This window comes from Oryctolagus cuniculus, chromosome 2, assembly GCF_051225735.1.
Source record: "Oryctolagus cuniculus isolate XC-2025 breed Fujian yellow rabbit chromosome 2, ASM5122573v1, whole genome shotgun sequence".
Classification (NCBI taxonomy): domain Eukaryota; kingdom Metazoa; phylum Chordata; class Mammalia; order Lagomorpha; family Leporidae; genus Oryctolagus; species Oryctolagus cuniculus.
The window spans coordinates 23,338,059-23,410,147 of record NC_142868.1 but is presented as its reverse complement, the minus strand read 5'-3'; the positions used below and the strand labels follow the sequence as shown (position 1 = coordinate 23,410,147).

Here is a 72,089-nt window from a genome sequence, read left to right as displayed (position 1 = left end):
CTCCCACGTGGGTGCAGGGGCCCAAGCACTTGGGCCATCCTCTGCTGCCTTCACAGGCCATCAGCAGAGAGATGGATTGGCAATGGAGCAGATGGGATATGAACAGGTGCCCCTATGGGATTCCTAAGCCACAGGCGGAGGCCTAGCCCACTACACCACAGCATTATGAGGAAGCTTCTGTCAGTCTTTAGGCTAAGATTAAGTGAGGGAATTTCTGTCTAGGTTTCATTACATCTTCATCATTTTCTTGTAAATTTTAGTGTTATTTATTGGTGGCAAACATAACCATCTCAAAAAAATTGGGGGGGGGGGGGCTTACATCCTTTAACTTCCATCCTTTCAAATAGCTCTCTTTTGTGTTTTCATTTCTTGGTTTATTGACAAACATTGCATCACAATATTTACTTTCTTTTAATTTGTTTTGCTTAAAATTCGTTGTCTATAAAAAACATATATACTTAGTTTAGACTTTCTGAGTCACATTACATTAAAAGCAGCTTGAAATTTATTGAGTGTTTTACTCTTAATTCAAAGTTACTTATCCTGATTTATAGGTTTGTTATGAATTTTAACTTTATAAACACCTATTTTAAATACACATTTTATATATGAAACAGAATGATTTTTTTTTATTTTTTAAGCTTTATTTTATCACTCTTATCAAACACATCAGAAAGCCTATCAACAGTGCTTCTTAGGATAAGTCAGTTTACAACAAAACTGTACAAGGCAATTGTGTTTACGGAAAAGGTTTTCAGCAAAAAAGTATGCAATACAGTCAATTGAAATGCAGTGTTCATACTTTGTAGGTATATAGGAAAAATGGAAAATAAAAGTCCTTTGCTACTCAGCAAGAAAAAACATAGAGTAAAAGACTTGAATGGAAACCAGAAATTGGGGATTTGAGAAAAGTACTCAGTACTGACACATATCTACATTTATAGTCCCACTTAGTTATTAAAAATAAAACAAAAAAAAAACCCTCACAAATAGTAAGACATCACAGAGAACCATAGTGCCAAGAAATACCAAGACCAATATGCAATTGAAATTGGTAGAAATGTTATAAACAATTATTCACTATGCGTTGTAATATTCTTGTAACAGAATGATTTTAAATTTCATTAATTCTTATTATAAATGCATGCATATATAAACATATATGGTTGTAAATATGCATGCACACATATTTAAAAATAGCATGTTTATATCTAATGTTGTGAGTTGTGTTAAATGTCATCCATCCTCATTCCTCCATCTGCATCTGCTATTCACCATGTTCTAGTCTACTGTATCAGGTTATTTTAAAAATTTAGATTATGGGGGCAGGCATTGTGGAGCATTGGTTTATGCCAGAGCTTGGAACACCCACATCCCATATCAAGCCTTGACTACATAGCTTTCAAGCCAGCTTCCTGAATAATGCACCTGGCAGGGAGCAGAGGATGGCTGAAATACTTGGAACCTTGCCACCCATGTGGGAAAACTATACGGTGTTCTATGCTACTAGTTTTGGCTAGTTCAAGCCCCAAGCAAAAGCTGTTGTGTGCATCTGGGGAATGAACCAGAGGATTGAAGATTCTCTTTCTCTCTCTGTCTCTCTCTTTCCATCTCTCTTTAACTTCAACTAGATGGAAAAATAAAATATATAAACATTAAAAATTGGATTAATAACTAAAATATATTTTATATATCTAGCCTAGGGAATAAAAACAATCCTGTAATAGTAAGAATATACAGATCAGTATTGTAGGATCACAGCTTGAACCGCTGCCAGCAATGGCAGCATCTCATATGGCCATCGGTTCAAGTTCTGGCTGCTCTGCTTCTAATCCAGCTCCCTGCTAATGCATCTGGGAAAACAGCAGAAAATGGCTCAAGTGTTTGTTCCTCTGCACCCATATGGGAGACCCAGACGAAACTCTTGGCTCCTATCTTCATTCTGGCCCAGCCCATTTGTTTTGGCCATTTGGGGAATGCGTCAATCAATAGATCTCTCTCTCTCTCTCTTTGTCTTTCTCTCTCTCTTCTTTTCTCTCATCTGTAACTCTGCCTTTCAAAGATACAAATAAATCTTAAAAGAAGAATACACACAGAGATAAACACACATGCACACATATGATGTATATGATATATGGATTCAGTGCACATAATAATTCACATATGCAATTTCTATTCAGTTCCTTTGAAAAGCGACCTATCTTTCAAAAATTAGCCTGTTGACTGGAGCTTTACTAATCCTTTTGAATCTGTTGAGAAAATCCTTAGACTGTGCTAATATCCAGCATGGACTTGCTGCTAACAATAAGAAGAGCTTGTGACACAATTTCGTATCAGATTGCATCCTGTGTTCCTTGTGTACATTATTTTATGGATCCCTATAATAACCATGTGAGTTCTATATTATCCTCACTTTTCAGATGGATAAACTAAATCACATACAGTTGCCTAGCTTACTCAGGCTGTTCCCCTAGTATTAGGATGACATTGTCAACTTAGATCTAATTTTCTGAGAAACTAAACATTTTTAAACCATAAGATATTTTCTGTGACATCCTCTGGACTATAAAACTTCCATACTGTATATTTCTATTTTTTATCTTCTCATGTTTTTGTACTTTGAAACTTCAAATACATGCCTTTTACTTTAACGTATGTATGTGTATCATTTATAATTTCCTGGATTCCAAAGCGAAGCCTTTTCACACTTTCACTATGATTCAAGATGTTCTTCAGATTTCGTAAGCATCTATGAGTGGAGGATTAATGTTTTAATTTGTCTGGGAATTGGTTCTCCAAAAGGAGAAAGAAGCCTGGTGTCCTGGCTTGCAATGTGTTAACCTCCAAGTTAAATTGTTTGAAATACACTGTAACTTACAATTTAACCCTTAAAAATTATCTGAAACTATAAATTTATATTTAGTGAATAGTTCATTTGGCCTCAGGGTCACAAACTGATTTCCCCCATTATTCAGTGTCTAGTCTGAAAACAGAAAATGTGAATTCTTCAGTAAACTTAAATGATTTTTAAAATAGACGACATTTTTGGCATTGGACTGGACTTAATATGCTTAGGAATTTCATGATTGCAATTAGAGAACATTTAGGCATATGGATATATATATGTTTATATACATAGGTCTTTAATTTATCTAATATGCATATGATATGCATAAAATAAATATCTCTCACTAACATATTGTAAGAGGGGGAAATGTAGGAGGAGGTAGATGATAGACAACTTGTGAGAAAGGGAGAGCAGAAAGATGACAAAAATAGTTTTTAATTTGGTTCAAAACATTAATTTAAATTGTATTTTTTTCCATCAACAGCAAACTTTTTTTCCTACAGAAAGTAATGGGGAAAGCATGTTGAGCTTTTTCAGAACATGTACACTGGTTGCAATTCTGGAGAGGATGTGATATCATGAAAGATCCATTTCATCTACCAAAAGCAATTATGAAGGTCATAGTTTTACAACAAAAATAAAATAAAATTGCCATTTCATATTGATGATTCAGGCCTCCTGTTTATCGATTCATGGTTTTGCAAAGATTGTTTTACAACATAGACTTAAAATAATTAATAATAAGAATTATAGCAATACTGGTGAATAACATAAAACAACTATAAAGGGGAAGAATTCAATCCTGGAAGACGTCAGAAAGATCTTTGGTTTACTGAACAAAATTCCTCAAGTAAGAGGGGTGAGGGGAGGAAATCAAAGAATGGTTCATGCAGAAACACACAAGTGAAGAGCACAGCCAATTTGTGGACCTAGAATCATCTGAGCAGCTCAGGTGGTTGTGGGAATTTTAGTGATGACAAGAAGACCAGGGCAGGGCAGGGTATTGTCTGTCTTGGAAAAGACTTTGGACCTAAGGATGTACAGAGTCAATGAAGGGAATGAACTTCATCACAAAATGTAAGGTCACATGAAGGAAAATATCCTGCCACTTATGTCTTGTTTAGTATCTGTGTTTGTTTTAAAATTAGAAACACCTGAATTAAAATCCTGTGTGTCTTCCTTGCCATCTGTGGGACTTGAGCAAAGACATATTTTCTCAATCTCTATTGCTTCCTTGGAAATATAGAAGAATTATCTATGTTAATTGAATAGGAGGAAGATGTATTCTAATACTATCATTGAATAGAGTGGATGACAAATACAAAAAGCTTATCAAAAGAGCTAATTATTAAATGCTGATTATATTCTCTCTACGTGGTTTATATTATTAATATGCCAAGTAATCTAATACCATAAACATCATTATTATCAGCTTGAAGAAAAACAGGTTAAATTTAGATAGTTTGCCAAATTCTCCTGAACATAGCCAGGAAAAAATTGGTAGAGCTAAGATTTGAAGAGAGGAACTTGATTTTTAACATTATACTCTGCTATCATCTGTGACTAGTTTATGTAGGTCATCTTGTGGATGGGATAAAATGGGAACAGAAGTGCCAATTCAGAGATTATTGCAAAAACTAGGTAAGGGATTATGATTATTTTAAAAAGAATAACATGTGGATCTGATTTGGCTCTTCCATCTTGTTTATTACACCTGTCTATTAAAGGATCCTGTGTCTGAGGGGTTATCACTGGTTTCTGGAGTCACCAGATTAAAAATACTGAAATTACTATGACATTTTATTCCATTACTCTTCTTCATAGGGGAGGTAACAAGAATATGGTCCCATCTAAGTTAAAAAAAAATGAAGGAAGACACTAACAATACTGTTCCTAAAGATCAGGGATGTCTAAATTGAATTGAGCGGAGTCTTGTATCCCTGGGTGAATGTCTATTTACACAGAAGGATTGCTCATCTGTCCTCTGGATGTATTTGAGAAGGGCAAAGCAAGATATCGGAGAATGAAAGCATATGTCAGAAATAAGCACACTAATCAAGAGCTTGCCTCCTCATGATCAGCTTGAAAACGCTCATGCATTCTCCACTATTGAATTCAACAATGAAGATGAGCAGGCGTCAGATGTCTTGATGACGTTCCATCCTATGAAGAACAGCACTGATCACAGAAATCAGGGTTGAGGAGATCCTAGAGAATGTAGGTTTGGAGGTCAAACCACACCAGAACAAATCTCCTACATGAGACAACTCAAGAACATACTCCTCTGCCCACACTCTGAAGAGCTTAAAAAAATCCCCAATAGAATGTTACCATTTGAATGTTTGACATACAAAGGACGTTAATAGGAATGGATTTTGGCCTAATGGCTAACTTACCCATGTCCCATATCAGAGTACCTGGGTTTCAGTTCCAGCTACAGCTTCTGATTCCAGCTTCCTACTAATTCAGAACCTGGGAGGCAGCAGGTGATGGTCCAGTGATTGAGTTCCTATTGACTGCATGGAAGATCTGGACTGAGTTCCTGTATCCTGCCTCCAGCCCCATCCCAGCCCCAACTATTTGGGTATTTGCAGAGTGAACCAGCAGACAGGTACTTTGTCTGTCTCTGTGTATCTCTCTGTATGTGTTAATCTCTCCCACCACCCCTCTAAAATAAAGCCTAAATAGGACATTGATGACAATCAGTGTCCGGCAGAGTAGAAGTAGCAGCATACAAATACACAGACACATATGAAGGAACTTCAAAACTTTGTGGGTGATGAAATTAAAAGATAAGTTTATTTTGTGGCAAAATATTAAAGCCATAAATAGATTTTTTTCATAAAACTATATCCCATTAACTTCTTAAAGACTCCCTCATATACAACCAACATAGAGAAGTTGTCTGGGAAAAAGGGTTGTGTGTGTGGAGGGGGTCTGGAATTTTAAACCAAACAAAAATCTGCTATTTGTTTGCAGTGAAAACTTACTGAGTTCCTGAAAAATAACAAGAAAGAGAAATTCACCATGCAATATCCAAAGACATGTCAGGAAAGGAATATTGCATTTTCAGTTTACCAAATTAAGATAATTCAATAACTGGGATGCATCTTCAAAATGTACTCTTCATTGTTTTTTGCAGATGTTCTGGAGATTTTTGTAAAGAGAAATCTCTTTCTTTCTCCAGAAGATAGTAATGAAAATAAGCATTCTCATAAATCTGCCATTAATGTTTCCAAAAACACTTTAATACTTTCTTGAATTTCCCTTTCTGTTTTGGCCATGAAGGTAGTTGCTATGTTTTCTAGAGGCACAATTTCTATAGGTTGGATTTCTGTGTTTTGTGTACTTTTCACATACCCTCACTGCCAGCATCCCCCCTAAAAGCCTAGTTTAGCTTAACTTAATTACTTCCAAGCTGTAGTTCCACCTATTTTTTTTTTTTTTTTGCATATACCATTTTGCATAGTAGGGAAAAGGAAGCAAGACTGGTGTACAAAAGATATTAAGAAAATGGAGATTATCTTTTCCGTTGTATCTTTAACCTTTTCACTTCTAATGAAATTCAACCACATATGTAAACAGCCAGAAGTCATGGTTTTAAAGTGTTTATAATTATACAAAATAAGTTTTTGTATTCAAGAACTTTAAATTTTGAGCCAACAATGGAATGCTGAATTTCTTACTAATTCTCTCCTCTTTGCTTAATTGCCAAAGGACTGAGTGGTGAAAGTGAGAGAAATATTCATTGATTATGAAGCTCGAAGATTTGACCTGATTCTCTGTGGAAATTAGATTTTGATGTGTTTTGAACCTCAATGCAATTGCAAAACTGTAGTGTTCTTTATTAACTTAGCTTTCCTACCTACTCATGTTATTTTTTAATGTTCTGTTTTGTACCAGAACTGGCATCATACAGCACTTGATGTGCCAGCTACTAATTAACCAAGTAAATTTAGAGTTTTTAGTGATTAAAAAGCCTAACAATTTATTTCAGTTGTATTTGCTATTTTAATTTTTACTTTGATTTAAAATGCATCTGACAGTCAGTGATCCTGGAACACAAATTTTTCTCCAGACCTTGAAAGATTTGTGTTTATTATGAGGTTTATATCCACCAAGGACCTTCAGAATCTGTAATTCCTATGTTTAATAATTTTGTAAGTTTTTGAAAAATTTTACACAGCAATGTGCAGGCCACCACAATGAGAATAGTGTTCAGAAGAATACATTCTCTGGTTCCTCTCATTGCTGCCTTTAGTTTTGAATTATACATTCTACTTCAATGTGATTATTGACTGAATTATACTATTTGGTCAAAGGCCAGTCTACACTGCAGTCCAGTGGGAAAGAAGACTTAATATTCTGTTAATTACATTTGTCCTAGTAAGCTTGAAAATCTCATTGACTCTCCAAGTTCTCAATTTCTATTGCTAGTAGGTGAGTGTATTGATGTATTTTACCGCACTCTGCAATCCCCACTTCAGTGCAGGTGGTCATTCAATTGTCCCCAATTTAAAAGGAGTCCTGAGTTCAGCAATACAGAATTACAGGGGTCAGAAGTTAGAAACACGTTCCTGCTGTTTCTGCCAGTCTGTATCATAGCCTGTAACCTGTGTCTCAACAAAAGTCAATGATGGGAATTTGCTTACCTTGCAAGTAAATGGTATTTTATATTATTTAAGCTTTTACTCATTGCTCACAAGCGTATTATCATTCAGTCACCTAATTATCATTATTTCAATTTGATAGATGAAGAAATGGAGGCCTGGACAGTCAATGAATAGCAATTCTCTGGTTCCAAATGTGGTCCCAAAGTATAAATGCATGTGTCTCATTTCAGAGTTTTCCATTTTGCCTAAGAGACACTTTGAGAGCAGAAACTCTGCAGCCAAAATACTGAGAAGTGAATCCTGGCTCTGACCATTTACTCCTTGTGTAAAGTTGCTTGCTTTCTTTGTGTCATAGTAATCTCATCTGTGATATGAGAAAAGAGAATATCATAACTACCAAATAAAGTAGTTGTAACTTTAAATCAGTTAATGTGTGTAAGGTCCTTGAAAATAGTTGTGCCGCATCCTCAGTTAATATAAGTCTGCTTTAGTTACTATCAGATTAAATTCTCTTTCTTTCCAATACAGAGCTAGAGTCATGCTTGTAAAAACAAAGAAATGTCAAAAAGTTATTGTAAAACAGAATTAAAAGAAAAGGTTATTTGAGTATAAAATAAGAATTGAAATCTATGCATACGATTTTTTGGAATATGCATTTTCCATAAGCTTTCTGAAGAATGTTGTACAAAACAGTTGAACAGTACAGTTTTCTGACCTTCTTTCAAAGATATTGTTACCTAGCATAGCTGTCTGCTTTGAATGGTGACAATTTTACAGGTGAAACAGTTTCACATTTGTTTTCTGTTTGGCGAAAAGTTGTCTGTCATAATGTCATATGATACCTGTCAGTGGTTTTTCTATTCTGGTTGTGAAAGAAGAAACTGAGATCATTGGAACAACTAATTATGTTACAAGGCATGCTTCAAAAAGTGTTCATAATCAGGTCTCTTGCCAGAAATGATTGTTATACAAATGATGGTCAAAATTCCAGAAGCAAAAATAGTTTGTGATGTCTTATGTGTACATGGTGAGGTATGTTATTTGCTTATTATGTCAAGGAACACACATGGATGGATAAATTTAAATGACTCATTTAAATTAAAATATCTGTAAACATAATAAATTGTTACCTTATTAATGGTGCTGTATTCTCCTTTTTATGTATAAAGTATAATTGTTCTAGTTAGCAATGTTCCAACACTTCTAGACCTTGGCCCAATTTAAGACATTCAAGGTCAAGGTCAAAATAAATTCTAGGAAGAAGTGTTCAGCTGTATGTTCATTCAATCAACATCATAGAGCACTAGTTATCATTCCATAATTTGATTAATATTAAGGCTTTTCATACCATGAATATCAATTCTGACACTTGGAAGGTGTTTGAACTGGGGAAAGATAATGAACCTGTTGAAATCTTAGTTTACTTGCTTACCAAATAAAGATGGTCATCTGAGTACTATTGTAAGGGTTAAAAGAGATGAATTATACAAAGGATCTGGCCTACTGTCTGGTACATAACAAGGTAAGTATTATAGTAGATGTAGTGACTACCATTATCTTACTTCCAACATCAGGTATACATATATAGAAATTGCATTTAAACTTTTTCCATCAAAATTATACTTCTGTAGAGCTCTAAATTTCAAAATGCATTGTGGGGCTTATAAAGAAAAGAAACAAGCTCTGAATTCTTACTTGTCTACTCCAGTTTCACCTGTTTCAAAATGCTGAGCTGTCTGTCCTGGTCATTTTCTGTATGTTATTAAATAAAGTGCTTTTACTGTTATTTCTTGATTTCTTGCTTTATGTGCTCAGTTTACTTACACAACTCAGTTTTATGCACAAGCCTCAATTTTTGTTTCTCTTAAAATTCTTTACTGGGTGAAAATTGAGTGCTCATGTAATTTTCACAGAGTCTCCATGTAGAATACTATGATTACATTTGATTGTACAGGATAGTTCATTACACAGGACAGTTCTCTACGGCTCCTTAGACTGCACTGGTTCTCCCTACATCCCACCTCTTTATTGCTTGTAATTTTCAACACTAATACTAGGATGTGCTGAGAATACTATGTGTTGAGATAGTGAAGGACTGCTTTTGCTTGTTCCTGCCCTTCCTAGGAAATATAAGTTCTGGAGTTAGGGAGGGACTTTGCAGCAGAGTCTGAGTGTTGAGCTTTTTTTTTGCTCTCCCCTAGAAGCAGGATGTCCTTCAAAGTTACATCCTGTCAATCACATAGTTTCTGAAGTATAGAACCTAGATCAGGTTCCTATGGCGGGGGGGCTCCCACATTGGTGCAAAGAGGACATGTGCAGTCAAAAGTCCATCCTTCCTGGGCAATTTTATTGAGCCATGGGTGACCGAATTCCAACAGATCTGAGATTTTTAAGTTTATTGCCATCTATCTGCAAGTGATTCACTCCTATCAGATAATTTATTTTCGAGTGTGCTGTGTCAAACCAAACTCAGACAAATAAATCTAGTGTCTGGTAGATTTGAACAGCAGTGCAAGTAGTGCAACATGCACTCATGTTTCTGTAGTGATGCTCTTTGCTGGTCTCCACACAGTAAGAGTTCCCTCTAGTTAATGGTCATTAATGAATCCAATTCACATATTATTTCTTGATTTTAGTGAAAGTTCTTCTCCAGATGTATCCACATCTGGCCTTGACTGGTTGATTTCTCTGCTCTGAAAATCTCTCCCCAGGGAAATCTCTTTTCTGTCATTCTGGAACATTGCCTTCAAGCATCCCCCTTCCTGGAAAATCTCATTCTGGAGTTCCACTTCATTAATTTTAACTTAATCCTCATTAAAGGGAAGCAACTGATCTCTTAGTACATTCCTAAGAAAAAACTTTTGGAAATCAAATCATTGAGAACCCATATAGATGAAAATTTTAGTAGCTTACTTGTTTATAGAATTTATATTCTAAAACGAATTGAATTGAAATATGGCCTCCATTACATTTGAGATTAGAGTTTTGTTGAATCCAAGCCCATTCTGATAACCAAATGTTTATATATGGTCTGTTATATGTTTATACATATATGAAGGGAAAATTGCTGGACTTTGGTGTGTCTTTCATCATGTTCTAGGCTGGATATATTTCAGATCATACAAATCTATAATTTTATGATATTCAACCAGGGGAAATTTGATAGTTGCTTCAATTTCACTGTCTCTCTTTTATATTTCTAAGTATCTATTATTCAGATACTACAGTTGTTTTTTGGTTAATACTCTACATTTCTTAATTTTCTATTTCCTTCTTTGTTATTATTATTTTTTTTTGTTTGACAGAGTTAGACAGTGAGAGAGAAGATGGAGAGAAAAGTCTTCCTTCGGTTGGTTCACCCCCCAAATGGCTGCTACGGCCAGAGTTACACCAATCTGAAGCCAGGACCCAGATGCTTCCTTCTGGTCTCCCATGCAGGTGCAGGCACACAAGCACTTGGGCCATACTTCACGGCCCTCCCAGGCCACAGCAGAGAGCTGGACTGGAAGATGAGCAGCCGGGACTAGAACCTGGCGCCCATATGGGATGCCAGCACCACAGGTGGCGGATTAACCTAGTAAGCCATTGCACCAGCCCCCTCTTTGTTATTATTTTTAACTCCTGGAAAATATCATTAACTTTTATGTTTAATTTTTAACTCTATCATTGAGGTTTTTAAACTATTATGTATGTCTAAGAGCTTTGATAGGGCTACAATTTTTGTTTTTTTGCTTGTTGCTCTTAATTCTCCCTTTCTTCTGTCATGGGGTAGTAGCTTCATTTATCCTTCTGAAGATTTCATGAGAGCATATTTTATTTATTTATATCATTTTTTCTGTGATATAAAAATATGTATTTTTTTGAAGAGGGAGAGAGAGAGAGAGAGTCAGAAACTCAATCCAGGTCTTCCACATGCTATAGCTGGGACGTAACTATTGGAGCAGCTACCAAGTTAGCAAGAAGTTGGAATCAGTAGCAGAGCTGTGACTCCAACGCAGGTGCTCCAATATGGAATGTGGGTGCCCCATCTGGCATCGTAACTGCCAGGCCAAATGCAAACCCTGATTTTTTTTCTTTATGTACTTACATATTTTTGATTTTGCTTATGACTCAGACATGTTAATAGCTGTATTATTTTGTTACCGTTGGATTTTTCTGTTTGTGTTTTAGTTTTATATTGCTTTCTTGCTTGTTTTCCTTCTGTCAAATATCTATTGATTTTTAGGCATTAAAGTGTAAGGAAATAAAATGCTAGTTGGAATCTATGTTCAGTGTAAGATTTTTTTAGGTTGTATATCTCAAAGTACAAAGCTTCATGATTTTATGTCTAGGTGTCTTCTAACTTTCACTACTCTAGACAGACAGACAGTTTATTTGGAGGTCAGGTTTCACCAGGAAAGTGTCACTCAACGTCTCCAAGAGTGTACTAGTAGTTGGGGAAATAGTTGGGGGGAAAGTTTCCTTTTTCAATTATGAATGTGTTTATTCTCTTTGTCTCATATGTGATATCTTCAGCTTCAAATATGCTTTGTATCTCCTAGCCAAAGTAATGCTGGCTCAGCATCTTCACAGGAAACATTTGTGTTGAGGTTCATCTATCCTCCACCTTTAGAAGTAATATGTGCCTCCAGTCGCCAAATATCCTTGAAGTTGCTTACTTGAACTTAATCTAGGCCTCTTCTCGGCCAGCTTACTGTTCAGAGATCTCTTTGAAGAAACTCAGTTTCCATTGATCTATTTGGTTTTCAGTCTTCAAAATGCACCACCACCATCTTTTATCATTCTCTTTGTCTTCACAGTGTTATTTCCTTATCATACAGTAATTTTAGCAAGAGTCAGAATTAGTCATGAGCAGTCATTAAAAAGTATGACAATTATTTTTTTTCAGGATGGAAGAAAACAAAATAGTGAAATTGAATTTAAAAATAGATTTCAAACTGATTCTAATTAAATTTTATTTTTTTTGATTATTTTTTAACTTTTATTTAATGAATATAAATTTCCAAAGTACAGCTTATGGATGACAATGGCTTCCCCCCATCACATCCCTCCCACCTGCTACCCTCCCCTTTCCCACTCCCTCTCCCCTTCCATTCACATCAAGATTCATTTTCGATTCTCTTTATATACAGAAGATCAGTTTAGCATACATTAAGTAAAGATTTCAACAGTTTGCTCTCACACAGAAACATAAAGTGAAAAATACTGTTTGAGTACTAGTTATAGCATTAAATCTCAATGTACAGCACACTAAGGACAGAGATCCTACATGAGGAGTAAGTGCACAGTGACTCCTGTTGTTGACTTAACAAATTGACACTCTTGTTTATGGCCTCAGTAATCACCCTAGGCTCTTGTCATGAGCTGCCAAGGCTATAGAAGCCCCCTGAGTTCACTGACTCTGATCATATTTAGACAAGGTCATAGTCAAAGTGGAAGTTCTCTCCTCCCTTCAGAGAAAGGTACCTCCTTCTTTGATGACCCATTCTTTCCACTGGGATCTCACTCGAATTCTAATTAAATTTTCATTCCACACCTGCCTTTACCAGATTTGTAACCATTACTAAACATTTATAGAAGACAGAACACAGGCAAGTATACAGTCAAACCAAAAAAAAAGAAGAGGAAATTAGAAATCTAGAAAATATTGTTGGGAATCTACAGGATATTATTAAAAAAAAACCAACAATAGGGTTCTAGGAGTTCCTGAAGGCATGGAGAGAGAGAAAGGATTAGAAGGCCTTTTTAGTGAGATACTAGCAGAGAACTTCCCAGGTTTGGAGAAGGACAGAGATGTCCTAGTACAGGAAGCTCATAGAATCCCTAATAAACATGACCAAAAGAGATTCTCAACATGACACCTTGTAATTAAACTCACCACAGTGAACACAAAGAAAAGATTCTAAAATGTGCAAGAGAGAAACGTCAGATTACTCTCAGAGGATCTCCAATTAGGCTCACAGCTGACTTCTCATTAGAAACACTACAGGCTAGAAGGGAATGGCAAGACATAGCCTAGGTACTAAGAGAGAAAAACTGCCAGCCCAGAATATTATATCCTGCAAAGCTCTCATTTGTGAATGAAGGTGAAATAAAGACCTTTCATAGCAAACAGAAATTGAAAGAATTTGTCGCCACTAGTCCAGCCCTGCAAAAGATGCTTAAAGATGTGTTACATACAGAAACACAGTCATCAAAATGAAAGAAGGTAAAGGAAGGAAACCTCACAGCAAAAGATCACAGGAAGCTCAAAGCATATATTAGAAAATATCTTTGGCAAATGGCAGGGCAAAGTTACTACTTATCAATAGTCACATTGAACATTAATTGCCTCAACTGCCCAGTAAAAAGACACAGATTGGCTGATTGGTATAAGGAACAAAACCCATCTATTTCCTGCTTATTGGAAACACATCTTTCCAACAAAGATGCATGCAAACTAAAAGTGAAAGGCCAGAAAAAGATACCAAGCCAACAGAAATGAAAACAGAGCGGGCATAGCCATCTTAATATCAGACAGAAATTGAAACAGTAATAAGACCCCTCCCAACAAAACAGCCCAGGACCAGATGGATTCACTGCTGAATTCCACCAAACATTTAAAGAAGAACTAACTCCATTACTTCTCAAACTATTCAGAACAATCGAATTCAATGCAATACCTATCAAGATACCAAAGACCTTCTTCTCAGATCTGGAAAAAATGATGATGAAATAATATGGAGAGGCAGGAGACCTCGAATAGCTAAAGCATTCTTGTACAACAAAAACAAAGCTGGAGGCATCACAATACCAGATTTCAGGACATACTACAGGGCAGTTGTAATCAAAACAGCATGGTACTGGTACAGAAACAGATGGATAGACCAATGGAACAGAATTGAAACACCAGAAATCAACCCAAACATCTACAGCCAACTTATATTTGATCAAGGATCTAAAACCAATTCCTGGAGTGAGGACAGTCTATTCAATAAATGGTGCTGGGAAAACTGGATTCCCACGTGCAGAAACATGAAGCAAGACCCCTACCTTACACCTTACACAAAAATCCACTCAACATGGATTAAAGACCTAAATCTACGACCCAACACCATCACATTATTAGAGAACATTGGAGAAACACTGCAAGATATTAGCACTGGCAAAGACTTCTTGGAAAAGACCCCAGAGGCACAGGCAGTCAAAGCCAAAATTAACAATTGGGATTGCATCAAATTGAGAAGTTTCTGTACTGCAAAAAAACATTCTGGAATGTGAAGAGGCAACCGACAGAAATGGAAAAAATATTTCCAAACTATGCTACAGATAAAGGATTAATAACCAGAATCTACAATGAGATCAAGAAACTCCACAAAAACAAAACAAACAACCCACTTAAGAGATGGGCCAAGGACCTCAATAGACATTTTTCAAAAGAGGAAATCCAAATGGCCAACAGGCACATGAAAAAATGTTCAAGGTCATTAGCAATCAGGGAAATGCAAATCAAAACCACAATGAGGTTTCACCTCACCCCAGTTAGAATGGCTCACATTCAGAAATCTACCAACAATAGATGCTGGAGAGGATGTGGGGAAAAAGGGACACTAACCCACTGTTGGTGGGAATGCAAACTGATTAAGCCACTATGGAAGTCAGTCTGGAGATTCCTCAGAAACCTGAAGATAACCCTACCGTTCGACCCAGCCATCCCACTCCTTGGAATTTACCCAAAGGAAATGAAATTGGAAAACAAAAAAGCGGTCTGCACCTTAATGCTTATTGCAGCTCAATTCACAATAGCTATGACCTGGAATGAACCCAAATGCCCATCAACAGTAGCCTGGATATAGAAATTATGGGACATGTACTCTATAGAATACTATACAGCAGTCAAAAACAATGAAACCCGGTCATTTGCAAAAAAATGGAGGAATCTGGAAAACATCATACTGAGTGAAATAAGCCAGTCCCAAAGGGACAAATATCATATGTTCTCCCTGATCGGTGACAACTAACCAACCACAAAAAAGGAAACCTGTTAAAGTGAAATGGACACCATGAGAAACAGTGACTTGATCAGCCCTTGTTCTGACTGTTGATGTACAATTTAATACTTTATCCCTTTTAGTATTTTTTTTTCTGCTCTAGTTAATACTATTGGTTGAATTCTGTAATTAACACACATTTATTCTTAGGTGTTTAAATTTAACTGAAAAGTGATCTCTGTTAAATATAAGAGTGGGAATAAGAGAGGGAGGAGATGTACAATTTGGGACATGCTCAATCGGACTTGCCCCAAATGGTGGAGTTAGAAAAGTGCCAGGGGATTCCAATATAATTCCATCAAGGTTGCATGTACCAATGCCATCTCACTAGTCCAAATGATCAATTTCAGTTCACAATTGATCACATTGATAGGTCTAAGAGTCAAAGGGATCAAACAAACAAGACTAATGTTTGCTAATACTAACTGATAGAATAAAAAAATGGAAAGAATGATCCAACATGGGAAGTGAGATACACAGCAGACTCATAGAATGGCAGATGTCCTAAACAGCACTCTGGCCTCAGAATCAGCCTTTAAGGCATTCGGATCTGACTGAAGAGCCCATGAGAGTATTTTATGCATGGAAAGCCAAGACACTCGGCAAAAAAAAAAAAAAAAAAAAAAAAAAAAAAAAACAACTAAATGAAAGATCTCTGCGAGTGAGATCCCAGTAAAAGAATGGGCCATCAAAGAAGGAGGTACCTTTCTCTGAAGGGAGGAGAGAACTTCCACTTTGACTATGACCTTGTCTAAATATGATCAGAGTCGGTGAACTCAAAAGGCTTCCATAGCCTTGGCAACGCATGACAAGAGCCTAGGGAGATTTCTGACGCCATAAACAAGAGTGTCAAATTGTTTGTTAAGTCCACAACAGGAGTCACTGTGTACTTACTCCTCATGTGGGATCTCTGTCCTTAATGTTATCCAATGTGAATTAATTCTATAACTAGTACTCAAACAGTATTTTACACTTTATGTTCTGTGTGGGTACAAACTGATGAAATCTTTACTTAATATATACTAAATAGATCTTCTGTATATAAAGATAATTGAAAATGAATCTTGATGTGAATGGAATGGGAGAGGGAGCAGGAGATGGGAGGGGTGCGGGTGGGAGGGAAGTTATGGGGGGGAAGCCATTGTAATCCATAAACTGTAGTTTGGAAAATTATATTTACTAAATGAAAGTTTTTAAATAGAGGTTAAAAATGAAAAAAAAGAAACATCTATATGGTTTTTACACCTAATCCCAGCCTTGAAATCATTCTCATTAGTCTAAAATCTTAATCTTTGAAGTGTACACTATTATACAGTTATCAAATGGAAATGACTGTTTAATGAGTAACATATTGATTTGACCATTGAACAGTGACAGAGTACTAATGAAGATCCCCTCAAAATTCATGAATCACAATGCTCTTCCCTTAGTGACAATACCAAATAGACCAACACTTGATGGTTAGAACTTTCATAAATTCACCTGTAAACTCTTCTACCATGCAAGGAAAGTTGTAGTAAGAAATTAAAGCATCTGCTTTATTTACTAAACATATGTGAAATTAATCGTTTTACTCACTAAACTTCATTGTTTCGATGATGAAAATGAGGGATATAATATTCTTCAACAGCTTGTGAAGAATCAGTGAGATAATACGTGTGAACACATGCAGAGTTGTATAAATACAACATTTTTATCTTAATAGGAAATGGACCAGCATCATTGCCCTTCCCTTGTCCTCTTCGATTTCTTGTTCTTAGGGAACATATTTAAAGCAGTACATTTCTCCGACACAACAGTCTCCTGGCTTGACTTCAGTAGAAAATCTCACTGTGTGTATCTCTTCATGGCATTGAACTAAGTAGTGAGGCAGCAAGATAAAGTGACAATTTCATATGAAACTCCATGTGTTGAGATCAAGTGCCTGTCACAATCCCATTCCCTACAGGAAAAGCACAGCCTGCACATCAGAAAATGAGCAGTAGGACACTGCACACTCCACTGTGCACTGGAAGGAGATGGGCCACCTTTTGCCTGCAGGCATTCTTGCAGGAGGCTCAAGGCCAGATATTTAGGTCAGGCAGGAAATGGCCATCTATCAGGCACAGCTAACACCCTGTCGAGCTTGGTTACTGTAATTAAATGAATCTGTCTTAATATTTTTAAGGATAAAATAGGTAAGTAACTATTTATCAACATTTGTACCATAGCAGATTACTCAGTCTAGAAAAAGATCTTCGGATTTTGCATGACATGAATTAAATTGAAAAGTCATTTGGAAAATGAAATCTTTTCATCATGGTAACTAATTATCTTGCCTTTCTCATCTGACCTCCTCTATTCCTCTCACTTCACCCCCACGCTCTATTTTCCAGCTTTTGCTTTGCTCTCTGCCTCCCACCCCTACCCCCTCAAATCTGGCTTCTCAGCATCTTTGGGAACTCAGAACAGCCATGTGTGACAGTTTGCAACTACTTTATAATTCCAATTTCACCCTTTCATGTATCTGACTAAAGTTCAGGCATCGGGAGAAACACAATGCACACTCTGTCTTATCTCCTGTGGCTTCTTCGACCCTTGGTGTAATCAATTACAGCAAGAACTGGACAGTGGAAAGGCTTGAATGGAGAGACCAGCGGTTTTATTTTTCCCATCAATATGTTCTTTTCTCCTTTACAGAAGAAAACTACTACTGGAGCCAGGATCCAATCCAAACCACAGATTTTTATTAATTCTATATTTCACTTATTCACCTCCTATTTGGTGTGAGGTTTTGTTCTTGGGTCCTGGAAATTGTTAAACTTATGACACTGCTGCTGATTTCAACTAGCTTATAGGTGGAGTCAGGATTTAAATGCATGACTCTGAAATTTCATAACTACCCACAAAAAGTCAATATAGGATTCTATATTCGCAAATTTGAAAGATGGGTTTTGTTACTGAGTTTGATTGAAGGATTCAGAAAGGAGATAAGGCTTGATATGAATCTTCAAATCAAAGTAATAGTTCTGGTGAACCGAGGCAAAAGCAAGGAAAGGGTAAAATTTGTAGATGCGGGGGAAAAAAAAAAAACTTTGTTCATTGGGAAAAAAAAAAAAAAACCTACATATACACCATTTCTGGAAATGCAAGTCGTCTCTATTTATAATTGGATCAAAAAAGGAGCCTTATTATTTGTTAGGTCATACTATACCAAAGGAAGCAATTCTGGCTTTATTTCTGTGGGCTTTCAGGAACATGAAAAGAGTATTTTTGCAGAGGAGTGTCACGCCACATTTCATTTTAGGAAGATCACTCTGTGGTGTGGCAGATGGTTTAGGAGACATAAGGAAAAACTGGTGGGAGAGATACGGTTAGGCAGTTACCACAAGTCAGGCAACAAGTCATCAGGGACTAAGAGAGGCCATCATAGTAGATGCCAAGTGGAGGTGATTCTTATGAGCAGCGTGAAAGTGCAGAACAGACATCATATTGGAATGAAGTGGAGGAGTGAAACATTGTTCTTTGGTATCTGACTTACACTACAAGCACAAAGAGGACAAGGGAAGTTGGTGATTTAAGTTTCCAGATTTGGACATGTTTTGTTAGGCAGTATCTAACTCTTCATTTATAGTTTAAATCCTGACTCTACCTGCTTGAAGTTATGTTAATTGGGGCAAACTGCCTAATATCTCCACGGTTAAATTAGTCCTCTATAAAATAGAATCAATTGTAGTTTTTAACTTATAGGTTTGTGTATAAAGCCTGGCCTGTAGTAATTGCTAAAAATGCTAATTTCTGTGTTATGATTGTCACTATCATTATCATCTTGGGAATTGTGCTTGGCTGGAGGTGAGGAAAAATAAAATTCTGCAACTTACCTTTTCAATATCTCAATTACAGGGAAGTTTTACTCTCCACATTATAGTTCAAGATTGACCTCTATAAACTGTGTTTATACTTCTAAAAATAAATGCATAGTACATTGTTGACTTGACTTTCTCAAACTTTACCCATTTACATAAACTCCTCCATGTCTAAAATTATAGAATAATCAATTTTTCATCCACCTCTCTCATCTAATTGTTGGCTTTATGCATTCTATTCTTGAAGGTCAGAATAAAATTAACACTCCAGAGAACATATGTTTTGTGATATCTACTCAAATATTTACATGATTTTAGCATTAATTTTTAATTTTGTTTCTTTTAAGACATTCATATTTCCATTTTATAGTATCAGGCATCCTATTCTGGTGTTCACATATAAATGGACATCAACCATCCTCCCCTCCTTAAGTAAATTTTCTGCCTTAGAATATTCTTTATGTCATTGAACATATTGAGCATAATGTCTTCTTCATGGCAGGGATTCAATGCATATGCATAGATAAAATAGATATCTTAATTAATGAAAGTCTTAATCTTCAAATCTAAACAAAATAAGTACCTCAATAAGTAATGAGTGACAAGCTCATAAGAACTTTTTTTTTTTTAATTCACTATTAAGGGGACTCAGGATCCCAAAACTCTCTGTGTCTCAGAATACTAATTTTTGTTTCTTTCCTACCTTGTTTTAAGTATTGGGATATAGAAAAGATTGTTCTCAATGTCATATTATTTTACTTCTAATTTTAATCATTGAACTAAAAATCCTTTTATTAATTAGTATAAATTATTTAAAAATTTTTTGTGTCTATAGAAATGATAGATAAAAAGGACTAGAGCTAAAACAACAGCAAATAGGTCAGAATAGGGATTAAAAAGCATCAAGTAATTAGAGAGATTAACAATAAAGGGGAATTAATGGAAAATTAGTTCAGGAGACCATTCCAAGATTATTTGTGTACAAAAAATAAATAAAATGATAGCATCTTATTTATCCTACTTGAGAATGATTGCTCAAATATTATAAACAATGTATTCAATGATGTTCAAGGACGCTGTTTTTCATTAACCTGGTTAACCTTGATATGTAGAAATAATGTTTTTTTCTAATGCCATTGGTAAGCAGAAGTAATTCTAATTCATAAAACTAGGCCAAGAAGCAATTGACCCAATCAAACTCTTGGATTCCCCTATGCCAGTTTTTAATTAGAAGTTTAGAAGATTCTAGTACTTGAGCAAAAAGTCTAGTTGTATAGAAACAAAATTCTGTGAAACTCATTTTATATGACAACCCTGAAAATACAGATTCTCTAAGTGTTAACACTAGATTCTTTGTTTGATTGCACCAAAACGACATCATATTTTTCTTTAGATTCTTTGCATAGATGAGGGTTGGCAGGTAAATTTCTACAATGGCGTATTTTTATCTGTTCCTATTCATTTTAAGAATTATATTTTGGATTCAAGGAATTTAATTTCATTCTGAAATATCAACATATATCCACTAAAAAATAAAATACTTAACTTTTACTTTTTCAAGAGAAAATTGGAAACCATGAAGAAAAAGAGACAATGAGGAATGGGAAAGAGGAAAAGAAAAAAAAATCTTCTGCAGGCTGGGAGAAGTCTCTGGAATATGTGAAAGGCAAAAGGTACTGGGAGGGAAAAATAAGGAATGCTCATGTAATGATCAACTTCAGTTATCAGTTTGCTTGACTGGATTAAGGAATATGTAGAGACCTGGGGAAGCATCATTTTGGGTGTGTCTGTGAGTCAGCTTCTGACAGAGATTGGCATGTAAATCCTAGTGGACAAGTGAGAAGAATCGACCCTCATTGTGGGCAGGTACCATCAATTGGCTGGGGCCCAGAAAGTATCAAAAAGGAGGTGAATTGATTTCTTTCTCTGATTGTGGGGGTAACGTTGGCTTCTGCCTCAGATATCAGGATAAGAAGGCTTTATGAAATGGAGAATTCTATAAAAAATGGCTACTCTGAGCAGAAGGGTGGCCATGCAGGAAAAAAGATAATCATTTTCTGCCCCAGTTTTCTAGTCAACTGCTTTTCCAAAATTTTCCACATTAATTACTGGCTCCACAGTGCTTTAAGTCATTAACATTTAAAATAAACAATGATTCCTGCCTCCTTCCTCATCATAATCTGATGCCACCAACTTTTGATATGTTTCCCTTCATTCAACAAATACTTGAGTATTTATCATTTGTCAAAGTAAGATGCTTCTCAACTTGCTGTGGTTTCATCCCCATAAACTCAACTTAAGTTGAAAATACACAAAGCCTGTGAAATATCACAGCTGAGCAAAACAGTATTCTGTAGAGTGGCAAGGGATTTCCTTTTAATTGTTTGGGAGTTAGTGTTCACTGAATAACTACAGCATGCACTTTATAGTAAAGTCAGAAAATCATCAGAAATCATCTGTAACATTCGTAGAGCTCATCAATTACTGGGGAAGCAAAGTCATTTACCTCTTAAGTATTCTCCATTAAACTGCTCTTCTCTTCCACAAATACCTAACTGAGGCCATGTGTCAGTAATTATGATGTGGGGATCATATGTACCCTGCTACCTTTTTTTGTGTTGCCAGCAAATAAGAATGGCTTTTACAGTCTTAATGGTTGAAAAGACTTAATAGAACAATACTATTATATGGCACATGAAAATAGTAACAGTGTGAGATAAAATTGAAATTTATCTTTCATAAACATAGTTTTATTGTAAACACCAATTCACTGATTTGCATTTTGTTTTCATGTTGAGCTACAGAAGCGGAGCTGAGCATTTGCAACAAAGACTGACCAACAAAGTCCCAAATCTGTATTCTCTGAGCATGTACAGAAATACAGCTTGTTGACCCTGGGTGAGGACCCTTAATATCTAGGTCTGCACTACCGAATTCCCTTATCACTAACTTTCCTGCTCCTTCTCATTTTGCTCCTCAGATCCATCTTCTGCAGAGCCAGCAGTGTAATATATCTCAAATGAAAATCTACCCTTGTCACTCCCTTAGTTAAAACTCTCCACTGCCTCTCCACTAACTGTAGGAGAGTCCAGGTTTTGGAAATGAGCACATAATCCAGATATTCACTCACCCACTCTCTTGCTTCTCCACACTGAGAAATGAGAGATTCCAATGTGGGACATATAGCAGCAATATTGCTCTCTGGAATTACCTGTCCTAATGTAATAGGAGTGAAGAAATGAAGAAACAAGACAGATTGTAGACTACTGACAATAGCTGAGATAGGATCCCAGCAGTCAGAGGAGAGATGCCAAGGCTCCTCTGAGCACTAGGCTTCTGTGAGGATAAATGAGGCAGTATCAAGTCTACCAGTGACTAGCAGTTGGAATGATTTTGTCAGCTACATACAACCAACAACAGCTAACAATACATGGGACTACTCTATTTGTGAGAACTACACTTTTCCAGAAATTATGCTAGTTGTTAGAAATCAAAGAGAGAACTGGAGAATCACAGATAAATAAAATAAATAAAAATCCATTAGCCTGGGAGATGTCTACTGATAATGTAAGTGCAAAGTTCTGTAAAAATGCAAAAAGGAGCCCTTTTCAATTTGTGGAGTTCCAACGAAGACTTCCTGGAAGAAGTGACCACAGAACAAGTAACCGGGAGTTAGCCAGGCTAAATATATAGTGTTCCAAGCTGAAAAAGTATTATTTTAAAAGAAAGTAGTGTAGGAACTAAACATCTTCAGTCAGATGCATGTATATATAATCTATCTGAGTTCACATTCTGCTTTATCCACTACACCAGAGTTCTCATAACAGATTTTTGCAGCTGTATTTTTTGCATTGTTAAAAATATCAGTGTTCTGTATTGACCTAAACCTGGAAACCAGCTACATGAACCCCTCAACTTGAAACACAATTGACGATTAAAGCCAAAGGAGAATTAATTTTGAAAGATACATAAAAAGGTGAGTGGGCATTAAAGACACCACGGGGGTGAGGAGTGAACACAAATGATTTTAGAGAAATTTTAGGAAAGACTTTTGTGGTACCCTGGAAAGGTGTAGAAGAGACCTGAAAGACACAGCATTTTTTACTTATTTTCTAATCCTAGTAACAGCATTAGATTTACATTTGATGAAATTCCAAAAGAAGTAACAATGATACTACTATACTGGATGATAATAAAGATCTGTGGAGTTTGGACAAGCCTTTCTAGATTTTCCAAGACATTTCTCCCTTGCTTGTAACTGTCATTTCAGGAGTGAATACTGGATTAATGAGGTAAACATCCCTCTTCTCCTTACACTGCAATGAAACAATCACCCTTTAATGCTTCATTTATCCTGTTATCTCCCTGTGGAATTATCACCTGCAGTATTCTACAACTATATTTTGGTTTTTGGAACATTTTATTTGTTCTATGCAATTGCCTGAAATTTAGAAAAAGAAAGTGTTATTATTGAAAGTAGAAAACTGCAAACAGTTTGTTCAAGAAAGCTGTTCACTCTGAATTTTATTTTTTTTTATTTCTGTACATTAAATGCAAAGATTCATGAAAAAGTCCAAACCCATAGCAATCATTAAGAAAATGATAGTTGTACATATATCCAATATTTTCATTGTTTTATTATTTAAATTTTACCTATTATTACATTAGATTTTTCATTATTCACTTGATTTAAAGATCTTATAAGTGTTGGTGTAAAAATCACAAGAAACAAAAAAGAAAGGTAAAAATCTGAAATATGGAATGTAAAACAAATAAATGACTGTTTATGTTTCATTGTTTTACTGTATGTGGCTTTTTAAAAATTTCATTGACAAAGGCCTGTGCTGTGGTGTAGCAGGTAAAGTTGCCACCTGCAGTGCCAGCATTCTATGTGGGCACTGGCTCAAGTCTTGGCTGTCCCACATCTAATTTCAGCTCTCTGCTTATGGCCTGGGAAAGCAGCAGAAGATGGCAAAAGTCCTTGGGACTTTGCACCCACGTGGGAGACCCAAAAGAAGCTCCGGGGTACGAATTAGCACAGCTCCAGCTGTTGCAACAATTTGGGGAATGAACCAACAGATGGAAGACTTTCTCTATCTCTGCCACTGCCTCTCTGTAACTCTACCTTTCAAATAATATAAAATAAATCTTAAAAAAAGTTACAGACAGACATACAGACAGAACTCTCATCTGCTGGTTTATTCCCCAAATACCTACAATAGCCATGCTGAGCCAAGCTGACGCTGGGAGCAAGGAACTCAATCCAGGTCTCCCATATGGGTGACAGTGACCCAAATACTCAAGTCGTCACTGCTACCTTCCATATCTGTAGGGCAGGAAGCTGGAATAGGGAGTGGAGTTAAGACTTGAACCTCTACTCTCTGATATGTGATGTGGGCGAACAAATTTGTGTCAGTAACTAGGCCAAACACAAAGGGCTATTTTTTTCTTTCAAAGATTTATTTTATTTATTTGAAAGAGTTACAGAGAGAGGTAGAGCCAGAGAGAGAGAGAGAGGTCTTGCATTCTGCTGGTTCACTCCCAAAATGACCGCGATGGCCAGAGCTGAGCTGATCCAAAGCCAGGAGCCAGGAGCCAGGAGCCAGGAGCCAGGAGCTTCTTCCAGGTCTCCCTCCTGGGTGCAGGGGCCCAGGGACTTGGGTCATCTTCTACTGCTTTTCCAAGAAATAGCAGAGAGGTGGATTGGGAGAGGAGCAGCTGGGACTCAAACCAGAGCCCATATGGGATGCCGGCACTGCAGGCTGGGGCTTTAACCTGCAGCTCCGGCCCCACAAAGGGCTATTTCTATGCAAGATATGTTCCTATTATCTGGTCCAGTCCACTTCACTCGCTTGAGTTTATTAAGATTTTTCAATTTTCAGCTACTCTACCTGTAGGATTTGTGCCCCAAACCATAGCATTAATGAGGAAATGAAAGTGTTTTGGAGTCAGAAAAAATGTGAGTTTAAATCTCTCCAAAATTTACCAAGCTATTCAAACTTGGAAAATCATTGTGTGACTGATAAACTAACTCTATTCAAGCTCAGAGGGTTGCTGTTAAGAATGAGTAACTGTGATGCGTAGATAACAGTACGTAGCACAGAACTTGATATGTGGTCTTTGCTCAAAAATGGCTGGGCTGTGGTAGCGGTATGCTCCCTGTCCCCACTCATAACCACATACCTCCCTTAGTAGCTGCTTCAAGATAAAGTATAACCAAAGGGATAAGAGTAGGAAGCAGCTCACACAGGAGAAGCTAATGAAAAGTTTATTCTCTGTCAGACAGAGAGCAACGTTGAGACACTAATACCAACGTGACAAAACTCACAATTATACAGCTAGCTCCACAGGAAGGTCAAATTTGTTTCTAGGCTAGAATAGTAAGGTCTGTAGTAGAGGAGCCCATTCAACTTCTCTTTCAGTGTATCAAACGGAAGAATAAAATTTAGCCCCTCCGTGCTGAGTCCTGAATGATATTTTATCAAGTATAAGTCACATTGTATACACATTAATACATCATAGTAATTAGGCATTTTCCAAAGTTGGCCTCAAAAATTGATGTCTGTTTAAAACATTTACTAACTCTAAAGTTTCCAACTTGCTTTGTCTCTTCTACAAACAGAAATTAGCAATGCAATGAAGCTAGCTTAAGTACATTGGCAGGCAAACATTAACTGATTTGGAAATTTGGAGCAATCTAGGTAAGTATTTTATATTTATGGTTGCCAGATGAAGTAAATGACTACCCCGTGTATTTGAATTAAGGATAAATTATGAGTAGTTTGTTAAAGTACGTCCTATAAAAACTGCCAAATCTTACCATCTATTTATAGAGACATACAGACACATACGCACATGCACACATACCCAATGAGGGTTTCCAACGTTCATAGAAAAGGAATTAAAAGATAATATATATTTTCCATAAACATTTTGTACAATGTTAATATATATGCACATGTATACAAATATATATCCTTTATAGCATAGATGTATTCTCCATAGATACATTTATATATACACACATAAGCACATATATTTGTTCCACAAAGGATGTATTTGTGTGTTCATACATGCACAAGCATATATCCTTTGTAGCCTTGTATAATACTTTCCGACATTTCTTCTGACAGTAAACGTGTATCCTTTTTCTGACAACAAATTTATGTCAGTTTTCCACTCCAAATAATTCCTCAGCTCTCCTATGCCAGTAGGGTGCTGGATAATTCAATTCAATGCTGACATTACTTCCTGGAGTTAGATAAGGACTCAGTCCCTAGGAAACTGCCCCCACTTAGAGGCTGTAACACATAGGGTCCCTAAGCTGCCCACACTGCTGCACAGCTGATTACACATTTGAGGGTTCCCAGCTTCTCCTCCCAGGCTCAGTAAGTTCTAAAATGACTCACAGAACTCTACCTAAATACATAAACACATAACACTTTATTTCTGAAAGGGAGTTTATTATAAGGGATACAACTCAGGAGCATTCAAATGAAGAAATGCATAGGGGTAAGGTATGCAGGTGTTTGGGGACAGGAGTGTTTCTATGTATTTCCCAGAAAAAAAATGTGTTCACCACCTTGGATATTCTCTGAAGCTTGTTTCTAATGCATTTTATAACTCAGTCTTCACTCTCTAGTCATGAGTGGGGTCTTTCTGTGATCAGTTTCCCAGACTGAAGCTATCAACTCCTTTCCCATCCTTTTTATTGATTACTTTGTTAGTACAGATTCAGGTTTGGCCAAAAGAGGTTCATTATGAATTTAAAAAAAAAAAAACACACTTATCACTCACTAAGAAACAAAACATGGAGGGTCCTGGAATAAGTTTGTGGTTTTTGAAGATCAGAAACCATTACCCCCAAATGTGCTACTTTGGACTTCAAAATGAGTACACATGGGAAGCAGCAAATGCACGGGGAAAACCTTCTCTGAATTTGCCTCGTCTAGCTAAAGACCTATTCCACCAAAAGGGATGCAGGTTTCTTGTGTCTGCTTCCTCCAATTTCTTAACTAAGGAAGATTAAGCTCATATCACAAAGGAAGAAACTGAGTCAAACACCACACCTGCCGCCTACAGAAGCTGTGTCCCAGGCCACTGTGGGTTCTTCAAGCCTGTTTATTTTCCCCCAAATTCATTCAGTACTCTTCTAAAATAGCCTACACCCCTGCATCCATCTCCTATGATGAGGGAGGTTAGGCCTCAACCATCTGGCTATGATTTGAACTGCATATTTTATATGGCTTCTGTGCACATTAATAAATTTGGATGCTTTCTCTCCCTTGATCAGCCTATTGCCAGGTTGTTTCAGTGGACTTAAAGACTTGGACCTTCAGAAGGGCAGGGAGAAGTTCCCTTGGCTTCTGCACAGGCAACTTACCCTCAACAAGAATATCAAGAATACGCAATGTAGAAAAGGCAGTCTCTCATAAATGGTGTTGGGAAAACTGGATGTCTACATGCAGATTAACAAATGAAGACCATACCTCATAAGCAAATATCAAATCAAAATGGCTAAATACTTAATATAGAAGACCTTAAACCACAAAACTATTAAAAGAAGACATAGGGAAAGCTCTTCTCAACGTTGGTCATAGCGAAGACATTTTGAATATGACCCCAAAGGCACAGGAAACAAAAGCAAAAGTAGACAAGTGGAATTTGATAAAGCTAAAAAGTGTTGAGGCTGTTATTGAGACACAGCAGGTTAAGTAACTGTCTGCTATGCCAACATCACACATAGGTGCTGTTTCACGTCCTGGCTGCCCCACTTCAGATCCAGCTCCCTGTTAATGCTCCTGGGAAAGCAGCAGAAAATGGCCCAAATACTTGGGCCCCTGCCACCCATAAGGGAGATCCTTTGAAGCACCTGGCTCTTGGCTTTGGACTGGCTTAGCCCCTGGCTATTGTAAATATTTGGGGAGTAAACTAGCAGATGGAAGATTCTCATTCTCATTCATTCTCTCTCTCTCTCTCTTTCTCTCTCTCTCTCTCTCTCTCTCTCCCCTTTTCTTTCTGTAACTCTGCCTTTCAAATAAAATTAAATAAATTAAAAAAAAACTGAAAAGTGCTGTATTGCAAAGGAAATAAGCAGCATATTGAAAAGATAGCCCAGAAAACAGGAGAAAATATTAGCAACCATACATGAGATAATGGGTTACTATTTAAGATAGTAACAAATTGAAAAGGCAAGACTGAGGAAAAAATGATACAATAATGCATATAATGAACAATGAGATGAAAGACCTCTGCTCATTCATTTGACTGCTCCACATTGAGCCTCGTTTGCATTCCAGATGATCTGCTGATATTCTGACATCCATTATATTTAGAAAACTAAAGGAACTCAGTATTCCTGAGCATAGCACATGTGTACAAATGTAACGGAAGGGAGATAACAGAAGAGAGATGAAGTAATGGAGGTAGGCAGATGTTGAATTTGAGTCCATTTCTAATGTGAACAAATTTACTTTTACCCCATAATGCTTGATGACCTCTAAAGCATCTGGGGCAATAAATAACATGACTGTGATTAAATTTTAGAAACTTCAAAAAGCATCAAGGTGACAGGATGATTAAAATTAAAGTGTGGGGTGATGTCAAAATCAGGAGTTCTAGGACAGAATCCCGATGATAATGAATGTTTTACTGGGAGTCTTGCTGCCACCGGTTCATTTTTCTCTAGTTGGCTCCAGCCCGCATTATTCGCATCAAATCCATGACAATGTTTAGAGTGAGGTTGGGAAAACGGACTTGGAAGCCTCTGGATTTGACCTTCAGATAGCTTCACTATCTTCATGAACTTGGGAGTTAGATAAATGCTTGATTTATTCCTCTGTTTCATCACCTGTAAAATTTGAAAAAAGAAAACATACCTATCGGATCATTTTAGAATCCAGTGAATTAATAAAGAGGCGAGTAAGATTTCTAGATAAAATAGAGAAGGTCTATTTAGATTTAAGATAAAGAGTGATTTTTTAGTGAGAAATATACCAAGGGAACAAATAATCTAAAGCATTTCATGGAATATACTTATGTTTTAAAAACCAAATTGCTGACTTTTATTTGAAATTCTAACTTTAGTTTTTATTTACAAAATCTTCTAATAAGTCTTCCTAGCACATACTAGGCACTATTTAGACATTGACTTTATTAGAACGAATGTTTTCTCACTAACTTATAGTTACATTCCAGGCACCAGTATTGATGTGGTCTGAAATCTCTTTCTCTGTTCTCCAAGAATTCTTCTGACAGGCATATTATCCTAAAAATACCTAAAAATGGACAATATTATCCTGATTCTTAAGTGCCAACTTGTATATCATGATAGCTGAAATTGTACTTTTGTATTCCATAAAATACTTTCACATATGCACTTACAATTTTTTTCATATTTTTCTGTACAGCTGCTATAAAAACAAGATTCTGCAGAGAAATTAATATAATTTAAAAATTATGCACAAAAGTAAATCAGCTAAGAGTGTGGAGTCGCGGAATAATTTATCCCTATTGCATAACTAAGTGCATCTATTCACTAGCCACACAGCTATGCAGTCTTCTTTTGTCACTCTGTGAAGATCAGAGTGTAGTTTTCTGATCCCTTCTCCGCTCCATAACTTGACAGCTCTTATCATTGTGAAACACACACACACACACACACACACGTACACTCTTTTGTAGTATTTGAGACTACTATTGCAAATATCTTAAACTGCTTGTGGAAAAGACAGGATTCATATGTATAAAAATTTGTATGAGATCCTAAAACTCTACATGTCCTCTTCTTCTAAATGTCTGTCTATTTGCTTACTGAATTTATAAAGCAGCTTTCCATTTCTGCATGCCAGTGTTGTTCAACTATAACAATAAAAACAATAATGAATCTACCAGGGGAAAATAATTGTCCTGTTTCTCTGATTTTGCTGGTTTTCTGAATATATGTAAATTAGTCCACTCATAAAAAAATCTGTCTATCTATCCATCCATCCATCCAACCTTTTTCTTTCTTTGTAATTTTATATATAAGGCTTCAAATAAGAAAACAAAATCTATCTTCATTTGGCATGTATGTTTTCTTCCATCTCTTGCAGACATATTCCAACTTCTATCTACAAAGGATCTAATAAATTGATCCATGGAAACTTGGTAGCATTGTCTGTCCTCCTCTACCTGTGCATACATTTGGTTTTGGTTTTGCATCAAAAAGCTGAGGGAAAAGGATAGTGCTTAATAAAAATGTTCTGATACATGCTGCAAAATCTCGGGTATTTTGGCACCTGTGTCTGAGGCTTCAGAGCAAGAGTTTACATTATCTTTGTTTTTTGTTTTTTTTTTTTTTTAAGATCTATTTTTTTTTTTTTTGAAAATCAGGATTACACAGACAGAGAGATAGACAGAAAGAGATGCCCAACAGCTAGTTCATCCCCCAGATTACCATCATGACCAGAGCTGAACCAGCCCAAAGCCAGGAGCCAGGAGCCTCATCTGGTTCTCCCACATTGGGCCATCTTCCACTGCTTTTCCTATGTCATTATCAGGGGGCGAGGTTGGAAGTGACGCAGCTGGGACACACTGGCATCCATATAGGATACCAGGGTCGAAGGTGGCCGTTTTAACCTCTGTGCCACAACCCCGACCCCTATGCTACATTTCTTAAATGAAAACATCACATTGCCATCTTTATAGTGCACACACTAAGTCTGAAGACTTAGAAAGTCATCATACAGGTTCCAGAGAAAAAGCAATAAGCCCTTTTTCTTCTTTGCCATGAAAAAAAAAATAAAATCAAAAGGTCATCATCTAATTATTAAATATTAGGTATTAGGCAGTTTAATAGTGTTATTTTGTTATAAATAGCATTAATGGCTTAATGATACAGAATGCACAGAGATGATTATTAGCACTAAGGAATGCACACTAATTATGGGAAAAAAATCACAGAGCATTTCTTAAATTAAGAAAAATGTATTCCTTTATCTCTTCTACAATGCCACATTGAAAAGCTGTAAAAAAACCTTTGTTAACAGCCTTATGAATATTAAAGAATACCATGAAAACTTTCTTTTAAAGAACTGATTTATTATTTAATGTTTATTTTCTTTTTATTATTGTTGCCAAGCAAGCAACTTCCTAGTGGTCAAATAAGAATGTTTTCATATTTTAGTGCTACAACATTAGCTCATGTATTATTAATACAACTCATAAATACTCTCACCATCAAAAATAGCCTCAAACAACCTTATCTGGGCAGACTCAGACTTTACTTCTTCCCCAGGGGTTTCCAGTTTCTGGATTATAATTAGTTGTCATTTATTCTGACGGAGAAGATTCTACCAACCTTCCCTTATGTCTCAATAATGTTCTTGACAGATTTTATACCCTGAGGCAATCTAAACAGTTTACTAAGTGAGACACAGAGAAGAGGAAGAAAGATAGAATAGAAAAAAAAAAAAAAAAGTTAAAAACCCACTATTTTCAGGCAGAAGTCAATTAGGTGTTTTTGTAGGATTATTTTCCTGAAGGCATTTATAGTTTGCCAAATGCAGTTCTCATGTTACATGGTGCTTTAAAACAATTTTAGTTACTTGTTTCACACTCTAATTGTACATGTGTAAAAAAGGAAGTATATTCTCTCTAATTAAGTCTCCCCACTAAAAATTTTATGCTATTAAATAATTCTTCTAGAATTAAGAGTCATATATTCTAGAAAATGTCTCAACTGCCATTATTTCTTAAAACAATGAATTGATACCATAAATGGGCACATGAAATTTACCAGAGATGCTACTTCTGGGAAATAACACTACTTTCAAGCTACAGCTAATAAGAATAAACTCCTTTTTCTCTATCTCAAAGGATATGTCAACTCATCCTCCACAGCGGCCAATGCACATTGGAAAATGATCACAGAATACTAATAAAGCATAACACAACCAGTCCACAGTTGCAGTATCAAAACAATAATAGATGGAAATCAACTTTGTTTTAGAGTCATATCTTGGCTGTATCCTGGATGGCTGTGTTTCAATCATCATTGTTATGCAAGAAATATACATGACAATTAATAATATGAAAGACAAATTTTATGAATTATACTTTTTGAGATAAATTATTGAATAACACAAGGTCCATATTTCAGGAAATTTGGGAGCCTGAAGTGCAGAAGTAGGTAAATAAAAGATTACTTATGCACACTGATGTGAGTGCTGTGATAAAGATTCCAAGACACAGAAGGGCCTCCCTTCCAATCTGCAAGTGAGATGGTAATGAGTATTTAGCTAAGTCTTCATAGAAAATGGACAATCTAAATTGAGTCTTGTAACTGAAATCTGAGTGGGAGTACAGATCGGCCTGAAATTGGCAATTTTAATCATAAGTTGCTCCTTCTGGATAGATCATTATTGCTCCCAAAGTCCTCCAATCAGTATCTCTGACTCTACACATTTTCTATCTTCAGTTTAATGCTATTTATTGAGAAAGTGAAGTAGAATGGAAGGTATTGCAGGAAGCGAGAAAAGCATGTTCTTGAAGATGGCAAGAAAAATACTTGGCCTTCACACACTGGGTAAGAATGAAATGAGGACTCTTTCCATTAGGTACCCACTTCTAACACATCCTGTAAGTATGACATTGGGCAAATGAATGAAGTTTTCTATATCATGTCTTATCATTTAAAATATTTCAACTTCACAAGGTTTTCCTGAGTATTGATTTTAAAAATTTTAAAAAATATTTACTATTAGCTGTGATGATGATGATGATGATGATGATGATGATATGGTTTTATCAGCCTAAAAACTATTTAAATGTGGTCTCCATAGGAATATTTTAAATCAGTTTCTAGTAATTCAACTAAATCAAGCTAAATTCCCCTTTAGACTGAGATAAAGTGGAATGTACTTTCCTCTAAATTGTTGCTTTGAGATAAATAAAGCAAACCAGATACCTTCAATTTTCTTTAGCTAGATGGAAATAAAATATATTTAGGATTCCCACTTGTATCCATAAGACAGTTCCCCTATCAAATCTATGTACTTTTTGTAAGCAAGTATGAAAAAGCAAATATATATATTTTATATATATATAAAGGAGCAACTGTTTTCAAGCAATGGGCAACAGAGAGTGCAAAACTATTTATATGAAAGAAGGAAAACCTCTAAGTGAGCTCTACATTCATGCTGGCTTCTTGCATAGGGATTTTTTTTTCTATCAAGAAACATGAGAGCCAAGTAGAAAGGTCAGTTTCAATGAAGGAAGAAGGCAGAAAAAGTAGCCCACTCTCTCTGAGGTGGCTTAAGTTTGTGAGCCAGGCAGTAGAAAGGAGAGAGCTCTGAGAAAACAAACAAACAAACAAATAAAAAACCCTTAGGCCAGCATATTGTTCTCTCTTCCTTAGCTGAGGGCAAGGTAAGCTGCTCAGGTTGAATCCTGAAGGCCTGGCAGGGAGCAACTGCTGGTGAACTAGCAGCCAAATGAAGACACCAGAGGCTGCTCAGGGCAAAGGAGGAAAAATAACTAGATACAAAATATTGATGTTAAAACTTCCAGCAGACTCATCACAGTGAAGATAGATGAAAATGAAATATGCTTGTGTTGTCAACCTAGAATACGCTATGTAGTGAAATTATTATATATGGAGCTGGAGATAAGGAAATCTACAGTTACAAAGAAACTGAAAGAATTAGTTGCCTATAATAATGTAAGAAATGGTTAAGGTTGTTCTTAATGCTGAAGGAAAATGTTGCTAGATAGAAACTCAGAAATTCAGCTACACAGGAAGAAATAAAAAGAACTGGAAAGGATAAATATAAATTGCTTTTTTTTCTCTTAATATCTTACCTGGCTGTTTAAAGCAAAATATAAAGATAACAATATTTATAGATAAAATACCTGACAACAAGGATATGAGATTAGGAAGAATAGAAGAAATTATATTCAAGTAATGTTTTGTTGCTTTTGTATTTTATATTTCATAGGCAGTATTAAAGTACTTCAACTTAGTAGAAAACAGAAAGTAATATACTGTAATACTTAAAACAAATTTGAAATAATTATATAATCTGGCATCAATATGTATATACTGTAGTAGTAAGAAAATGTAATTTTTGCATTAGGTTTAAAAACACATGTTAGGGAGTCTCCCGCTGCCCGGGAACCCAGCTGAGGTGCCAGCTGCCCTCTTGGTCTGGCTGCGGGGCTCTTCCTCCACGGCCTTAGTCGCCCCATCCTCTGTGGCTGCTGGTGCCCCAGGCCCGCGGGGTTCGGCTCAAGGGACTCCAGCTGCCTCTGCAAGACCAGGAGCCCTGAGACACCGAGCTGGGGGTGCTGCCAGGCTCCCTCCCACCCTCTTGCCCTGCGTACCCTTCTCTCATAAATGCGTTTTCCAGACTGACGCATTTGAATGATTTTAGTCTTGAAAAAAAAAAAAAATAAGATCTGGCTTCTTTCAATTTTTGAAGAGACGGAGAAGACAGAGATGTTCCATCTTCAGGTTTACTCTCCAGATGGCTGCAACAGCCGGGGCTGTGCCAGGCTGAATCAGGAGCCAGGAACTCAATCTTGGGCTCCCTCGTGGGTACAGCTCATGCATAGACTCTCATCCAAACATCCTTAGTGAACCAGTTAAATCTCACCCACCCAACAATTGATGAAGATTCCAGAAACACTTCATACTAGTGAAGATCTGGCAAGCCAGAAAGTAGCGGAGAAACCCCATACTCAGAGGAGGGGATGACTTGATCCTAAGAGGAGGGGATGACCTGATACTAAGAGGAGGGGCATGTGATGCTCAGGCTGAGGGTTGTGAGACTTGTACTTCTCTTTCTTGCCTTGTTTTGCAAGTAGATAGGAATCCTCCTTATCCCACCTTCACCCTCACCAGCTACCAGGAAATCTGTGGAATGGCCCCAAGTAAGAGATTTTTTTAAGTAACCAACACATTTCTTACACCACTTATTTTCTAGAAGGTTGGAGAAGATGTTGCAGCTATGAAGTAAGAGTAGAACACAATAAAATAGGAATACAGGGCCAGAAAGATTATGTTCTTAGAAATTAAAATAATATTATAAAACATTTCAGTAGAAGGTCAAGGAGATAAAGTGGAGGAAATCCTCCATTAACAAGGAAAAATAAGATTGAAAACAAGAGGAAAAAAGACAAGAAAATTAAAATATCAGTAAGATTTGTTTCAACAAGAGATCAGCTTTTGAGAACTAAAGGGCATGAGTTTCCAGATTGGAAGGACCAGCTAAATGGCTTAATGTAATGAATGAAGTAACACTCACCAGGAAGCATTACCACTGTGAAATTTTAGACTGTGCATAATAAACAAATGACAACAAAAAGCCCCAATCACATTCAAAGTGTTGAAAGTCAGAGATCTGTAAGCTAGACCACCGGAACAGTACTTTCTTTCAATGATTTCCCATGTAGAATTCAATATTCAACCAAACAGTCAGTGAAGCATGACAGTAAAATACACTTTTCAAACAGGCGATGACTGAAAAGATTTGCATTTCCGGTGTCCTTTATCATGGAGCTACTGGAGGATGTGTCCCAACAAGACAAGGAAATAAACAAAATGAAATGAAAAAGAAGGCACCAATCTAGAAAGAATGAGTAGAAAGGTAGCAGGTAGAAGACTGTTGTGTAGCAGTATAGAGAATAGAGTTCAAATTGGAGCAGAGAGATTATAAGCAGTAGGAAACATGTTGGGAAACATGTTCTGTCTTGCAAGACAGAATTCATATTCAGAAGAATTTTATAATTCCATTTGAAACTCTGAGAAGAATTAGCAGCAAACACATAATAATTAAGCAAGTGAAAAAAGAAGCAAAACACCAGAAGTTGTAGAAAAAATAAAATATAATCAATATGGTACATACTTGTCTTAGTAGTGATTATAATCAGTCATAAAAATATAAATACGGGGCTGGAGCCATGGCTCACTTGGTTAATCCTCAGCCTGTGGCACTGGCATCCCATATGGGTGCTGGTTCTAGTCCCAGTTGCTCCTTTTCCAGTCCAGCTCTCTGCTATGGCCCGGGAGCACAGTGGAGGATGGCTCAAGTGCTTGGGCCACTGCACCTGCATGGGAGACCAGGAAGAAACACTTGGCTTCTGGCTTCGGATCTGCCGTAGCAGCCATTTGTGGAGTAAACCACTGGAAGGAAGACCTTTCTCTCTGTCTCTCTCTCTTACTGTCTATAACTGTACCTGTCAAATTTTATATATATATATATATATGCTGGATTTTGACTTTTTTCTCTTGAATATTGATTTTCCCCAAAATTGCCTTGTAACAAAATTGGAATGGAAGTAATTTTAAAGTAGTGAATCCTCAATCTCCACATTGTAAAATCAGTAGATAAGGTTGGAAATACCAGTGTAATGGATGGTCATTTGAACTAGCAGTTAAGATAACACTTGGGATATCTGCATTCCTTATCTGAGTGCCTGGGTTCAAATCCTGGCTCTCCCCTGGTGTTGCTGTGGATTCATTCTGAGAGGAGGAATGCGGTGGGGGCAAGAGGTGCAGAGTCACCACACAGACACTAGGAGTCCAGTGAAAGCAGGCCAAAGGCAAGCAGCCCACAGACTCATTTATTTCAGTTGGTAAAGCAGCTTATATAGCTGAGGCAGCCAATCTAGTCAAGGGGCAGTTTATGCCCTAACAAATCAGAGCCTTTTGCCAGGCAGGCTTCATTGCCAGGTGGTTTCCCAAATGGTTTCCCAGGGGGTTTCCGAAGCTATTCCTTAGTAGCTGACACTCGCTTGCCAGCAGCCATCTTGGCATGGCCTTCTCATTCCACCACACCCTGGTTCTCTGATAATGCAACCTTGGAAGGTAGTAGTTATGGCTGAAGTTGTTGGCTCTGTGCCACCCATGTGGGGACCTTGGTTGCATTCCCAACACCCAGCTTCTGCTGGCCCAGACTCAGCTGTGTAGACATTTGCAGAGTGAACCCGTAGGTAGGAACTCTATCTGCCTCTAAATAAAAAAAATGAATAAAAGATGCAATCCTGACTCTACCTTAGTTATGTGTCCTAATAAATCTCTCTTCAATTTTTCTTGTAAAATAGAATAAAATCATACCTATCACATGTGTTTTTATATTGATTAAATAATCCATGTAAAAGTATTTAAAACAGAGTATTACACATCCTTAAATAATAAAGAAAAGTTATACTATACCATTTAAAACAAAACAAACAAAAATATATTAGGGGCTGGCATTATAGCATAGCAGGTAAAGCTGCCAGCTGCAAAGCCAGCATCCTATATGGGTGACAGTTCATGTCCCAGCTGCCACACTTCTGATCCAGCTCCCTGTTAATGTGCCTGGGTAAATGAAGCAGAAGATATCTTAAGTGTTCGGGACCCTGCAAACTATGTGCGAGACCCAGAAGCAGCTCCTGGACCCTGGGTTCATCCTGGCACAGCCCTGGCCATTGTAGCCATCTAGGGAGTGAACCAGTGGATGGAGGATCTCTATCTCTCTCTTTCTCTCTCTATCCCATCTCTGTGACTCTGATTTTCAAATAAATAAATAATTTAAGCAAAAAAAAAAAAAAACACTTAAAATACACACTACTGGAACAGACTAGAGTCCAGAAATGGAATTGCATGAATATAATCAAAATCGTCAACTCAACATAATGAGAAAAAGATGGAAAGACACATTAGAAAGCAAACAAAACTTCCTTGATTTTTGCACAAAATACAAAACAGTGCTTTTCAATAAATCATAAAGCAAAATATTAAAGCAAACGTTTGTAAAATTTCTAGATGAAGATAAAGGAAGGTTCTGTCACATCAGAGATGTAGACAAGCAATTTCAGATGCACATGAAATCATTAATCCTTAGAACTCATCTCCCAAAAGAATTTTGTGTACCCTACTGAGAATGATGAAAGTCTACCAAAGGATTTTTTAGATATAGTTGTAACAAATGAAAGGAGTCTAGTTGTATTTGTATTTCCTTTCAATATTTATCAAAAAATTTCATTTTGAGTTGACCATTTGATAATTAGAATCTATGTTTGAAGAACTGGCTCAGGATTACTGGTAATGCATCATAGTTTGTGTTATCTATGTATAATGATTTTGATAGCAGGAATGAAATTACCACCAGGATTTACTTATATAGCCAATTGATTCATAAGAAATGCTTTCAAAACACACTGAAACCATGGATGCACATTACCTCTTTAAACATATCTAATGAATATAATTACTATTCCTTCTTTTAGAACCAGTACTTTTCTATAATCCACCATAGAAGAAGTATGAAAGTCCTGTGTAGGCTTAGAGCTAAGCCTCTGCCTACGGCACCAATATCCCATATGGAGGCCAGTTAGTGTCCCGGCTGCTCCTTTTCTGAGGAGCTGCTGTGGGCTGGGAAAGCAGTGGAGGATAGCCCAAGCACTTGGGCCCCTGCACGTGCATGGGAGACCAGAAGAAGCTCCTGGCTCCTGGCTTTGGATCAGCCCAGCTCTGGCCATTGCAGCCATTTGAGGAGTGAACCAGCAAATGGAAGACCTTTCTCTATCTCACCCCCTCTCTCTCTAACTCTACTTTTTAAACAAATAAATAAAATAAAAAGAATGTATCCTGTGTAGTTCAAAGGATACAGTAAATAATGATATTTTTCCTTGATTATCATTTTTAAAATGGGTGTCTGGGAATAGGTAAGTAATTGTGTTTGTAAGTGCCTTTAAATAAATTTCAATTATAATTGATTAGCTTGATGGGGTCCTTTAATTCTGTGTATGTATTTACATTTTCAAACTATTTGGGTTTCATTTACTTTTAATAAACTGAGTGATGACATTGATGACATGTCATTATAAGAACTAGACAAGTGAGATGGGCAGCTTTGCTCAGTTTAAAGTTTAAGTAAAATAACTTCCAGGTTCTGTCTTTTGGTTTTAAGATTTTAACTTCCACAAGAGGTGAAAATGTACGACAATGGGACTATTGATTCTTGTAATTAAAATTTTTTTTTCTACTAGCTTACCCTGCAACAACAGCAACACAATAACAATTACAGTTGTTCACAAAGGATTTTAGAAATGGTGAAAAGGCCAGCTTGAAAAAGTCCTGGTTTTAATCTTCCAGAGAGAACTGTACTCTTTCATTTCTGCTGTACTAGAGTATAAGAAATCAATGACAGGTACAGCTCTCTTTGGAATAACTTTTATAACCTTCTCTTTAAAAAAGTCTCTATTCTTGGCATGCCACCCACAGTTCACTGACTTTGAACTAGTCATGTCCAATCCCCAGCCCAACGAGGCTGTGTCAGCTTCCTCTGGTGGAAGAATCCCCTGAGACTTCTTTGCTGAGATATTTCCAGTTGTGCCTCTCATAATAAAGATGACTTTTTAGAGCCAGACGTGTTAGTCATCAGATGAAGTTCAGGGCTTACTTATTTTCTTCTTTAACATTTTGAAGGTCATATCTGTTTACTGGTGAATATTTTTTTAAAAAGTAAAAAAAAAATGCTGCCTACAAATTGACCCCTTTATCTCTGAGTTTTATTATTTTACTTTCTTACAAATAATGAAATTTTTATGCTTTCATTGTTTCTGCATGTGAGGGAATTTGTCCTTTAGGAAATAACAGTATATTCATGATTCTAATTAGAAACATTAATTAGATTAGTCAACAATTATTTATTGAGTCCCTACTGTATGCCAAACACTGTGAAGTATACTTACAAAGGCAGCTAGAGAAGAGAATAATCATAATCTTGTGGGATCATTTCCAGGTAATGGGAAATTAAAGAAGATACACAACAAAAAGTTCATGATATAGTGTAGTAGAAGGTAAGACATGCTAAGGAAACTGAAGCAGGATAGAGGGTTTGGGGAGGGGAAGAGGGAATTTCCTTAAATTTTTCTCATAATTTTAGTAAATGAGTATATGAATCATGGAGTAGGTGACTCATGGACACAGAGTTTCAAAGGGAGAAAACAGTGGTGATGTTGTGACACAAGAGCATGTCATGCATATTTGAAGAACATGTGATGAGTTGAGTGAATAACATATCTGAAGAACAGGAGGATGGAAAATGAGACAGCGTGTATGATGAGCTCCATGTTTTGACTGAGACATTACTTGTGCAGAAGTTGACCAAGCAAACTCAATCTTGCTGAGGTATTAGATGTGGGTCTTAATGAAATGATTCAAAGATGAACCAGTTTTGGGTTTTTCATAGGGGTTGTTATTTTGTATTTTTGTTTTTTTCTTGATGGACTAGAAAGGTGGAGTCCAATGTTGAGGAATAATGTATGGGGATGGAGCTTTTTCTAGAACAATCCCCAGTTCTGTTTTGAGATTTTACAAATAAAAATATTAATTATATTATATGTAGTTTATGAAGTTTAGTGGATGAATCTGGACCAGAGAGACAAGTATGCATAAAATAAAAAGTGCTTGCACTAAGATAAATCTCTTTTTAATTCTATTAATGAAAAGTTTGTGGAATCTATAAATTATTGCTGTCAATGGTATATAAATAAATATTGAAATTGTGAAAGTAGAAGAAATTGCTGACATGAGAAAACAAAGAAATTTCCAAAATGTTGATTCCTAGAGTCCTTCAAATATAAGAATTTGGTGAAAATTAGGATGAATGAAAGACACAAGGTATGACCAGCGTCAGTAGAAAAAAAATAAAAAAAGTGATATCCAGAAACCAAATGAACAAAATCCTGAAGGATATGATGAAAAGATAGGACTTTATGTTAGTAGCTTTCCTCCTACAAGCATAAAACCCTATGTACTATGAGAAAAGCATGAGTTAGAGTCCAGTAGATACTCTGCAAACTGAGGGTGTTATTTTTCAGAGATTTCAGCAAAAATAAATATGGCTGGAGTTATCTAGGGAAAATATATATACAATATTTAAAACACAAGTTTCCAGTAATTTTTGGCATAAATAGAAAATTAATAAACCTACCAAGACATAAGGTCGGATGTGACCAACAATAACCCAATTGAGCACAGTAGATACAGTTTCCTGAGACAAGAGGATTGCCTAAGCAGGATCATGTATGAACAAGCTGCATGAGTAGGTATCCCTCACTGCTCTGGTACCCATTACTGTTCTTCTCAGCTCAAGGCTGTAACTCTGCAGGAAATCTGTACAAATAGTTAAAGGAGATTGGTTCCCAGCATTTATTTTCCAGGGGGTATGAAAAGTGAAATAAAGCTGGATTGTAGCTGCACTACAGCAGTGGCCTTTAAACAAAGTCATAAGAGAAAATGTTCTCAATGACTAGAGCTTCAGGCAGTGCACCTGAACTTTCATAGTGTGTGAAAACAGAAGATGTTTGAGGCTATTATATTTAGCTCATGCACAGTGGTGAATTTCCTTATTTGCTGATCAAATTTGAGATAACGATTGCAAAATTAGGGAAAATGAGTTACAGCAATAGAGGAATATGACTGGACACATGAGAGTAAACACAACTGTGATGATTTTTGTTTTGTTTTGTTTTATTGTTTGAGAACAGAGAGAGAGAGGGAGCAAGATGGACATAGAGAGCATTCCCTTTCACTGATTGACTCCCCAAATATCTGCAATGTTATGAGCAGCCACAGGTGGAAGCAGGGAGCTGGAAACTCCTTCTGGAAGCAAAGGAGGACTTTTTGGTGACAGAACCCAATTACTTGAGTTGTCACCTGCTGCCTCTTAGGGACTGCATTAGCAGGAATCCAGATTTGGGAATGTGGCAAGAATTTTGACCCAGCGATTCCATGACGTCTTGGAGCAAACATGCATGTCTTATCTAGCAACTCAAGTGCTAGGTCAAACACCCTCCCAAGGCATAGTCATTTAGTTTCACACATTAATACATACCACCAGGTGTTCTCCATGGAAGAGGTATTAAATAATTAATTGCCTATGATCTTCATTGTTTTACATTAGTCAATGCAGAAAAAATACATGGGTGCATAAAGAAAATGGTGACAATGTCAAAGACAGAAGCTACTCACAGGTACATCATAGATCCCAACTTTCCAAGGCTGATCTGGCTACTACCACCTTCAGTTTTCTAAGTTGGGTGTGACTAGTACCAAAATTAAATGCCTAATATGGCATTACTCTTTAAGGAGTCCAGCTTGAGGGCCAGCATTGTGCAGCTGGCTAAATTGCTGCCTGTAATATTGGCGTCCATATGGGTGCCTATTCATGTCCTGGTGATTCCACTTCTGATCCAGCTCCCTGCTAATATACCTAGGAAAACAGTGGACGATGATCCAAGTACTTGGGTCCCTGCCTCTCACATGGATACTTGGATAGAGCTCCAGACTCCTGGTTAGGACCACACCCGGCCCCACCCAGACATTGGAGCAGATGGAAGCTCTCTCTCTCTCTCTCTCTCTGCCTTTCTCTCTGCCCCCTTCTCCCTCACTCTCTCCCCATCTATCTCTAAAACTGCATTTTAAATAAATAAATAATTCTTAAATAATCATCCCCATTGTATATAAACCTGTACACAGGCAGCTCATATTTTCCAATCATTTTGAATAAATGCAAAATGCCATATATAATGATTTATGTACACATACGTTGCAAAAATAATTTTCACCAGAAATCCCATAAGTTGCCTTATTTATAGGTAGATTTCTACCTATGATAATCATGGTATTTTTTCACTTCCTGTATATGCTCTTAAGGAAATAACACTTGATAATTTCTTTATTAACAGGAAATGTGTGAGGAAAATAAGAAGCAAAAAAGGATGGAAAACCACTGTTTAAGCCAAGTCTTTCCATCTGTCTGACAGTAAAATTAACAAATCATTTAATTAGCAGTTGTTTATTCCTCATTAATTTGTTGTTTAACAAGATCTCAATTCCCTTTTCATCACACACAAATATGGGAGAATAAGAACACAATGTAAAACAAATACAATAACAATATAAAATATTAAACCAAAACAATAATATGGAATGATTAATATGTACCAAAATATCCAAATATCACTAAGGTCCTGTCATAGAAATTCACTGATTAGTCTATTAGTGATATATCAGGTCCTTAAGGAAACACGTGTCTATAAAAATACTTAGAATGTTCTGATTCCAAGCCTGATAGAGTAGTAAAAACTACATTTGCCCTGGAGCTTTAAACAAAGAGAAAACTGGGCAAAGCTGAAACACACAAACTTAGAGGTACTGACTGGCAGAGCACAGATCTGCTCCCTGAAAGGTGAAAGAAAGGTGGTTACTGAGCATACTAATTCCAGTAATGACGCTTGCTTATGCCCTGGATACATATTCCCTGATGTACAAAGAAGGAGAATTCAAGTAAACCATGGGATTATCATTGGATTAAGGAGAGACAGATACCTGATCTTGGGGAGCAAAATACTAGAGAGGAAGACAATGAACAGAAACCTTAGAGAAGTACAGATGATACCCTCTCTAGTCTTTAGGGAAGACTCTGAAAAAGTAACACTTTAGACAAAAATCCGATGAGAAAATAGGGCTACTGGTTGCAGAGGGAAGGGTGGTTGCCAGAGTGAGTTTTGTGGGTTCTTTTCCCCAGTTCAATATAGAAATTAAAAGCCAGGAAACAATTTGTAAAGAAGCAGAAAGTTTTATTTGACTTACAAGCTACAGAAAAGCATCTGATCCCAGAAGAGACCAGGTAGAGTGCCCAAATGGGACATACGCTTTGAGTAACTGCCCCGGACGTTTAAGGCATTACTATCTGTTCATTGGGTCATTCTGTAGGGGTATCCATTGGACAGGGGTTTCACATATGCTATGTTGATTGGCTGGGGGCACATGAAGATAGCTGGAATCTCCTGGAGACAACCTGATTCTCCTTAGGAGCTCAGCCCCCTCCTCTTCTAGCTCTGGATGGAAAACTGCAACTAACTTGAAGATGTGATTTAGAACTTCAAGGTCTCACATGCAGCACAAGGAACTGAAGTGGGGGAGATGCTCGCAGTTCTGGGAAAAAGTTTTCCAGCCTGCATGTGAAGGACATTCTACCTACCCCAGGCCCACTGGACGGCCTCTAATAGTAGCACTCATATGTCCAAATAAAGAACATTTAAAACTTAAGGACTAATAAGGGTGACAATCTAATACAGAAATAAATTTGGAATATTTGAGGTTAAAAAATACAAAAAAAAAAAAAAAGAAAGGACTAAGAGTCAAAGGAAGCACATAAACAAGTCTAGTACCTGCTAATACTAACTGATAGAATAAATAAAGGGGATAGTGATCCAACATGGGAAGCAAGATACTCAGCAGACTCATAGAATGCGGATGTCCTAAACAGCACTCTGGCCTCAGAATCAGTGCTAAAGGCATTCCGATCTGGCTGAAAAGCCCATGAGAGTATTTCAGGCATGGAAAGCCAAGACACTCTGGCAAAAAAAAAAAAAAAAAAAAAAAAAAAAAAAACAAAAAAACAAAACACACCTAAATGAAAGATCTCTGTGAGTGAGATCCCAGTGGAAAGATGGAAAGAACAGGTCTTCAAAGAAGGAGATACCTTTCTCTGAAGGGAGGAGAGAACCTCCACTTTGACTATGACCTTGTCTAAACAAGATAAGAGTTGGTGAACTCAAAAGGCTTCCATAGCCTTGGAAACTCATGACTGGTGCATAGGGAGATTACTGATGCCATAAACAGGAGTGTCAATTTGTAAAGTCAACAACAGGAGTCACTGTGCACTTACTCCTCATGTAGGATCTCTGTCCTTAATGTGCTGTACATTGAGACTTAATGCTATAATGAGTACTCAAACAGTATATTTCGCTTTGTGTTTCTATGGGGGTGCAAACTGTTGAAATCTTTACTTAATGTATACTAAACTGATCCTCTGTTAAAAAAAAAAAAAAAAAAAAAAAAGAAGAAGAAGAAGAAATTATCAATTCCCAACTTGACTCTCACTGGGATTAAACATGACAATAGGTCTGATCTGATTTCATTATCATTTAAAAAAAATCATCGATTATTTTTCACTTTATGTTTGTGTGGGAGCAAACTGTTGAAATCTTTACTTAATGTATGCTAAACTGATCTTCTGTATATAAAGAGAATCGAAAATGAATCCTCATGTGAATGGAAGGGGAGAGGGAGTGGGAAAGGGGAGGGATACGGGTGGGAGAGACGATATGGGGGGGAAGCCATTGTAATCCATAAGCCGTACTTTGGAAATTTATATTCATTAAATAAAAGTTAAAAAAAAATTTTAATAAAAAAATACAAAAGCATAATTAGTAAAGGAAACATTGCAAAGAGATGAACCAAATCAGCAGAGTACAGATGTGGCAGGACTTCCCAGGATTTTCAATTACATTGTTAACATCTCAATAAATCATGAAAGAGCTGAACATCATCCAACTTGTACCTGGGAATAATCAGACTGGCTGCTTGGTAGTAGAGGTGTGGTAGAACATTGTGAAAGAAGTTAAGAGTGTTCCGTCATCCTAGTGAGATCTGATGAGGGTTAGGATTTGAGTTGTTGAGAAATTTATGAAAATTAATCATTTTCAAAATATATTTTAGCAATACAGTCAAAAGTTTTACTGAAAGATTAACTGTGGTGTGTAAAGAAAAGATAGAAATTAAAGATCATTCTTAGATTTTTGACATATAAATGAACAATTTTGTTAACTTACAAGAAGATAAGAACACTTTTTAGAGAAATAGGATGTGTCTGTATTAACAAGAACAAAGCAGAAGATCTCTAAATTAAAGTGGAAAAGTGGGATAGATCAGTACATAATTGATAATCAAATGCATAGATAAGGAGGGCATCCCATGGAAAAAGAATAGAGTGAAAACAGAAGTGTGTCAGAATAAGATCCTGGGGTACTCCAGTATCCTTAAAAGTGAGAAGTCTATAATTAAGATTGATAAGAAGGGCCAGCACTGTGGTGCAGCAGGTTAACGCCCTGGCAGGCGTCCCACATGGGCACCAGTTCTAGTCCCAGCATCTCCACTTCCAATCCAGCTCTCTGCTATGGCCTGGGATAGCAGCAGAAGATGGCCTAAGTCCTTGGGCCCCTGCAGCCACTTGGGAGACCCGGCAGAAGCCCCTGGCTCCTGGCTCCTGGCTTCAGATCAGTGTAGCTCTGGCCATTGCAGCCATCTGGGGAGTGAACCAGCGGATGGCAGACTCTCTCTCTCTCTCTCTCTCTCTCTTTCTCGCTCTTTGCCTCTGCTTCACTCTATGTGTAACTCTGCCTTTCAAATAAATAAATAAATCTTTAAAAAAAAGATTGATAAGAGTAGAGAGTAAGATTAGGGAGGATTTTTAAAGTATCATTTTCCTGAGACAAAGAATATTATGCATTAAAAAGAAAGAGGATCTACTCTATCATGCTATAGTTACTGAAAGGTAAGATACAAGGAAAACAAAATTAATCCCTGGGACCTACACTGTGACATAGTGGGCTAAGCCTCTGCCTGAAGCACTGTAATCCCCTTTAAGCGCGGGTTCCTGTCCTGGTTGCTCCTTTTCTGATCCAGCTCTCTGCTATGACCTAGGAAAACAGTAGAAGATGGCCCAACTTCTTGCGTCCCTGCACCCATGTGGGAGACCTGGAAGAAGCTCCTGGCTCCTGGTTTCGGATCAGCCAAGCTCTGGTCATTAGGGCCATTTGGGGAGTTAACCAGCGGATGGAAGACCTTTCTCTGTCTCTCCCTCTCTCTGTCTGTAACTCTACCTTTCAAATCAATAAATGAAATCTTAAAAAAATCACTGATTCTGATAACCTTAATTCACATCAATACAGCACAGTTATAGAGTCAAATATGCACATAGAGTAAGAATAAAGAAGCATCAAAATGATCATGCAGAAAAAAGTGAATGAGCTCAGACTATTTGAAACACAAAATAGGTGCAAAATATTAGATAATCTTATGTTAGTTACATTTTCTATTAATCTGCTTAATATTGTTTTAATTTACAACTATAAAACCAAATATTATTTATTTGGAAAGAATATTCTAGTTACACTAACTTTCTAGCATTTACTTTTGGGGCACTCTGTAGTATATTTAGTTTTGGATATCAGACATTGCACTCTGTTGTACTTCAATGCAGACCAGAAAAATCAGGCAGTTTTTGGATGGAATATGAAAATCAAAGAACTCTATTTTTAATTTTTTTCTTTATTATTTGCCAGTGGGTGGATAAAATTAATACGTATTTATAGATTGATTGGGTTGATCACTTCACTGGCTAAAACATAATTAAAATTACAAAGAAAGTTAACTAGAAATATTGACAATGCACAAAATTCTTGGTGAATGAAAGATATAGTTAGTAATCTGGAGATGATAAACAGATGATGTCTAAAAAGGAGTTTTTGTTTGTTTGTTTGTTTTGCTATGATGGTCTAATGCTTAGACACAGAATGGTGGTTCAGGTAGAAAAAGCAAAATATTCTCAGAGCTAAAAATAAAAAAAGAATTGGAGCATCAAAATGCTCGGTGCATCATTTCCCTGGATTCAGTCGATATTTGTAATAGGCAAAAGAGTGAGAAGGAAGACAACAAGTGATGGTGAAAAATGATAGGGTGCCTCAGATGTGACAGCAACAAAGAGGAATTAATGAAAAAGTTTGATTGCGTACATTTCATAATAACTGAGGTTTTGAAAGAAAAAGTACTTGAATTTGAACTGAGGACCATGTGTATATCAACCTTGCATGACTGGAAATGAGAAAAGAACGGCCTGCATTTAAGAGGTCTTGAGAAGGAATCAGTGTTCATAGCAGACAGCCGAGGTTCATTGGGAACAGGATGATAAAAGGAAGATTCAGAAAGAAGCATCTTATATATAGAGAAGAGCATAATTCAAGGTTGGAACATTTATTTAGGGCTATATACTTAGCAAGTTTCTCAAAATGGGCAGGTACCATTGCACACAGAGTTAAGCTCGCACTGGGGACACCTGCATCTCTTATAGGACCATGGACTGGAGTCCTGGTTAATCTGCTTCTTATCCAGCTCCTTGTCAATGCACCTGGGAAGCAGTGAATGATAGCTCAAGAACCTGGATTACTGCTACCCGTGTTGAAGACCTGGATGAAGCTGCTGGTCATAGACATCAACCTGGCCTAGCACTGGCTTTTGTAGCCATGCGTGGAGTAAACCAACAGATGCAATATCTCTCTGTCTGTCTCTGCCTCCTTCTCTGTTACTCCATCTTTCAAATAAATGCATAAGTAAAAAAAAATCTAAAAAGTGTGCTGTTATAAAACAGGTTGGTAATTACTACAATTCTCATATAACTTTAACCAGTGTGAATTTTAAATTCTATGTATGATACATGAAACTACAGTATGCAGTAACCAACCAAGCCATCATATCAGAAAATTGATGTATTCGTTGTGGAAAACTGGTGTTGTGACTATTAAATATTAAATATGCCCATTTCCAAGCTGACATTCAAGTCTGCCCTCAGGAGTCCACAAATTTTTATCAGGTTACTCTATAACTTTTTCATCTGCTCAAAATGAATGTTGTTTTTTAGCTTCCCAAAGTCTTCTCTTCCTGTCATTTATTAAGCATTCTGTAGTCAGAATTCCAGACCTTAAATTCTGTCAGGATGGCTCTCACTAAGATCAATGCAAACAACTTCATTGATATCATCCAGTCTGTAGGTTTTCACAATCTAATCTGAAGAATGTCTGCACAATAACGTCTCAAAATCCCTTTGTGGACAAAGAATCTTCAATTTCATCCATGGATTCCAAGAGAACACTTAATATAAGTAAACTATATAATATTTTTCCTTTTCTATTATCTTTCTCATCTTAGAAAACTTTTATTTAAGGAATACAAACTTCATGCATTTCATAAATACAACATTAGGAGTACAGTGATTCTTCCCACCATGCCCACCATCCCATCCACTCTCACATCTCTTCCTCCTCCCTCTCCTATTCCCATTATTTTTTATTAAATCTATTTTCAGTTAACTTTATACACATATGGTTAACTTTATAGTAAGTAAAGGGTTCAACAAGTTGTATGATAAAAACTGTTCCTCAATAATTAAGACATGGGTTGTTCAAAATCATTGCATTTCGGCTTTTTACCATGGCCCTGTTGGGAGGTGGTGTGATTTGTGGCCCAGCGGGGAACGACAACTGTCCTATCTATGTGGGTAACTTACCTCCAGACATCCAATCCAAGCACAGTGAGGATGTGTTTTACAAATACAGCGCCATCCGCGACATCGACTTCAAGAATCGCCATGGGGGAGAGCTTGTCGTGAGCGCCTGCTATCACGCAGCTCGACACGGACTAAAAGCAACATGTCAGAGCGCAGAGAAGAAAAGAACACAAGGACACAAGACTGTCTTTCCAATGAGAGATTTTATAGCTTACACACCAGGTTTTTTTTGTTTTTTTTTTTTTTTTTATATATCACACTACTCATCAGCAAGCTCACTGAGGGCAATACACTTATCAGTATCAATATACTTATCAATACTATTTAATACACTTATCAATAAACTTAACACAACTATTTAATCATGACTTAACTACTTAACTTAGCTACTTAGCTTAACGTAACTACTTAGCTTAACATAACTACTTTTCTTCTACTTAACTTACTTACTATAATAACACTTAACTATTAGAGTCACACTATTTCCTTAATGACTAGAGGACTACTGGAATCAATACCATTAATATCAATATCAATAATACTACTTGAATTTATTCATTAATCCACAGGTCACAGTGTTAGAGTAATTTTGAGAGCTATCTAATTATAATAGTATATGTACATCTGGCCGGCGCCGTGGCTCAATAGGCTAATCCTCCACCTTGCGGCGCCGGCACACCGGGTTCTAGTCCCGGTTGGGGCGCCGGATTCTGTCCCGGTTGCCCCTCTTCCAGGCCAGCTCTCTGCTATGGCCAGGGAGTGCAGTGGAGGATGGCCCAGGTGCTTGGGCCCTGCACCCCATGGGAGACCAGGAAAAGCACCTGGATCCTGGCTCCTGCCATCGGATCAGCGCGGTGCGCCGGCTGCAGCGGCGGCCATTGGAGGGTGAACCAACGGCAAAGGAAGACCTTTCTCTCTGTCTCTCTCTCTCACTGTCCACTCTGCCTGTCAAAAAAATAAAAAAAAATAAAAAAATTTAAAAAAAAATAGTATATGTACATCAAGGTCTCCAGCATTATTTGCAGATACCTTGCATAGGGTCAAAACATAGGGCCAAAGCATAGTTATATTATATTACACATGACTAACATTATTTGTAAAAACTGTGTTTTCATGGCTATGTCAAGGTCACAAAAATGAGTGTCAGTGTTCAAGATCTAGAGCTCCATATCTTGGCAGAGATGAATCTCAGATCAGTCACTTACAGGCAGGAAGTTGTGGAGAGGCTGTCACTCTGGGCAGTAGGCTCAATGTTCCCAGGTGGGTGGCAAGGCGGTGAGAAGTTGGAGAGGTCCCCTGCTGAGAGGCCTGGTCTGGCTTTGTGGTCAGGTCTGACAGCAAGCTGATAAGGGGTCCAGGCAAGGCAAGGCAGTGAGGCAACATCTCAGCTGGAGCTTTGACCCTGTAATCACCTTTTGTTGCTTAGCAAGGGGGCTAGTGAGCTGGCTATTTAGCTCCAAGTGCAAGGAAATCCCAGGGTTCACACACAACGGCCCATGATTCCCGAGAGGATGGAGAGTGGTGCAAGGGCTCCCCTTTTTATCCTCATTTTCTGGCAGTCCTCCAGGTTGCCATCCTCCAACTTGTTGTCCAATCAATTCTGTTTCCTCCTTGCTTGCAGTTGAACAGTCTAGTCAATACTGTTCCCGCCTCACTTATGTTTGAACAGTCCAGTCAGCGTGGGTAGGAGGGTATTGTTCATAGCACACTGTTATCTGACTGACTCCTTGGTGTGATTAGGAGCGTCTCCCTCACAGCTGTTAGGCATTGCCTCAGATCCTGACTTATTATGAATAACTCCACTTTATTTTTATTTTGTGGCTAGTGGTAACTTCTTAACTCAATGTTTTACTGTGCAGTTTCCACAGTTCACCTCCTTTTCAGGTAAGCAGTGATCCGTGACTCTTTTTGAGATTCCTGTGGGATTCCCCACACCGCCCTTGGTCTTCATTGAGTTTGAGGACCTGTGAGATGTGGAAGATGCCGTGTAGGGTCGCGACAGCTAGGATTACAATGGATATCATCTGTTGGTGCTACTGGTCCAGATGGCGGCAGGGGTGGGTGTGGGGGTGGTGGAGCGCCCCATCCAGGGGGTGTGAAAACAGAGTGGCTGTCTCTGGACTGCCTCCCAGTGGAAGCTGGCAGGATTTAAAGGATCACATGCATGAGGCAGGTGATGTATGTCATGCTGATGTTTACCCAGATGGCACTGGTATCGTGCAATTTGTTCCGAAAGAGGATATGACCTATCCAGTTCGAAAACTGGATAACACTAAGTTTAGATCTCATGAGGGAGAATCTGCCTACATCCAGGTTAAAGTTGATGGGCCCAGAAGTTCAAGTTATAGAAGATCTCGATCTCAAAGCCCTAGTCATAGCAGAAGCCGTAGTAGAAGCAACAGCAGGAGTCGCAATTACTCCCCAAGGAGAAGTAGAGGATCACCATGCTATTGTCCCCGTCATAGCAGATCTCACTCCTGGACATTAAGATGATTGGTGACACTTTTTGTAGAACCCATGTTTTATACAGTTTTCCTTTCCTCAGTACAATCTTTTCATTTTTTAATTCAAACTGTTTTGTTCATAGTGGGCTAACATGTTGAATCACATTCTTGTGTAATATCTTTTTGCTCCTAACATCTGTATTCCCCTCATGTCTTTGATAAATTGGATTTTAAGTGATGTCATAGACACGATGGTTTGAATTTAGTTAATTCTCCATGCTCTTCAGACTGTGATATCATGTATATGTCTATTCTGCTCTGGTTTGTGTGAACTGGGATGTTAAAGGGTGTTTTGGTTATCTTACCTGGGGAAGTTCTTACGTTTATCTTGCTTTTCATGTGTCTTTCTAAAGATATATATGAAGAGATGGATTAAGAATGCTTTGGATTAAGGATTATGGAGCACATTTCAATCATTTTAGGATTGTCAAAAGGAGGATTGAGGAGGATAGGATCAATTATGGAGGCAATGGTATGACTCCAAGTGCTATTGTCACAGATGAAATTGGCAGTATTGACATTATACTAAAAAACAAGGGTTAAAAATTAGTATATCTACCTTAAAATACTTTTAAACTGCTTCTTATGCAATTATCTTTAGCTACAATTCCTTTCCTCTTTAAACCTTGCAAATGTGGCAAAATTACCTTCCCCATTTGTAACAACTTGCTCCCTTCCCCCCCTTTTTATTTTAATAGGGACTAATGTGGGAAGAACCAGCTAATGTGTCACAGTGCTTAGTTGGCAACTGTTATTTGTGACCTGCTGTTGATATACATGTGGGTACAGGGTGTCGTTAATTCCAATGAGATAGAGTATAATATCAATACTGCTAAATCTGCATGTCCTCTGTGTGACTGCTAGAGCATTGCTATTTCATTTTTTAAAGACAAAATGAAAGCAGAATATAGAATTCAATATATTGGTGTAGATAATCTAGTTGGGAGTACTTTTAAGCCTCACCTTCCCCTTTAATATTCATAATTGACTCATGTTTGAAACACTTTAATTTACAAATTGCATTGCAGATGGGGGCATTAGATTTAGTTTAGACTTAGATGGGTTGCAATACCAGTAAATTTTCAACTACATAACTCTTTTTGCAACCACAAAACCTGTAATGTGCTGTAAAGTAACAAGTGTTGGCATTATCATTTGAACTGTAAATATAAAATGCTTCTTCCAATTAGTCTCTATGATGGTTAAGTTTCTAAAATTTATCTGAACACCATTCAGAAACTTGTCTTGGGGAATTTGATAGTTATTGATATACATATGTTAAACTGATGACAGACATAACCCTTCATTCCCCAGAGACCTTTTTTAATTACAGTATCTAACATTTCACCTCCTCTTTTTTGGTTTTGCTGGTTATAAAAGTTTGGATTGAAGAAGGCTCATTGGATCCCAATCCTTGGAGCTGGATCACTGGATTCAAATCATAATGTGGATAGGATAGGGAGGATGGATTACAAGGATTCGTGGAGCTGGATCAGATTATCAGGAATATAGGATTGGATTCCTGCCCCAACCAACCCGCATTCTTGTGGATTTTTTTATTCAACTTAATTGGCTACTCCGAAGATTTGTTCCTATTTTTGATGATTGGAGCCCTTAAGATGCACGATGGAATTGTGTTTTGCATTTTTTGCTAAAAGGAGCAAAGCAAGGACCTAGAGATAATACGCTGGAGCAATCTCCTTGGAAGGATTCAGAGCAAGTAGATGGTAAACATTTACAGGGGAAAAGGGTGGGGGTTTGTTTAAAATAGCAATCAGTAAGTCACTTCTAAATTTAAAGAAAACAAAATTGGAGTTGAAGAATAAATAGGTTTCCAATTGGCTAGTGCCATTTTTCTTTGCAATTCAAATTGTTAATTTCACTTCTATAGATTATCTTTTAGGTGCTCTGTTAGTTATCACAGATCAGGGAGAACATATGGTATGTGTCCTTTTGGGATTGGCTTATTTCACTAAGTATGATGTTGTCAGTTTCATCCATTGTGTTGCAAAAGACAGGATTTCATTTTTTTTTCTTTTTCCACTCTGTAGTATTCCAGTAGTGTACAGTCTTTATTCAGTCTTCAGTTGACTGGCATTTGGGTTGATTCTGTATCTTAGCTATTGTGCATTGAGCTGCAATAAACATGGGGGTACAGATAACTGTTTCATATGCTGATTTTGTTTCCTTTGGGTAAATACCCAGGAGTGGCATGGCTGGTCACATGTTAGGTAGAAATTCAGATTTCTGAGATAGCTCAATACTGTCTTCCACAGTGGTTACACTAATTTACATTCCCACCAACAATAGATTAGGGCACTTTTTTTTTGCCATATCTTCACCAGAATTTGTTGTTTATTGATTTCTGTATGAAAGCCATTCTAATGGGGTGAGGTGAAAACTCACTGTGGTCTTGATTTGCATTTCCCTGATGGCTAGTGATCCTGAGCATTTTTTCATGTGTCTGTTGGCCATTTGGATTTCCTCTTGAAAAATGCCTGTTTCAGTCCCTTGCCAATTTCTTAACTGGATTGTTTGTTTTGTTGTTGTTTCTTGAGTTTCTTGACCTTTTTAAATATTTAGATTATTAATCCTTTATCAGTCGCATAGCTTGCATATACTTTCTTCCATTCTGTTGGTCGCTTCTTCTCTTTGCTGAGTGTTTCTTTTGCAATACAGAAGCTTCTCAATTTGATGTAATCTCATTTGTCAAATTTGGAATTGATTGCCTGTGCCTCTGGGGTCTTTTTCAAGAACTCTGTGCCTATGCATTGTCCTGCAGTGTTTCTCTGATGTTCTCTAATAATTTGAAAGTATCAGTTTGTAGATTTAAGTCTGCTATCAGTTTTGAGTGGATTTTTGTGTAGGGTGTAAAGTAGGGTTCTTGCTTCATACTTCTGCATGTGGAAATCCAGTTTTCCTGGCAGCACCATTTGTTAAAGAGACATTCTTTGACCCAGGGATTGATTTTAACTCCTTTTGTCAAAGTTGCTTAAAGATACATGTGTTGATTTCTGGTGATTCTATTCTGTTCCATTAGTCTATCTATCTGCTTTTGTGCCAGTACCAGGCTGTTTTGATTATAACTGCCTTGAAATCAGGTATTGTGATACCTCTGGCTTTGTTTTGTTGTTTAATATTGATTTAGCTTTTTGGGGTCTCAAGTATTTCCATATGAATTTTAGCACCCTTTTCTCCATATCTGCAAAAAATTTTGTTGGTATTTGTTGGTTTTGATTGGAATCACATTGAATCTCTAAATTGCTTTCAGTAGTATGGACATTTTGATGATGTTGAGTTTTCCAATCCATTAACATGAAATATTTTTCTGTTTTCTTGTGTCTTCATCTATTTTTTTCTTTAATGTTTTGTAATTCTCATCATAGAGATCTTTAACATCCTTCCTTAAATTTATTCCAAGATATTTTATTTTATTTGAAGTTTTTATGACTGGGATTGATCTTAGAAGTTCTTTTTCAGGGCCAGCACCATGGCACACTGGGTTATTCCTCCGCCTATGGCGCTAGCCTCCCATATGGGTGCCAGTTCTAGTCCCAGCTGCTCCTCTTCCAGTCCAGTTCTCGTCTATGGTCTGGGAAAGCAGTAGAAGATGGCCCAAGTCCTTGGGCCCCTGGACCCCCGTGGGAGACCAGGAAGAAGCACCTGGCTCCTGGCTTCAGATCGGTGCAGATCTGGCCGTTATGACTATTTTGGGGAGTGAACCAGCAAATAGAAGACCTCTCTCTTTGCCTCTCTTTCTCACTGTCTGTAACTCTACTTGTCAAATAAATATTTTTTTTAAAAAAAGAAGTTATTTCTCAGCCATTGCTTTGTCTGTGTATACAAAGGCTACTGGTTTCATATCCTGCCAATTTATCAAACTCTTCTATGAGTTCCAATGGTCTCTTACTGTAGTATTTTGTATACTCAATATATAGAATCATATCAACTCAAAATATGGATAGTTTATTTTCTTCCTCCCAATTTGTATTCCTTTGATTTCTTTTTCTTGCCTAACAGCTCTGGTAACACTTCCAGGATCATATTGAATAGCAGTGGTGAGAGTGGGCATCCTTATCTGTTTCTGGATTTCAGTGGCAATGCTTCCAACTTTTCCCCATTCAATAGGACACTGGCCATGGGTTTGTCATAAATTGTCTTGATCATGCTGAGGAATGTTCCTTCTATACCAATTTGCTCAGTGTTCATCATGAAAGGATGTTGTATTTTATTAATTGCTTTCTCTACATCTGTTGAGATAAACACATGGTTTTTGTTCTTCAGTTTCTTAATGTGATGCATCATATTGATTTGTGGATGTTGAACCATCCCTGAATACCTGGGATAAATTCCACTGGTCTGGGTGAATGATCTTCCTGATGTGTTGTTGGATTTGATAGACTAGTATTTTATTGAGGATTTTTGCATCTAGGTTCATCAGGGTAAGTGGTCTATAGTTCTCTTTCTCTCTTGTATCTTTTTCAGTTTTAGGAATTAAGGTTATGAGTTTCCTAGAAGGAACTTTGGAGGATTCCCTCCCTTTTAATTTTTTTTCAATAGCTTGAAAAGAATTGGAGTTATTTCTTCTTTAAATGTCTGGTAGAATTAAGTTGTGAAGCTATGCAGTCTTGAGCTTTTCTTTGTTGGCAGGCTCTTTATTACTGATTCAACTTCTGTATTGGTTATTGGTTATTGGTTATTGGTTATTGTTGGCAAACAGGTATTTGTAGTAATTTATGCTGATTCTTTTTATTTCTGTGGTGTCTGCTGTTACATTTTTTCATATCTAATATTATTTTTTTGTAAGCTGAGCAAATGGTTTACACTGCTGTAAAGCAACATAAAATGTAACAGCAACTTTGATGAATGTATCTTGTAAATTCTGACCTTGAATTCCCTAGTTGTTCAATCTGTAAGTTATGATTGTGTTGACAAAACAGATATGTAAATGTTAACTTTAATGCAAATATAGCAGTCCTTATAACATCATTCAATTTGTATGATATGGATCAAGAATTGTATGCATTTTCATTACTAGCCCACTGCACAAATTCTCCAAAATTGAAGATAATGATGAGAAAATATATCTCATATTCAGAGAAAGATGATCAAGTAAGCAGATTAAGGATATTGCTCATAAAACACACATTCCTAGAGATAAAAATCTTCACTTTGGATCCAACAGAAAGCTATCAAATTTTTCAATGCATACTTTGAAGCCCTATTTTTGTAGTTTAATCCTGGTGTTTTATAAATCAAAGTCTTTAAAATTTTCAGTTAAAATAATCTTAATTTTTAATAATATAAACTCATTATATGGTGCAGATCTTTATTCCTAAATGTACCTCACATTAAGAGAGAGTAGCAGTATAAGTAGGTTGAAGAACTACATTTTGTTTTCATTGAGTTATTGCCATCATTATATAGTTATCCCCAAGATGATACAAATCCATAATAGCAGACATTGTATGATCTGGACCTTCCATTATGTAGCTTCATAAGTTTATTAAAAGTCAAAATAAATGTTCTTGTTTTTCTAGGTTTTTTTTTTTAAAATCAAACATTAAGTTTACATTATTGGTTCTAAAAAGCCTGCTTTAAAATAAAATATGTACTGATGTCACTCAAGGACAATTGGTGTTTATTTGTTATTATTATAATTTACCTTCATTAGTACAGAGTGACAGGGCAACTGCAGAGCAAAGCAAACATGGGGTTATTAGGATATTAAGATCATTGATTTTTGTGTAAGGTGAAAGGTAGGGGTCTTGCTTCATGCTCCTGCATGTGGAAATCCAGTTTTCCCAGCACCATTTATTGAATAGACTGTCCTGCTCCAGGAATTGGTTTTAGATCCTTGATCAAATATAAGTTGGCTGTAGATGTTTGGGTTGATTTCTGGTGTTTCTATTCTGTTCCATTGGTCTATCCATCTGTTTTTGTACCAGTACCATGCTGTTTTGGTTACAACTGCCCTGTAGTATATCCTGAAATCTGGTATTGTGATGCCTCCAGCTTTGTTTTTCTTGTACAAAACTGTTTTAGCTATTCGAGGTCTCCTGCCTCTCCATATGAATTTCAGCATCATTTTTTCTAGATCTGCGAAGAATGTCTTTGGTATCTTGATTGGGATTGCATTGAATCTATAAATTGCTTTTGGGAGAATGGACATTTTGATGATGTTGATTCTTCCAATCCATGATCATGGATTTCCATTTTCTGGTATCCTCTTCTATTTCTTTCTTTAAGGTTTTGTAATTCTCATCATAGAGATCTTTAACGTCGTTGGTTAAGTTTATTCCAAGGTATTTAATTGTTTTTGTAGCTATTGTGAATGGGATTGATCTTAGCAGTTCTTTCTCAGCCATGGCATTGCCTGTGGTTGAGTGGTATAGATGTCAAGCAGGAAAGAAAAGCACAGAACTCGATATGATCATACTTAATTTCCCTTATATTTAAGTGAAAAAACAAATAAGGAAATAAACTGAGGTTGAAATGGATTCACAGGGGCATGAAGCATTGTATCTAAGCAACAAGTATGAATCATGAAGCATTGTATCTAAGCAACAAGTATGAATCATTGAAGTAGAGATATTTCATTAATTGAAGTAACTTGCAACCTCTACTCAGAGTCATTATCGTAATATTCTTTAAAAATTAGACTAAGATCATCTATAGGGTGTGCTTGTGCCTTTATGTGTCTTTAGAAATTAGTGTCTTTATTTGAAATTGAAATAATAGAATCACTAAATATTCATACCATGTAGAAATTAAATTAATTCAATGAATTTTCTCAACTTTCTTCAGGGAACTAGAGATACACTTGTATATGTTCTTGTGTTGCAAGTTCAAACATTATTTTTCATAAAATGTACATACATATGTATGAATATTAAATAAAGACTACTGAATATTGTGTCTCACCCATCTAAATGTAAAAAGAGCAGAACCACCATTTTGTTCTTTAAATAAACACTAAACTCTAGGTGGTTACATAATTTTTGATTATTATAAGAAATATACAAATATATAGTTTCTAGATATAGTGTTATAAATTGGTACTAATGATTATTGCCAGCATTGGTGTTACTATCTGTTATTGATGAATTTTTGTGAACTAGTTACTAAGTCTAGGTAAACTAGATACTGTGGTAAACTCATTACATGCATTAACTCACATAATTGGTGAAATAAGTTGCAAATAATAAAACTGAGAAGTGTCTGAGAAGTCAAGTAACTCCTTCATGTCACACAGCCGGTAATTTACAGAGCAAGAAATAATCTGTCACATTTTCACTGCAGATACAAATCCTTGACTGTATTTTTGTTGTGCCTTTAGAGGTAGGTAGACAAAATCTGCCTCAAAACTTTGTTCAAGATATCATTATTGCTTTACAGAAGGACTAATGTTAAAGTGGGAAACGCAATCCTAAAAGTCAAATCTACTGTCTTCACTTGAGTAGATTCAAGAAGGAAGGCACACAGAAAGCAATCTACAAGCTGGAACTTGAAGCATGCCTAGGAGAATGAGCATCTGGTCAGGAGTGATATCCCAAGCTTAGGATTTGGGTACAAAATCTAGCTTCATAAAGAAATTATGGGCCGGCGCCATGGCTCACTGGGCTAATCCTCCACATTGCGGCACTGGCACACCGGGTTCTAGTCCCGGTCGGGGCGCCGGATTCTGTCCCGGTTGCCCCTCTTCCAGGTCAGCTCTCTGCTGTGGCCAGGGAGTGCAGTGGAGGATGGCCCAAGTGCTTGGGCCCTGCACCCCATGGGAGACCAGGAGAAGCACCTGGCTCCTGCCATCGGATCAGCGTGGTGCGCCGGCCGCAGCGCGCTGGCTGCGGCGGCCATTGGAGGGTGAACCAAGGGCAAAGGAAGACCTTTCTCTCTCTGTCTCTCTCTCTCACTGTCCACTCTGCCTGTCAAAAAATAAATTAAAAAAAATAAAGAAAGAAAATAAAGAAATTGTGGGAGTATCACTAGGGCCAGAAGAAATAGTGATATGGACATAGAGAGGCAAAAGAAAAAAAAAATCTGAAGCAATCTAATATTCTCAAGATTTCAGACATTTGTCACATATATTCAAGGTAATTTTAAGATAAATCCAGCATAGTATTTAAAATATATGCTTATTTTAACATAGCAAGAAAAAACTAGCCAATTGCTATTTTGAAGTTTTAAATGGTTATTGTGAGGCCAAAAGGAATATTTAGATTTAAAATGATGTTGATTTTTGGTAAACCATTTTTTTATTTATTTGACAGAGTTAGACAGTGAGAGAGAGACAGAGAGAAAGGTCTTCCTTCCCTTCGTTTACCCTCCAAATGACTGCTATGGCTGGAGCTATGCCAATCTGAAGCCAGGAGGCAGCTGCTTCCTCCTGGCCTCCCATGCAGGTGCAGGGGCCCAAGCACCTGGGCCATCCTCCACTGCCCTCCCAGGCCCCAGTAGAGAGTTGGACTGGAAGAGGAGCAACTTGGACTACAACCCGGTGCCCACGTGGGATGCTGGCACTGCAGGTGGAGGACTAACCAAGTAAGCCACAGCACCAGCCCCTAAGGTAAACTATTAAGTAAATAATGACGCACCAGTACATCACAGGGAGAGATTGAAAAATGGTTTTGAAATTAAATCTAAGTACTAAATAAGGAGTTTGATTTTATCCTATTTACAATTAAGAATAGTTGAAAGGTTAAATATGATAGATTTTTCTTATTATGATTTTCATCTTGAAAATATTCATTTAGTAGGGCCTACCTAAGATCATGGAGAAGTTAATTACTAGTAAAACATTGGGATTTAGGCAAAGGATTCCAAGGAACATAACCTCAGTGAGTTTCTCTTAGGCAAATGAGGGCTACTGCTTCCAGTCAATGAAAGGCAGGACACAGAAGAACCAGTGTTGTGTTGTGCTGTGTATTTTGATAGAGGCAGGTCAAAGATTTTAGACTCAGACATGTTCACAATGAATGCCCAAATGCAAATGTCAAAGAGCTGGGCTTTGGGAGAGTGACTAAGCATTTTGATAGGGAAAACGAATTTCTCTATGGTGAAAGTTTTACTCATCAACTAAGTAAAAGTCGAGCTTTTCATACCACGAGGTTTTGAGTATCTTGTGATCATACAATAGTTCAGGACACTTGCATCCAAATAACTACAAAACACTATAGCAATATATGCTAGCTTTCTATACTGAACTTACTGGATCAGAATTTATAGTTTTATCAAGTTTCTCAATTAATTTACCAGTGTAGTTTAGGAACAATTACATATTTAATTTTAACTTTTTATTAGTTTGCAAGGAGAGATATAAAGATATAGGAATTTCATATCAGGTGGTTCACTGCTCAAATGCCTGCAACAGCCCAGGCTGGGCCAGTTTGAACCCAGGAGCTAAGAACTCAATCCAGCTAACCCAGGGTCAGAAGTACTCGAGCCATTATAGCTGTCTCCCAGAATGTACAACGAGCAAGAAGCTGGATTCAAAGCAGAGCAGAGACTTGAATCCAGGCACTTCAAATGGAATGTAGGAGTTTCAAGCTGTGTATTAACCACTGCACCAGATGATTATTCCCCAAATCACCATACATGAATACAATCATCCTTTAGATACTTTTTGCAGATACCATTTTACTATTTCATGCTAGTGAAACATCATATTAAATACAGTCAGATACACACAGAGTGTTCTGTTTTGCTCAGTTTCAAGAATCATGCCAGAAATGTCCAGGAAAAATAACATCCATTATTAAAACAAGTCAGGTGTGAGGAAGCTGGACCTTAATGGGAGCAGCTGGTGTTCAGCCCCTGGTGATTGTTGCTTTGCTGGTAGATGGGTTCACTGTTATAAATACACATGCATTTTAAATGTTTAATTGATGATTAATTACAATTGAAACAATACAATAAGTCCATGGGCTGATTTCAGCCTTGATTCCTCTTTCTGAAACTTGGCAAATGCATACTGACCCATAATATCTCATGGAATAAAGAAGAATTGCAAATGATGGCTTCCCTTAACTTCCATCTCTAATATATCACTGATAAAACATAATTCATTTTTGAATGACACTGATATAGTAACTACACAATTATGCATTAGTGTAGATTAAATCACTGATTGGTCATATACTTTCAACACTAAAGTGCATTACTAGTTTTTCTCTATCACACTGGTGGAGAATTCAAATACTGTAGCATTGTTTGTTTTGATAGTGAACTTGAGTTTGGGCATTCTAAAACTATACCATTTTCTATCTCCCTGTTCAGAAAATATTACGCATTCCTTATATTGCTCCATATGTTGAGTAAAATAATGGCTGATTTCTTTTTGTCTTTCAGTGTTACCAGAGATATTTGAAAGCTTGTCTGTTCAAATAATGACTCACTGAGCCATTAATCATAACAGTAACAACCAAATGAGTGTGTTCCACTAGGCAGATAACAGTTTGAGATAGCAACTTTGGGCTTCTGTGCTAAGTACCTCAGTCTTCCATTCAAATCTTATTCTCCATCCTTTCACAAGTCACTCTCCATCCCAGGAGGCTTACCCATTTTGATGCAACAGGTATCTTCTTGTCTTCTGGACACTGGCAGACTGAAGGAGGTGAAGAAGAGACAGGTGAGAGACAGGCTAGGGCTCAATTTCCCAGCATATTCCCTGGTGTCTCTACCTCCTTCACTGTTCAAAGTCCTCCCAGGCTTCCCATTTCCTGTTCCTCCTACTCAAGGTGTGGTCCATAGACCAATGCTGGTGATAGGAAACATCTGGAAACTTTCATTATAATATTACAGAAGCATTTTAGGTCTATGGGGATTAAAGTTTTAAAATGCAACTTGTATTTTGTTTTTATATTTCACTTTCCAGTAATTTTTTTCATGTCCTTTGCAAAAGTATCTGCTTGCAGTGGGTTGAAAATAAGCAAAACAAAACACACAGAATATCTATTCTTCTTTATAGATAAAGTTGCCAAATTTAACAAGTTTAAATATGATATATCAGTCAATTTCACATTGCCAAAAAACAATAATGCTTTTCTTACAATTTTTCCCAAATGTCATATGTGTGTTTATTTGGCAGCCCTACTATAGATGGTTTCAGAGATGTTCTGAAAGACTCTTTTAAACTTTGGACTTTTGGTTGTAGGTAGGGGTGATAACAACCATAATATTGAGTGCAAGCAACTGTGTGATTTCTGTGGTCTTTTCGCATTAAGCCTATACCTTTATCAAAACTTCCTTAATAAAATCCTCCTTTGATCATCTTAATTTAAGCAGGTCATCTGTTCCTCCTAGGACATAGAAGGTACAACATCCATGCTAAATGCTTCCATTTATTTCTAAATGTCAGTACTCAATGCCCTCCTCAGTTATCTCTCTAGATTCCCTATGCTCAGAACTGACACTTTGTGTATAGTAACATGGTCAAAAAGAATAGAAGCAGACACTGAATGTCTGATTTGGGGGAGACAAGATCCATTAAGCTGCCAATCAGCATTATCCAGATGTCTGCATCTGGTTACCTCATTCTTCATATCAGTTTCTCCCTCTGGCTAACCACTTTCATATGGAGTTGACTTGTTCTCAGACTCTTGTCACCACCCCACCTTAATTGCCCTAACTCACATCCTGCAACTTTGCAATGAGGAAAATAAAATAAAAAAAAAAAAAAACTTGCTGTGAGCTGACAGTCACTGACTATGACACTAAACACACTACTATTTTCCAGTGTGCCCCTTTTGAAAACAAAGCCAAGACACCATGAACAACAATGGTTTCTCTTACCTTCTGAAAAGAAGGCCAGAACTCTGGCTTGAAAATTCTTCACTCACCTCTTTGTTATATAGGATTCAGTTACAGGAAAACCTCTGTTTTTGACAATGCCCTAAGTTGAGATGAAGTCATCCTCCCAGTGACTTCCAGTCGTGATTCCCAGTTCTGCCCTTGGCAGGGAGGATATGTCTTTCCTTACTTATCTATGACAGATTTTCACATCAGCATTTAATATGCGCCAAAGAAAATCATGATATTTTATTAGACTCCATTTAAAATTTACTGCAATAGAATGAATCATATCAGCAAAAATGTTTATGCATACACAGTTTTCCGAAAACTGTGTAAACCTTCAAGGTACAATCATCACTATGTACCTGAACCCTGCCTTACAATACTAGTTGTATGTCATGTGGACCTTTTAAAAGTTTCTAAGCTAGCAAATAGTCACTTCTTATGTGTGAATAAAATGATGTTCCAAAAATTAGAAGAAACCAATACATGCATAGGAGTGAAATCTGAGTCTGCCTCTTATTAGCATGGTGACCTTCAACAAAGCCATTTTATTATTTTATAACTCACAGATACTTTTATTATAACTTTTCTAACAGAAACACTAATTTGTACTTTTGTTGGTCTTTTAATATTGCACTCATATTTAAATTCTGCCAGCCAGCACCATGGCTCACTTGGCTAATCCTCTGCCTGCAGCGCTGGCACCCCGGGTTCTAGTTCTGGCTGGGGTGCTGGGTACTAGTCCCGGTTGCTCCTCTTCCAGTCCAGCTCTCTGCTGTGGCCTGGGAAGGCAGTGGAGGATGGCCCAAGTGCTTGGGTCCCTGCACTCGCATGGGAGACCAGGAGGAAGTACCCGGCTTCTGGCTTCAGATCAGCACAGCGCCGGCCATAGCAGCCATTAGGAGAGTGAACCAACAGAAGGAAGACCTGTCTCTCTCACTCTCACTGTCTAACTCTGTCTGGCCAAAAAAAAAAAAAAAAAAAAAAAAAAAAAAAAAAAATTCTACCTCATATATTCAAGGATGACTCTATAGCATGACATATAAAATTGTGTATAACTTTAATGAATAAACCTGCTGCCATATTTCCTTATTTAACTATGCATACAAATATGTATCTACTTTTTAAAAATGTAAATATGTTATCATCTGTGTTTATCCTATAATGGACTTCATTGAAACATGGCTACATGAAAGTCTTGGCATAGCTAACATAAATATTTTTGAAATAAAAGAATGTGGGTATTTCTTTATACCATTAACACCTTCTCAAAATTTTCTTCTGTTTACATGCCCACTTTTTAGGAAAATAAAATCACAATGAAAACTCAAAATTGCTGAAAACAAGCTAAAACAGTTTCATTTGGAAATAAATGACACTGGATTCTAAATATATTTTCTCCTATCAGTGCTCCCCTAACAATTATTTTCCTAAGAAAAGAAGGAAATGGAAATTGGCCATAAATATTTATTCATGTTTAAGCATAAGAACCATTAAAGTTTAGGCAGGTAAACATTTGGAATATGTAGTTTTTAAGACTTGCCATAGCATTTCTCCTACTTCTGTGCTTTGATTTGAGCTTTGACAAGTGGAAGATGCCTTTCCCTACATTACACAGTGCTGTGGTCTCTCTAGACAGAATCACAGAAGTGAATGTTTTGAGGACAAGAGTCTGGCTCTTGACCCTGATTGTATTTCCACCCCCTTTCAATGATTCTGGCACCTTTAGGCTCACATTTTTTTTTAATGAATATGCTTCTACCACACAATGGCCTCATTATTCCTTCACTCAATCATCATGCATTCATTCATTCATTCAACAGTTTCTGCTGATTGCTTCCCATGTTGCATTGCACTGTGCAAGTCTCCAGTTGTGTTGCCTTCATCATCCAGACTACAACCATAGAGCTCTTTCTAAAATTTGAATCTTCTCACATATCTTTTTTGTTTAAATACTTTAATGAATCTCTAACATCCATGAGATAAATAACATGATATGCAACATACAAAACGTACTACTCTTCATTTTCTGTTATGCTTTACATTTTCAAACATCTTTGCTATTGAAAACACAATTGTTCTTACTCTACAGATTCATTATTCTGTACATGATTCTTTTATTATACTGTATTCCCTAACAACTCAGTGATTTTTTTTTCATTTTCTGATATGTTTTATTGATTTAACCTATACTTTAATTAACGTTAATAACTACTTATGCCCTGGAAATAAAATACAATGTTTAATACTTACAAACTATGTAAAGAAGATAAACTACTTCCTGTTTTTTGCAAAGAAAAATCATGCCCAAAGATCTCAACTTATTGATAGCTTCTAAAACTTAATTTATCAGACTGATTTTTTCAAAGCAGAATCCATTCTGCCATATTTCTCTTCCTTTTTTCATACAGTGCTGAACAGTATGTTAACTAGTTATCAGGGACTTTCACATCCATTTTTATTCATAGAATTAGTCCACAGCTTCTTTTATTTCATACCCTTGCCTCATTTTGCTATGAAAATGGAAATACACAAATGCACACATATTGTTCTAAGTGGCTTTCACTTTCCCTGTAGGTTGCCTAACTTCAAACAGGTTTTCTTCCTGATTACAGGCTACTAACCTCCCTCTTAGAGCATTTACTTTAGAATATTTGCCATCATAAGTTCTTTGCCAATCCCTTTAAAATGTGAATCTTCACTCAGTCTGTGGTCAAGATTATAATCTGGGATCTTTTTTCTCCAGGACTTTGGAGCCATCTTTTGAAATGTGATCATGGGAAGAGTTAATGTCTTTTGAGCAGGCAGAACCTAATTTGGATCAGTGCTAGTTAACACACACACACACACATAGCCTATATATGTTAAGGGACCTTCTACTAACATCATCCATGGCATTTCTACTAGCTTACTCCAGTGTTTAAGTCTCTCCCATCTGTTTTTTCAATGGAGTTAAGTCCAGTGTCTCTCCCCTATTACAGTAGCTTGGTATGAAGTATAATTTTCCCATTTAGATTTGTCTAGTGTGATTTTTTTTTTCCTGGCAAAATAAACACATACATATACTTTGAATGTTGTCCTTTTCACCTCTCCTTCTCTTTTAGTCTTTGTGGTTTTTACTTTTAAGATTCTGTATTTATTTCAAAGAATGACACAGAGAGAGAGAGCGAGAAAGAGATCTTCCACACACACTGCCTCACTTCCCTGGTAACCACCACAGCCAGTCTGGGCCTGATTGAATCCTAAGCCAGAAACTCCATCCATATTTCCAATGTGCCATCATTTGCTACTTCCTAGGTGCATTAGCAGGGAGCTGGATTGGAAGCAGAGTGTCAAGGACTCAAATCATCACTCAGTATGGGATGCAGGCATCCCAAGTGGCAGCCTAACCTGCTGTACTACAACATCCATCCCTGGTTTTACGCTCTTTTAAAAAATAACTTCATTATTACATTAAGCATTCCAAAGAGTAAAGGTCTATTTCATATCTTAACCTAGAAATTCCTCTGTTGAAATAAAATTTGAAATATATATTTGATAGGTATTTTCTAGGACTTTTTTTTTTAATGATAGGATGAGAAATTATGTGAGCTACATGCAAGCTGTTTCTTGGACCTGATGTCAACTCTTCTACTAAGAATCAAGATTAAGGGCCGACGCCGCGGCTCAATAGTTTAATCCTCCACCTGCGGTGCCAGCACCCCAGTTTCCAATCCCGGTCAGGGTGCCAGATTCTGTTCTGGTTGCTCCTCTTCCAGTCCAGCTCTCTGCTGTGGCCCGGGAGTGCAGTGGAGGATGGCCCAAGTCCTTGGGCCCTGCACCCCATGGGAGACCAGGAGAAGCATCTGGCTCCTGGCTTCGGATCAGCGCAGTGTGCTGGCCGCAGCACGCCGGCCACAGTGGTCGTTGCGGGGTGAACCAACGGCAAAAGGAAGACCTTTCTCTCTGTCTCTCTCTCTCACTGTCCACTCTGCCTGTCAAAAAATTTTTTAAAAAAATTAAAAAAAGAATCAAGATTATGAATTCCCTTCTTTATAGCAGCAACATTTCTTTGTCCTTTATCTCTGTAGACCCTGGAAACAGTTCATGACAAGGCACATATGAAGGAATACAGATATGTTGAGGGATTTCATTAACAAAACTTTGCTGTATATTTTATCTTTCATGATGAACCTTCACAATTACTCTACAGAGTTGCTCATGTGATTTAGTCCACTGCAGTGACAGTCACTTCTATTTTCAGGGACTATTTGCTATCAATGGGTCTGTCCTGCCTTCAACTTACTGTGCTTCTGTAGAGCAGTTACCCTTCTTCAGCTGGTGAAGTGTCCCTCGTTTCTATTTAATTCCAGGGAACAACCTGCCTGTGTTTAAGAAAGCACATGTCTACAGAAATTTTAATTTGGGAAGATACCTTGGAAGATATAATAGTATTTTAATATTTATTTAGTAATTTTTAAATTTCTAAAATAGTTGGGGCCAGCGGTGTCAGTGGGTAAAACTGCCACCTGCAGTGCCAGCATCCCATATTGGCAACAGTTTGTGTTCTGACTGCGCCACTTCCAATCTAGCTCTCTGCAATGTCCTAGGAAGTGGTAGAAGATGGCCTAAGTCGTTGAGCTCCTGCACCTGCGTGAGAGACCCGGAAAAATCTTCTGGCTCCTGACCTCAGATCGGTGTAGCTCCAGCTGTTGCAGTCATCTGGGGAGTGAACCAGTAGATGGAAGACCTCTCTCTCTCTCTCTCTCTCTCTCTGTCTCTGCCTCTCTGTAATTATGTCTTTCAGATAAATAAATAAATTAAAAATTAGTTTTAATCATCCATTTCTACTGTACTCCACTGCATATTTGTTTTCCTAAAGAGTTTATAGTTTGAGGTTGTTGAACAATAAAAATTGTCCAAAACGCCTGGGGAGGTAGTTAAGAAAATAAGTAATCACGTAATTTAAAATTTTAACCTCCTGGGACAGATAAATATCTGCAGGAACTTAGAAACATTTGAATCAAAATTGTCATTTTCATAATAGCTTCTTTGCAACTCGCTGTGCACAAAGAAAATTCAATGGTCTTAAAAGATAGAAAGGAGTTAGTGCCACTCTTCTGCTTAAAGTATTCCAATGTTTCTCTTTGTTCATGAAATGAAGTGCAAAATTTCTTAAATAGCCTTTCAGGTTCTACCTGAGCAGTTAGTGCTTGGCTCGTGTCCAGGTTCGTGTTAATGTTCTCAATTCATGTCCTTCAGTCACATGGGAGGGATGGTCTTTTTTTCAAAGATTTATTTATTTGAAAGGTAGGGAGAAAGAGAGACAGAGAGAAAGCTTTCCCATCAGCTATTTCACTCCTTAGGCTCCTGCAACAGCCAGGGCTATGCTGAAGTGAGGAGCGAGGAACTCTATCAGGCTCCATCCAGAAGCCAGACTCAAACTGGCACCCTGAGATGGCATGTGGGTTTACAGAACAGTGGCTTAACCAGCTGCACCACCATGCCTGGCCCTTGTGGAGGGAATTCTGAAACACTTAATGCCAGGCTTGTGATGCAAACCTCAATTTTGAATGACATTCTCTGCTAATATTTATTTCTCTGCTAAATGTAATGTTTAAAGAGTTGACTATAAGTCCTATTGAAGGAGGCCATGTGATTCTTGATCTGGAGGGTGAGAATAATTACAGTCCATGCAAACTCTCTTATGACATCAGAACACTGCATGTGGCCCTCACTGTCTTTAGGGTCAGCAGGTTAAGTTCAGTTAGAGAAGAAAGGGTTTTTCGTTTTGATAATTTGTGAACACACTTCTAAGGGAGAGAATGATGGTGGTGATATTGTTTCTTTTATGTGAAAGGACTAAAGAGTCTCACTTTTATCAGACTCAGAAAGAAGTGACACTCTCTACTAAATATTTAAAGAAGGTCTACAACACCTTAGAAAAGGTTTGAATTAATTCTTTGTAGAAATAGCATCTACAGGGAAAGGAAGAAATACATTAAACCCTAGCATTTATTGTAGTTTATTATGAGAATTTATTTGAGACTGTGAATATCCTTTAATATGCCTTATAGTATCATACATTTTAATACATTTAAAAAACATATTCTGAAACTCTATCCTAGTGAAGTATGACACTGCATTGAGAATAAAACGGCTCCTTGTTACTCATGCCTGATTATTTTTTCTTTAGGAACAATTTAAATGGCATTTTAGGCACTCACCCAAGAAGTTTTATACATTATCCTACCCATGATGAAAAATGTGTACCTATCTCTAAGTCTATTTCATTGCTATACTCCTAACCAATTAGATTTTACACAATCACGTTTGTCTATGTTTCTCTGTCTTTTAATTTTGTTGCGAAGTACAGTACCATAGCGGTTCAGACTTCAAGAGGTAATGATCTTTCTTCTCAGGATAAGTCAGGAATTGTGTGCCAGAGAAATTTTTTAATTAATTAATTAATTTATTTGAGCAATAGAGTTACAGAGAGATGGACAGACAAAGAGAAAGGTCTTCCATCATCTAGTTCACTCTCCAAATGGCCACAATGGCCACAGCTTAGCCAATCTGAAGCCAAGAGAAAGGAGCTTTTTCTGAGTCTCCTGTGTAGGCGGAGGGGCCCAGGGATTGAGCCACCCTCCGCTGCTTTCCCAGGCAGATTAGCAGGGAGCTGGATCAGAAGTGTAGCGTCCAGGACTTGAACTGGCACCCATAGGGGATGCCGGCACTGCAGGCAACAGCTTTACCCACTATGCCACAGCACCGACTCCATGTTACCGAAATTTGTGAAGCAGTAGTGAAGGGCATGCACAGCTCATATGATGTAGAATTCTACTCCAATTTAAGATATATTCACCACACTTAACTAAACTGTAACACTGATAGAGAAAAGCATAGGAAAAACAGAAGTTATTTTTTTCTCTTTTCTCTTCTTTATCAGGTTTGTTTTGGCCAAGCATCACGTGTGTGTGTGTGTGTGTGTGTGTGTGTGTGTGTGACAAGGATGCAGGGACTGCTGGTAAACTCAGAAAGTGCAGTTAGGCCGGCACCACGGCTCACTAGGCTAATCCTCCGCCTGTGGCGCCGGCACCCCAGTTTCTAGTCCCAGTTGGGGCGCCGGATTCTGTCCGGGTTGCTCCTCTTCCAGGCCAGCTCTCTGCTGTAGCCTGGGAGTGCAGTGGAGGATGGCCCAAATGCTTGGGCCCTGCACCAGGAGGAAGCTCCTGGTTCCTGGTCTCTCTCTCACTAACTCTGCCTGTTAAAAAAAAAAAAGAAAAGAAAGTGCATTGTGGGGGACGCTGAATCCAGAGAGGCCTAGAGGAACTTCCTGAGCCTGCCTCAAATTTGAAAACCTGACTTTAAGTTTCAAATCCCTGATAGCAAACACCCCAGCCCCAGGGCGCTTCTGCCTAAGGATCATTAAGGTGGTATAATAGAAGTGGCTAGGACCTTTTTGCATCACAACACCCCACCCCTTGCCCGCATGCATCTGCTCCTCTGCTCTGTACCACCCGCTCTGTACCTCAGCTATATATACACCTCCCTTTTACAATAAAGTGAAACCCTGCTTTGACTGGGCTCCACACCGTGCCTGATTGTCCCCCCGGTTTGGGGAAGGCTGAGTGGCGGGTGGCGTACTTTCCCCTCCTCAGTCAAGGCAAGCTGCGGGCAGCCTCCCTAATTCTCCGGCGGTGGCGAGGAACAGTCCCCACAGTGCACTTGGTACATGGTAGAGATCGTATCTCCTTCACTCAGTTCAATTTTGCCTGGTAAAATAACCATGTGGCAGTCGTTTGTGCTACTCTAACAACATGCGTTGGATGGGGTATTTATAAAGACACATTTCTTGCTCACAGTTCTGGAGGCTGGAAAGTTCACAGCTATCACTCCAGTAGGCATCATGTCTGGTCAGGATCTCCATTTCAGAGTGTGACTTCACTGTCCTCCACGGTGGGAAGGGAAAGGCAGTTTCCTCACATCCCTTCAATAAAGCCCAAGCTCATTTATGAGAGCATTTTACATTTCATTATGCGAATTTGGGGGTGGAGAGGCACCAACCTTACAACAGTAGCGCCATGTAAAGGGGAAAAATGAAGATTTCAATGATAGGAACTATGTGTAAGAGCCATTGTGGAAGATAAAACAAGACCAGGATGATAACTTTTCTTATTTGCTATCAATATAAAGTCACATGCACTCCAGATGCAAAATTTCTAACGGATTCCTATATCAAATTTCCTTTTGTTTTTAAAAAGTCATTCTTAGACTTCATTGTACATTTTGATCACAAGAGCAATTTTCAGA

At 37.4% G+C, this 72,089-nt stretch overlaps 1 pseudogene; it reads left to right on the top strand.

Annotated features, from left to right (window-relative positions):
* The first annotated feature begins 49,424 nt into the window (after positions 1 to 49,424).
* Positions 49,425 to 51,993, top strand: LOC149127706 (serine/arginine-rich splicing factor 1 pseudogene; annotated as a pseudogene).
* Positions 51,994 to 72,089: the final 20,096 nt, after the last annotated feature.